The sequence below is a fragment of the Bacillus rossius genome, chromosome 2, assembly GCF_032445375.1.
Source record: "Bacillus rossius redtenbacheri isolate Brsri chromosome 2, Brsri_v3, whole genome shotgun sequence".
In the NCBI taxonomy this organism is placed as follows: domain Eukaryota; kingdom Metazoa; phylum Arthropoda; class Insecta; order Phasmatodea; family Bacillidae; genus Bacillus; species Bacillus rossius.
In genome coordinates, this window is record NC_086331.1 from 1045013 (window position 1) to 1117101 (window position 72089).

At 45.0% G+C, this 72089-nt stretch overlaps 1 protein-coding gene across 1 annotated transcript; it reads right to left on the reverse strand.

Moving 5' to 3' along the window:
* Window positions 1-15382: 15382 nt before the first annotated feature.
* Window positions 15383-19075, reverse strand: LOC134529015 (uncharacterized). The gene is made up of 2 exons (XM_063362684.1): window positions 18721-19075; window positions 15383-17230 (listed from the first exon to the last, which is right to left on the reverse strand). Exons 1-2 carry the CDS (start codon window positions 18863-18865, stop codon window positions 16392-16394), a joined length of 984 nt encoding a protein of 327 aa, XP_063218754.1. The 5' UTR covers window positions 18866-19075; the 3' UTR covers window positions 15383-16391.
* Window positions 19076-72089: the final 53014 nt, after the last annotated feature.

The following is a 72089-nucleotide window of genomic DNA, read 5'->3' on the forward strand; positions in this document are numbered from 1 at the left end:
GCAAGGATGCTGGGATGGCGGCAAGGATGCTGGGATGGCGGCAAGGATGCTAGAATGGCGGCAATGATGCTGGGATGGCGGCAAGGATGCTGGGATGGCAGCAAGGATGCTGGGATGGCGGCAAGGATGCTGAGATGGCGGCAAGGATGCCGGGATGGCGGCAAGGATGCTGGGATGGCGGCAAGGATGCTGCGTTGGCGGCAAGGATTCCGGGTTGGCGGCAAGGATGCTGGGATGACGGCAAGGATGCCGGGATGGCGGCAAGGATGCTGGGATGGCGTCAAGGAAGCTGGGATGGCGGCAAGGATGCTGGAATGGCGGCAAGGATGCCGGGATGGCGGAAAGGATGATGGGATGGCGGTTATTATGCTGGCATGGCGGCAAGGATGCCGGGATGGCGGCAAGGAAGCTGGGATGGCGGCAAGGATACTGGGATGGAGGCAAGGATGCTGGGATGGCGGCAAGGATGCTGGGATGGCGGCAAGGATGCCGGGATGGCGGAAAGTATTCTGGGATGGCGGTTATTATGCTGGCATGGCGGCAAGGATGCCGGGATGGCGGCAAGGATGCTGGGATGGCGGCAAGGATACTGGGATGGCGGCAAGGATGCTGGGATGGCGGCAAGGATGCTGGGATGGCGGCAAGGATGCTGGGATGGCGGCAAGGATGCTGGGATGGCGGCAAGGATGCCGGGATAGCGGCAAGGCAGCCGGGATGGCAGCAAGGATGCTGGGATGGCGGCAAGGATGCTGGGATGGCGGCAAGGATGCCGGAATGGCGGCAAGGATGCTGGGATGGCGGCAAGGATACTGAAATGGAGGCAGGGATGCTGGGATGGCAGCAAGGATGCTGGCATGGCGGCAAGGATGCTGGGATGGCGGCAAGGATGCCGGGATAGCGGCAAGGCAGCCGGGATGGCAGCAAGGATGCTGGGATGGCGGCAAGGATGCTGGAATGGCGGCAAGGATGCCGGGATGGCGGAAAGGATGATGGGATGGCGGTTATTATGCTGGCATGGCGGCAAGGATGCCGGGATGGCGGCAAGGATGCTGGGATGGCGGCAAGGATACTGGGATGGAGGCAAGGATGCTGGGATGGCGGCAAGGAGGCTGGGATGGCGGCAAGGATGCCGGGATGGCGGAAAGTATTCTGGGATGGCGGTTATTATGCTGGCATGGCGGCAAGGATGCCGGGATGGCGGCAAGGATGCTGGGATGGCGGCAAGGATACTGGGATGGCGGCAAGGATGCTGGGATGGCGGCAAGGATGCCGGGATAGCGGCAAGGCAGCCGGGATGGCAGCAAGGATGCTGGGATGGCGGCAAGGATGCTGGGATGGCGGCAAGGATGCCGGAATGGCGGCAAGGATGCTGGGATGGCGGCAAAGATACTGGGATGGAGGCAAGGATGCTGGGATGGCAGCAAGGATGCTTGCATGGCGGCAAGGATGCTGGGATGGCGGCAAGGATGCTGGGATGGCGGCAAGGATGCCGGGATAGCGGCAAGGCAGCCGGGATGGCGGCAAGGATGCTGGGATGGCGGCAAGGATGCTGGGATGGCGGCAAGGATGCCGGGATGGCGGAAAGTATTCTGGGATGGCGGTTATTATGCTGGGATGGCGGCAAGGATGCTGGGATGGCGGCAAGGATGCTGGGATGGCAGCAAGGATGCTGAGATGGCGGCAAGGATGCCGGGATGGCGGCAAGGATGCTGGGATGGCGGCAAGGATGCCGGGATGGCGGAAAGTATTCTGGGATGGCGGCAAGGATGCTGGCATGGCGTAAAGGATGCTAGGATGGCGGCAAGGATGCTGGGATGGCGGCAAGGATACTGGGATGGCGGCAAGGATGCTGGGATTGCGGCAAGGATGCTGGCATGGCGGCAAGGATGCTGGCATGGCGGTAAGGATGCTGGGATGGCAGCAAGGATACTGGGATGGCGGCAAGGATGCTGGGATGGCGGCAAGGATGCCGGGATGGCGGAAAGGATTTTGGGATGGCGGTTATTATGCTGGGATGGCGGCAAGGATGCTGGGATGGCGGCAAGGATGCTGGGATGGCGGCAAGGATGCTGGTATGGCGGCAAGGATGCCGGGATGGCGGCAAGGATGCTGGGATGGCGGTTATTATGCTGGCATGGCGGCAAGGATGCCGGGATGGCGGCAATGATACTGGGATGGCGGCAAGGATGTTGGGATGGCGGTTATTATGCTGGCATGGCGGCAAGGATGCCAAGATGGCGGCAAGGATGCTGGGATGGCGGCAAGGATACTGGGATGGCGGCAAGGATGCTGGGATGGCGGCAAGGATGCTGGGATGGCGGCAAGGATGCCGGGATGGCGGAAAGGATTTTGGGATGGCGGTTATTATGCTGTAATGGCGGCAAAGATGCTGGGATGGCGGCAAGGATGCTGGGATGGCGGCAAGGATGCTGGGATGGCGGCAAGGATGCTGGGATAGCGGTTATTATGCTGGCATGGCGGCAAGGATGCCGGGATGGCGGCAATGATACTGGGATGGCGGCAAGGATGCTGGTATGGCGGTTATTATGCTGGCATGGCGGCAAGGCTGCAGGGATGGCGGCAAGGATGCTGGGATGGCGGTTATTATGCTGGCATGGCGGCAAGGATGCCGGGATGGTGGCAAGGATGCTGGGATGGCGGCAAGGATGCTGGGATGGCGGGATTATGCTGGGATGGCGGCAAGGATGCTGGGATGGCGGCAAGGATGCTGAGATGGCGGCAAGGATGCCGGGATGGCGGCAAGGATGCTGGGATGGCGGTTATTATGCTGGCATGGCGGCAAAGATGCCGGGATGGCGGCAAGGATGCTGGGATGGCGGCAAGGATGATGGCATGGCGGCAAGGATGCTGGGATGGCGGCAAGGATGCCGGGATGGCGGAAAGGATTTTGGGGATGGCGGTTATTATGCTGGGATGGCGGCAAGGATGCTAAGATGGCGGCAAGGATGCTGGGATGGCGGCAAAGATGCTGGGATGGCACCAAGGACGCCGGGATGGCGGCAAGGATGCTGGGATGGCGGTTATTATGCTGGCATGGCGGCATGGATGCCGGGATGGCGGCAGTGATACTGGGATGGCGGCAAGGATGCTGGGATGGCGGTTATTATGCTGGCGTGGCGGCAAGGATGCCGGGATGGCGGCAAGGATGCTGGGATGGCGGTTATTATGCTGGCATGGCGGCAATGATGCCGGGATGGCGGCAAGGATGCTGGGATGGCGGCAAGGATGCTGGGTTGGCGGCAAGGATGCTGGGATGGCGGCAAGGATGCCGGGATGGCGGCAATGATACTGGGATGGCGGTTATTATGCTGGCATGGCGGCAAGGATGCCGGGATGGCGGCAAGGATGCTGGGATGGCGGCAAGGATGCTGGGATGGCGGTAGGGATGCCGAGATGGCGGCAAGGATGCTGGGATGGCGGTTATTATGCTGGGATGGCGGCAAGGATGCCGGGACGGCGGCAAGGATGCCGGGAAGCGGCAAGGATGCTGGGATGGTGGCAAGGATGCCGGGATGGCGGCAAGGATGCTGGGATGGTGGCAAGGATGCTGGTATGGTGGCAAGGATGCTGGGATGGCGGTTATTATGCTGGAATGGCGGCAAGGATGCCGGGATGGCGGCAAGGATGCCGGGATGGCGGCAAGGATGCTGGGATGGCATTTATTATGCTGGGATGGCGGCAAGGATGCTGGGATGGCTGCAAGGATTCTGGGATTTCGGCAAGGATGCTGGGATGGCAGTTATTATGCTGGGATGGCGGCAAGGATGCCGGGATGACGGCAAGGATGCTGGGATGGCGGCAAGGATGCTGGGATGGTGGCAAGGATGCCGGGATGGCAGCAAGGATGCTGGGATGGTGGCAAGGATGCTGGTATGGTGGTAAGAATGCTGGGATGGCGGTTATTATGCTGGGATGGCGGCAAGGATGCCGGGATGGCGGCAAGGATGCCTGGATGGCGGCAAGGATGCTGGGATGGTGGCAAGGATGCCGGAATGGCGGCAAGGATGCTGGGATGGTGGCAAGGATGCTGGTATGGTGGCAAGGATGCTGGGCAGCCGGTTATTATGCTGGGATGGCGGCTAGGATGCCGGGATGGTGGCAAGGTGGCTAAGATGGTGGCAAGGATGCTGGGATGGCGGTTATTATGCTGGGATGGCGGTTATTATGCTGGGATGGCGTCAAGGATGCTGGGATGGCGGCAAGTATTCTGGGATGGCGGCAAGGATGCTCGGATGGCAGTTATTATCCTGGGATGGCAGTTATTATGCTGGGATGGCGGCAAGGATGCCGGGTTGGCGGCAAGGATGCTGGGATGGCGGCAAGGATGCTGGGATGGCGGTTATTATGCTGGGATGGCGGCAAGGATGCCGGGATGGCGGCAAGGATGCTGGGATGGTGGCAAGGATGCCGGGATGGCGACAAGGATGCCGGGATGGCGGCACGGATGCTGGGATGGCGGCAAGGATACTGGGATAACGGTTATTATGCTGGGATGGCGGCAAGGATGCCGGCATGGCGGCAAGGATGCTGGGATGGTAGCAAGGATGCCGGGATGGCGGCAAGGATGCTGGGATGGCGGCAAGGATGCTGGGATGGCGGTTATTATGCTGGGATGGCGGCAAGTATGCCGGGATGGCGGCAAGGATGCCGGGATGGTGGCAAGGATGCCGGGATGGCGGCAAGGATGCTGGGATGGCGGCAAGGATGCCGGGATGGCGGCAAGAATGCTGGGATGGCGGCAAGGATGCCGGGATGGCGGCAATGATGCGGGGATGGCGGCAATGATGCTGGGATGGCGGCAAGGATGTCGGGATGGCGGCAAGGATGCCGGGATGGCGGCAAGGAAGCCGGGATGGCGGCAAGGATGCTGGGATGGCGGCAAGGATGCCGGGATGGCGGCAAGGATGCCGGGATGGCGGCAAGGATGCTGGGATGGCGGCAAGGATGCTGCGTTGGCGGCAAGGATTCCGGGTTGGCGGCAAGGATGCTGGGATGACGGCAAGGATGCCGGGATGGCGGCAAGGATGCTGGGATGGCGTCAAGGAAGCTGGGATGGCGGCAAGGATGCTGGAATGGCGGCAAGGATGCCGGGATGGCGGAAAGGATGATGGGATGGCGGTTATTATGCTGGCATGGCGGCAAGGATGCCGGGATGGCGGCAAGGAAGCTGGGATGGCGGCAAGGATACTGGGATGGAGGCAAGGATGCTGGGATGGCGGCAAGGATGCTGGGATGGCGGCAAGGATGCCGGGATGGCGGAAAGTATTCTGGGATGGCGGTTATTATGCTGGCATGGCGGCAAGGATGCCGGGATGGCGGCAAGGATGCTGGGATGGCGGCAAGGATACTGGGATGGCGGCAAGGATGCTGGGATGGCGGCAAGGATGCTGGGATGGCGGCAAGGATGCTGGGATGGCGGCAAGGATGCTGGGATGGCGGCAAGGATGCCGGGATAGCGGCAAGGCAGCCGGGATGGCAGCAAGGATGCTGGGATGGCGGCAAGGATGCTGGGATGGCGGCAAGGATGCCGGAATGGCGGCAAGGATGCTGGGATGGCGGCAAGGATACTGAAATGGAGGCAGGGATGCTGGGATGGCAGCAAGGATGCTGGCATGGCGGCAAGGATGCTGGGATGGCGGCAAGGATGCCGGGATAGCGGCAAGGCAGCCGGGATGGCAGCAAGGATGCTGGGATGGCGGCAAGGATGCTGGAATGGCGGCAAGGATGCCGGGATGGCGGAAAGGATGATGGGATGGCGGTTATTATGCTGGCATGGCGGCAAGGATGCCGGGATGGCGGCAAGGATGCTGGGATGGCGGCAAGGATACTGGGATGGAGGCAAGGATGCTGGGATGGCGGCAAGGAGGCTGGGATGGCGGCAAGGATGCCGGGATGGCGGAAAGTATTCTGGGATGGCGGTTATTATGCTGGCATGGCGGCAAGGATGCCGGGATGGCGGCAAGGATGCTGGGATGGCGGCAAGGATACTGGGATGGCGGCAAGGATGCTGGGATGGCGGCAAGGATGCCGGGATAGCGGCAAGGCAGCCGGGATGGCAGCAAGGATGCTGGGATGGCGGCAAGGATGCTGGGATGGCGGCAAGGATGCCGGAATGGCGGCAAGGATGCTGGGATGGCGGCAAGGATACTGGGATGGAGGCAAGGATGCTGGGATGGCAGCAAGGATGCTTGCATGGCGGCAAGGATGCTGGGATGGCGGCAAGGATGCTGGGATGGCGGCAAGGATGCCGGGATAGCGGCAAGGCAGCCGGGATGGCGGCAAGGATGCTGGGATGGCGGCAAGGATGCTGGGATGGCGGCAAGGATGCCGGGATGGCGGAAAGTATTCTGGGATGGCGGTTATTATGCTGGGATGGCGGCAAGGATGCTGGGATGGCGGCAAGGATGCTGGGATGGCAGCAAGGATGCTGAGATGGCGGCAAGGATGCCGGGATGGCGGCAAGGATGCTGGGATGGCGGCAAGGATGCCGGGATGGCGGAAAGTATTCTGGGATGGCGGCAAGGATGCTGGCATGGCGTAAAGGATGCTAGGATGGCGGCAAGGATGCTGGGATGGCGGCAAGGATACTGGGATGGCGGCAAGGATGCTGGGATTGCGGCAAGGATGCTGGCATGGCGGCAAGGATGCTGGCATGGCGGTAAGGATGCTGGGATGGCAGCAAGGATACTGGGATGGCGGCAAGGATGCTGGGATGGCGGCAAGGATGCCGGGATGGCGGAAAGGATTTTGGGATGGCGGTTATTATGCTGGGATGGCGGCAAGGATGCTGGGATGGCGGCAAGGATGCTGGGATGGCGGCAAGGATGCTGGTATGGCGGCAAGGATGCCGGGATGGCGGCAAGGATGCTGGGATGGCGGTTATTATGCTGGCATGGCGGCAAGGATGCCGGGATGGCGGCAATGATACTGGGATGGCGGCAAGGATGTTGGGATGGCGGTTATTATGCTGGCATGGCGGCAAGGATGCCAAGATGGCGGCAAGGATGCTGGGATGGCGGCAAGGATACTGGGATGGCGGCAAGGATGCTGGGATGGCGGCAAGGATGCTGGGATGGCGGCAAGGATGCCGGGATGGCGGAAAGGATTTTGGGATGGCGGTTATTATGCTGTAATGGCGGCAAAGATGCTGGGATGGCGGCAAGGATGCTGGGATGGCGGCAAGGATGCTGGGATGGCGGCAAGGATGCTGGGATAGCGGTTATTATGCTGGCATGGCGGCAAGGATGCCGGGATGGCGGCAATGATACTGGGATGGCGGCAAGGATGCTGGAATGGCGGTTATTATGCTGGCATGGCGGCAAGGCTGCAGGGATGGCGGCAAGGATGCTGGGATGGCGGTTATTATGCTGGCATGGCGGCAAGGATGCCGGGATGGTGGCAAGGATGCTGGGATGGCGGCAAGGATGCTGGGATGGCGGGATTATGCTGGGATGGCGGCAAGGATGCTGGGATGGCGGCAAGGATGCTGGGATGGCGGCAAGGATGCCGGGATGGCGGCAAGGATGCTGGGATGGCGGTTATTATGCTGGCATGGCGGCAAAGATGCCGGGATGGCGGCAAGGATGCTGGGATGGCGGCAAGGATGATGGCATGGCGGCAAGGATGCTGGGATGGCGGCAAGGATGCCGGGATGGCGGAAAGGATTTTGGGGATGGCGGTTATTATGCTGGGATGGCGGCAAGGATGCTAAGATGGCGGCAAGGATGCTGGGATGGCGGCAAAGATGCTGGGATGGCACCAAGGACGCCGGGATGGCGGCAAGGATGCTGGGATGGCGGTTATTATGCTGGCATGGCGGCATGGATGCCGGGATGGCGGCAGTGATACTGGGATGGCGGCAAGGATGCTGGGATGGCGGTTATTATGCTGGCGTGGCGGCAAGGATGCCGGGATGGCGGCAAGGATGCTGGGATGGCGGTTATTATGCTGGCATGGCGGCAATGATGCCGGGATGGCGGCAAGGATGCTGGGATGGCGGCAAGGATGCTGGGTTGGCGGCAAGGATGCTGGGATGGCGGCAAGGATGCCGGGATGGCGGCAATGATACTGGGATGGCGGTTATTATGCTGGCATGGCGGCAAGGATGCCGGGATGGCGGCAAGGATGCTGGGATGGCGGCAAGGATGCTGGGATGGCGGTAGGGATGCCGAGATGGCGGCAAGGATGCTGGGATGGCGGTTATTATGCTGGGATGGCGGCAAGGATGCCGGGACGGCGGCAAGGATGCCGGGAAGCGGCAAGGATGCTGGGATGGTTGCAAGGATGCCGGGATGGCGGCAAGGATGCTGGGATGGTGGCAAGGATGCTGGTATGGTGGCAAGGATGCTGGGATGGCGGTTATTATGCTGGAATGGCGGCAAGGATGCCGGGATGGCGGCAAGGATGCCGGGATGGCGGCAAGGATGCTGGGATGGCATTTATTATGCTGGGATGGCGGCAAGGATGCTGGGATGGCTGCAAGGATTCTGGGATTTCGGCAAGGATGCTGGGATGGCAGTTATTATGCTGGGATGGCGGCAAGGATGCCGGGATGACGGCAAGGATGCTGGGATGGCGGCAAGGATGCTGGGATGGTGGCAAGGATGCCGGGATGGCAGCAAGGATGCTGGGATGGTGGCAAGGATGCTGGTATGGTGGTAAGAATGCTGGGATGGCGGTTATTATGCTGGGATGGCGGCAAGGATGCCGGGATGGCGGCAAGGATGCCTGGATGGCGGCAAGGATGCTGGGATGGTGGCAAGGATGCCGGAATGGCGGCAAGGATGCTGGGATGGTGGCAAGGATGCTGGTATGGTGGCAAGGATGCTGGGCAGCCGGTTATTATGCTGGGATGGCGGCTAGGATGCCGGGATGGTGGCAAGGTGGCTAAGATGGTGGCAAGGATGCTGGGATGGCGGTTATTATGCTGGGATGGCGGTTATTATGCTGGGATGGCGTCAAGGATGCTGGGATGGCGGCAAGTATTCTGGGATGGCGGCAAGGATGCTCGGATGGCAGTTATTATGCTGGGATGGCAGTTATTATGCTGGGATGGCGGCAAGGATGCCGGGTTGGCGGCAAGGATGCTGGGATGGCGGCAAGGATGCTGGGATGGCGGTTATTATGCTGGGATGGCGGCAAGGATGCCGGGATGGCGGCAAGGATGCTGGGATGGTGGCAAGGATGCCGGGATGGCGACAAGGATGCCGGGATGGCGGCACGGATGCTGGGATGGCGGCAAGGATACTGGGATAACGGTTATTATGCTGGGATGGCGGCAAGGATGCCGGCATGGCGGCAAGGATGCTGGGATGGTAGCAAGGATGCCGGGATGGCGGCAAGGATGCTGGGATGGCGGCAAGGATGCTGGGATGGCGGTTATTATGCTGGGATGGCGGCAAGTATGCCGGGATGGCGGCAAGGATGCCGGGATGGTGGCAAGGATGCCGGGATGGCGGCAAGGATGCTGGGATGGCGGCAAGGATGCCGGGATGGCGGCAAGAATGCTGGGATGGCGGCAAGGATGCCGGGATGGCGGCAATGATGCGGGGATGGCGGCAATGATGCTGGGATGGCGGCAAGGATGTCGGGATGGCGGCAAGGATGCCGGGATGGCGGCAAGGAAGCCGGGATGGCGGCAAGGATGCTGGGATGGCGGCAAGGATGCCGGGATGGCGGCAAGGATGCTGGGATTATGGCAAGGATGCTGGGATGGCGGTTATTATGCTGGCATGGCGGCAAGGATGCCGGGATGGCGGTTATTATGCTGGCATGGCGGCAAGGTAACGGGATGGAGGCAAGGATGCCGGGATGGCGGCAAGGATGCCGGGATGGCGGTTATTATGCTGGCATGGCGGCAAGGATGCCGGGATGGAGGCAAGGATGTCGGGATGGCGGCAAGGATTCCGGGATGGCGGCAAGGATGCTGGGATGGTGGCAAGGATGCTGGTATGGTGGCAAGGATGCTGGGATGGCGGTTATTATGCTGGAATGGCGGCAAGGATGCCGGGATGGCGTCAAGGATGCCGGGATGGCGGCAAGGATGCTGGGATGGCATTTATTATGCTGGGATGGCGGCAAGGATGCTGGGATGGCTGCAAGGATTCTGGGATTTCGGCAAGGATCTCGGATGGCAGTTATTATGCTGGGATGGCGGCAAGGATGCCGGGATGACGGCAAGGATGCTGGGATGGCGGCAAGGATGCTGGGATGGTGGCAAGGATGCCGGGATGGCAGCAAGGATGCTGGGATGGCGGCAAGGATGCCGGGATGGCGGCAATGATGCCGGGATGGCGGCAAGGATGCCGGGATGGCGGCAATGATGCGGGGATGGCGGCAAGGATGCCGGGATGGCGGCAATGATGCTGGGATGGCGGCAAGGATGCCGGGATGGCGGGAAGGATGCCGGGATGGCAGCAAGGATGCCGGGATGGCGGCAAGGATGTAGGGATGGCGGCAAGGATGCCGGGATGGCGGCAAGGATGCCGGGATGGCGGCAAGGATGCCGGGATGGCGGCAAGGATGCTGGGATGGCGGCAAGAATGTCGGGATGGCGGCAAGGATGCCGGGATGGCGGCAAGGATGCCAGGATGGCGGCAAGTATGCCGGGATGGCGGCAAGGATGCCGGGATGGCGGCAAGGATGTCGGGATGGCGGCAAGGATGCCGGGATGGCGGCAAGGATGCCGGGATGGCGGCAAGGATGCCGGGATGGAGGCAAGGATGCCGGGATGGCGGCAAGGATGTCGGGATGGCGGCAAGGATGCTGGGATGGCGGCAAGGATGCCGGGATGGCGGCAAGGATGCTGGCATGGCGGCAAGGATGCCGGGATGGAGGCAAGGATGCCGGGATGGCGGCAAGGATGCTGGGATGGCGGCAAGGATGCCGGGATGGCGGCAATGATGCGGGGATGGCGGCAATGCTGCTGGGATAGCGGCAAGGATGTCGGGATGGCGGCAAGGATGCCGGGATGGCGGCAAGGATGCCGGGATGGCGGCAAGGATTCCGGGATGGCGGCAATGATGCTGGGATGGCGGCAAGGATTGTGGGATGGCGGCTATGATGCTGGGATGGCGGCAATGATGCTGGGATGGCGGCAAGGATGCCGGGATGGCGGCAAGGATGCCGGGATGGCGGCAAGGATGTCGGGATGGCGGCAAGGATGCTGGGATGGCGGCAAGGATGCCGGGATGGCGGCAAGGATGCTGGCATGGCGGCAAGGATGCCGGGATGGAGGCAAGGATGCCGGGATGGCGGCAAGGATGCTGGGATGGCGGCAAGGATGCCGGGATGGCGGCAATGATGCGGGGATGGCGGCAATGATGCTGGGATAGCGGCAAGGATGTCGGGATGGCGGCAAGGATGCCGGGATGGCGGCAAGGATGCCGGGATGGCGGCAAGGATTCCGGGATGGCGGCAATGATGCTGGGATGGCGGCAAGGATTGTGGGATGGCGGCATTGATGCGGGGATGGCGGCAATGATGCTGGGATGGCGGCAAGGATGTCGGGATGGCGGCAATGATGCCGGGATGGCGGCAAGGATGCCGGGATGGCGGCAAGGATGCCGGGATGGCGGCAATGATGCTGGGATGGCGGCAAGGCTGCTGGGATGGCGGCAATGATGCTGGGATTGCGGCTATGATGCTGGGTTGGCTGCTATGATGCTGGGATGGCTGCAATGATGCTGGGATGGCGGCTATGATGCTGGGATGGCGGCAATGATGCTGGGATGGCGGCTATGATGCTGGGATGGCGGCAATGATGCTGGGATGGCGGCTTTGATGCTGGGATGGCGGCAATGATGCTGGGATGGCGGCTATGATGCTGGGATTGCGGCTATGATGCTGGGTTGGCTGCTATGATGCTGGGATGGCGGCAAGGATGCCGGGATGGCGGCAAGGATGCCGGGATGGCGGCAATGATGCTGGGATGGCGGCAAGGCTGCTGGGATGGCGGCAATTATGCTGGGATTGCGGCTATGATGCTGGGTTGGCTGCTATGATGCTGGGATGGCGGCAAGGATGCCGGGATGGCGGCAAGGATGCCGGGATGGAGGCAATGATGCTGGGATGGCGGCAAGGCTGCTGGGATGGCGGCAATGATGCTGGGATTGCGGCTATGATGCTGGGTTGGCTGCTATGATGCTGGGATGGCGGCAATGATGCTGGGATGGCGGCTATGATGCTGGGATTGCGGCAATGATGCTGGGATGGCGGCTTTGATGCTGGGATGGGTTCACTCAGCCTCTCGGTGGGTCAGCCCCGACTGTAGTTGTCACACAGGTCTTCCGAGGCAGACACACAACAGTTGGTTGCCAATCAAGACGATAAGGGAAAGGAATCGGCCAAGGCCTTTGTTAAATAACCATTCCAGCATTTTTCCGGAGTGAATTCGTGAAACCGCGATAAATGTAAATCAGGATGGTTGGACGAACATTCAGGACCGGGTGTTCTGGAATGCGACTGCAACACATCGCTCAGAACTGAAGAGAATGCTTTATAAACAATGGCATTTTATGGTAGCATGAATCACAGTTTGTTATTAGTTTTACATGATATCTTGGGAACTTGATGGCCGTGTGTACTGAAACGCTTCGCTGTCAGAAATGTCCGTACTTTGCCGGAAAATAGTACACTTTCAGAGGAGTTTTCAACGTCACAGTAAATTGCAAATTTTAAAATTTATATTTAATACACATTAAATAAACTTTTTCACCTTTTTATCGGATATGAGAATCATTGGGTGGTTGATAGATTGATAAAACGCTACCGACTATGTACAAAATCGTACCGAACAACTATATTTATTTTTTACTTAATGTGGTTATGTGCACAAGCCCCATCATGAATACACAGACAGAGACAGATATATACACGTATATACTCCACGTCCTAAAATACAAAAAAATAATAATTTCAAAATTTACGTTACGTTAAATACCGTGTTTGTAACTAAAGTGAGAAAGAAAATTTAACCGACTGTTAAGAATGGGGGAAAAAAGCTCCGGAAAGAGAGAAAAATTAATTACTTTTATTTTAAATTATTAGCTAATAATTACAATATTAATTGAATTATAACTATTAAATTGTATGCCTACAAACTAAGAATACTTTCGTAAGTCCACAATGCACTCTCCCCACTGGAGTTCGGGGCGGCAGTAGCTCTCTCTACTACTCGTCTCTTACCTCGCACCTCTGTCCCAACACTGCCTCGCACTACACACTCGTCTGCGCCCCTACACCGTCTCCGACGCACCCATATCTTCGCACACGAAGCCCGCTCGTCGCCCGCTATCGCTCGCCAAGGGCTCACTCGCCCTCTTCACTTGACAACACATATCGCTCCGAGGATCCGCCGGTATCGCCGCCAGTCTCATGACACTCCACTTCACATCATTTCACCGCAGATCACAGGTCTCTCTCTCATCTTCTGTACCTGCCGGTTCGTCCGTAGAAAGGTCTCGTAGCCCTGCGATGTGTCACTATTATCAAAGGTTCCCCGAAATAACACTCGAAGCTGCGAGAACATTGGCGTCTAGTTGTGCCACTTATTGCGACGGGGAAATGGGGACCAGCCGAACCCTCGAGAGGGATGTAGAGGCGCCGTTGCTTACTGTATTACCCTATTATTATGTGTTAGGGAGTATGTAGGGCCTCCTTTAGTCACAGCCGGCCTGCCTCGTATCCAGCAGTCTCGCAACACTGGCCTGCCTCGTATCCAGCCGTCTCGCAACACTGGCCTGCCTCGTCTCCAGCAGTCTCGCAACACTGGCCTGCCTCGTCTCCAGCAGTCTCGCAACACTGGCCTGCCTCGTATCCAGCCGTCTCGCAACACTGGCCTGCCTCGTCTCCAGCAGTCTCGCAACACTGGCCTGCCTCGTATCCAGCAGTCTCGCAACACTGGCCTGCCTCGTATCCAGCCGTCTCGCAACACTGGCCTGCCTCGTCTCCAGCAGTCTCGCAACACTGGCCTGCCTCGTATCCAGCAGTCTCGCAACACTGGCCTGCCTCGTCTCCAGCAGTCTCGCAACACTGGCCTGCCTCGTATCCAGCAGTCTCGCAACACTGGCCTGCCTCGTCTCCAGCAGTCTCGCAACACTGACTTGCCTCGTCGCCAGCAGTCTCGCAACACTGGCCTGCCTCGTATCCAGCCGTCTCGCAACACTGGCCTGCCTCGTCTCCAGCAGTCTCGCAACACTGGCCTGCCTCGTATCCAGCAGTCTCGCAACACTGGCCTGCCTCGTCTCCAGCAGTCTCGCAACACTGACTTGCCTCGTCGCCAGCAGTCTCGAAACACTGGCCTGCCTCGTATCCAGCAGTCTCGCAACACTGGCCTGCCTCGTCTCCAGCAGTCTCGCAACACTGGCCTGCCTCGTATCCAGCAGTCTCGCAACACTGACTTGCCTCGTCGCCAGCAGTCTCGCAACACTGGCCTGCCTCGTCTCCAGCAGTCTCGCAACAGTGGCCTGCCTCGTATCCAGCAGTCTCGCAACACTGGCCTGCCTCGTCTCCAGCAGTCTCGCAACACTGACTTGCCTCGTCGCCAGCAGTCTCGAAACACTGGCCTGGCTCGTATCCAGCAGTCTCGCAACACTGGCCTGCCTCGTCTCCAGCAGTCTCGCAACACTGGCCTGCCTCGTATCCAGCAGTCTCGCAACACTGACTTGCCTCGTCGCCAGCAGTCTCGCAACACTGGCCTGCCTCGTCTCCAGCAGTCTCGCAACACTGACTTGCCTCGTCTCCAGCAGTCTCGCAACACTGACTTGCCTCGTCGCCAGCAGTCTCGCAACACTGGCCTGCCTCGTATCCAGCAGTCTCGCAACACTGACTTGCCTCGTCGCCAGCAGTCTCGCAACACTGGCCTGTCTCGTCTCCAGCAGTCTCGCAACACTGACTTGCCTCGTCGCCAGCAGTCTCGCAACACTGGCCTGCCTCGTCTCCAGCAGTCTCGCAACACTGACTTGCCTCGTCTCCAGCAGTCTCGCAACACTGGCCTGCCTCGTCTCCAGCAGTCTCGCAACACTGGCCTGCCTCGTATCCAGCAGTCTCGCAACACTGACTTGCCTCGTCTCCAGCAGTCTCGCAACACTGGCCTGCCTCGTATCCAGCAGTCTCGCAACACTGGCCTGTCTCGTCTCCAGCAGTCTCGCAACACTGACTTGCCTCGTCGCCAGCAGTCTCGCAACACTGGCCTGCCTGGTTTCCAGCATCCTTGTATCATTACTGTAGCAATACAGAACTTGACGGTTCGTGCCAAAACAATCTTACTGTATCCCGCCATATTGCTGGCCAGTTGCGCCATTTTGGTGGCGTGTCAGACTAGACTTACAGTCCAGTTTTGCTCTTGAATGCCTAAGGCCCTCCTCACACGGGGATACTGAAGTTGCCTACAAAACGATCGCTGGTAGCCTGGAGACTAGGCAACTGTGTGACTGGGTGACTCTAGTCGCCCGTTATCTTCACACGACGCTACTAAAATATCAGAGACTGGGAGGAAAAAATGCATCGTGAGTACAGCCCGAGTATCTTGTGGAACCGTGAAGTGCCTATATATTGTATGTAATGTCCAGTGATAACAGCAGTGACGATAGTGATATTGTTATCCAATATTATCAACATTATAGAAAACGAAGTAGGAAAAGATTGTGGGTTCATCCATATATAGAAAGGAACATTAATTGTAGATTATTTGTCGCGGCCAAAGAATTGCAAGAGACAGACTCAAAATTCATCGCTTTCTACAGAATGACGAAGGAGACTTACCAAATGTTAACGGAAATTGTTACACCTGCGATGTATTATAGGGATACCACTATGAGGGAATGCGTGAGCCCCGGTGAACGATTGCTGATAACTTTGAGGTAAGTAAGTTAAGAAATACAAATTATTACGAATTTTTGTTAAGGCACTTCTAAATGTTTCCCTTCAACACAAATCTATTTCTTTCCAAGTATTTTAACGTATATACTGATGCTTGGCGAATAAAAACAATGTATGCATTTTAACTTGAGGCCGCAATTACTTATTTTATCTGTGGAAAATGGCTGTTGTATGGATCTTAAGAATGTGCACTTTAACGTTAACAGGTTAAATAATCTAAAGTTATTTATACCCAAGTATTCCAGTCAACTGAAAGGTGAAAGTATAAACATATCTTATGCATAAATTCATTCCAATGTTTAATTCAAATATACCTAAGAAATACACATTCAAATAATGTACTGCAAAAGAAAAAATGTATATATATAAACTATTTAAAGAATACCCATTACACAAACATTCAAATCATGACTGTAAACACAAAAATAAACAACATAATAGAGATAAAAACACGTACACCAAAGTTATATGTTTACACACCCAACAAAACATCACATCACATTATGTTCCTGCTCATATTGTAAAGTCTCTTGGATGACTTCAAAATACTGTTGCGTTTCAGTATCTTGTACTTTCTGTGGAATAGTTTGATTTCCAGGCGACGAACAAATTGAAGCATTATCTGTAGCCAACGATGAATGCGTGGAAACACTGTAGGAGTAAGTTGGGGTCTGTTGGTAAGCTGGTACGTGTTGGTGCATGTCTTTTGGATTCGTGATGTCATCAATAAGCTGCAGAACCCTACGTCGGAATGATTTCATTTGTGCATCTGTCAAAGGTTCGATTTCTGGTAAAAGGCTTAGAAGAAACGACTTTTTTACTTGCCTATCATCGTTTGAATTCGATTCAAGTTTCCTTTTCTTTGCATTCATGTATTCCATAAAGGACTTGTCCACTTCCGTCACTGTTTGCTTTTTACGCTTTGATAAATTATCTTTTGGGTTGGAAAAGGGATCATGAGTCATTTGTTGGGAATGATGAGCATGTTCTTGCGAGAAGTCAGTATTTGGCAGCATAGGTGAAGGAAGGGAAAGTTGTGGTGTTGTAGTTAGTATTGCGTTATCTGAGATATATTCCTCCTCTTCAGCCGCAACGTCTTCCGTATTTTGTGTTGGGTCAGATGAACTGTGTTCCAGGTTTTGTTCATTGATGACTTCTGGCAAATTCCCCGATGGTGTACCAAGCGTTTTTATGAATGGTAGGGTAAATTTCATTGCCTCCGATAGATAATATGGTTTCTTATTTTTGGAACTTGAACCACTTGGAGGTGGCTTTATGTGACGGACAAAAACTGAACGGAGATTTTTCCATTTTTCTTTGCATTCGTTAACTGAAAACAAACAACATTGTTCACATAAATATAAATCGTTGCAATGGATGAATTCCTAACTAATTTACAGTAAACAAAAAACAAATACAAAAGTGAAGTAGTATTAAGTATAATCCAGATATATACAACATATGTTTATTATTTGAAGAAAAAATATATAAATGGTACATGGGGAATGTATTATGAAGTAAAATTTAATTTAACTTTGTTGCAGGTATTTGGCAACAGGAGGTACATTTGTATCGCTGTCGATGTACTTTGCTAGAGGAGAAAGCACAGTTATCAACATCATACGAGAAACTACCAAATTAATTTGGGAATCGTTGAAAGAGTCCTACATGCCTGTCCCAGGAGAAGAAAAGTGGAGAATGATAGCACAGCGTTTCTATTCACTGTGGAATTTACCCAATTGCTTGGGTTCATTGGACGGTAAGCATATTCGAATAGAAAAATTACCTGGAACTGGCTCAAGTAACTTTAATTACAAAATGTATCACTCAATAGTGCTGCTGGCTAGCAGTGATGCAGATGGTTTCTTCACTCTTATTGAAACTGGCTATGCAGGTAGAAACAGCGATGGAGGAGTGTTTCGCGCATCAGCTGTCAAACACTGGATTGCAAATGGAGGACTAGACATACCACCGCCTTCACGATTACCAGATGACGACAATGAGATTGACTTTCCTTTTTACTTTGTTGGAGATGAGGCCTTTCCATTGTCACAATATTTGCTGCGTCCTTACCCTCAGAGAACACTTGATGATGTTAAAAGAATATTCAATTACAGATTGAGCAGAGGACGGAAAACAGTGGAGTGCGCTTTCGGAATGATGGCAGAAAAGTTCCAAGTGTTGAACACTGCTATTCGCTGCCGAACTACGGAAAGAGTGGTTGATGTAATAAAATCTGTCTGCATTCTTCACAACTTCATTCGGAAAAGTGAAGGTATTAAATATTTTGCTGGTGAACCATTTGGCAACTCAGAAACGCCCAACATCAATCCACAGCCACTAGAAGACCTAACGTTACATGATCGGTCTACTGCTCATGAAGTGCGGAATTACTTGGCAAACTATTTTCTAACACCCCGGGCTTCTGTTCCATGGCAGTGGAAATACTGTTACAATAACTAATTAGGTATTAAAGTATTTCATGTGTTTTTGTAGGTTACTGTGAGTATGACAACAACTTTGAACATGTGGTAAGTTTTATCGAAGTTCGTAAAAACCATGCGTAATTCCCTTGGGAACCAAGAAAAGATATCAATAGAAAGTAATTTTTATACGTTACAAACGTTTTAGAATAAGGTATTTCTTCGAAGGACGAATAACCATTGTATAAAAACTATATTTCTTTTACTAATAATGTATTTGTGAGATACTAAATATAAAACATGCTGTTTACATATACATTTTGGTTTTTCACAAGTTAGTTTATTATGATAGATATTTTATATCTAATTATTGTTGTTTAAGATATTGTCAACTTACCTGTGAGTTGCACTTCTTTTGCGACATCATTCCATGCTTTGTCAGTCACATCCTTTTTTGAATACCCTTTCAACTTGTAGTTATAGAGTTCTGGGTGTTTCTCAACTTCGTTTACAAATTTGATATTAAACGCCTGCTCGCCCATTGTTCGCTACAATACAGTATCGCGCCGCGTAGGCTACTGGAGTAGCGTGGAGACCAGCATGCTGAGTCGCCGGGATTTACGTTGCTTACGACTTCCAGTCTCCGCCACTCCAGTATCGCCGTCTGAGTGACGCCATGCCTATCTACATGACGAGTCGCTCGGTCGCCGAGTCTCGCGGTATCTAAGCAACTTCAGTATCCCCGTGTGAGGAGGGCCTAAGTATTCTGAGCAACGGGGCAGCGATTGGGTTGTTCGGAAACTCTTGAATAGTTATCCGACTACCTGCGCTCAAGATATACGAGCATGCGTATTTACTGACGCCAACCAAAGCGGGCTTACAACCGATAACTTATCACCAACACAAAGGTCCAGTGTGCCGAGAAACTAGGACAATGTTAGATTAAAATGGAATAAAATATTGCTAAGTTAATGCAGATTTTTGAAACGAGAAGTCCACACAGTGAAAGTCTCGCTACCAAATAATTTTGCAGAACGAACAAAGAAAGACTGTTGGCTTCAGGTTAGGAATAACGTGACGTATCCTTGGGCCGCATTTCGAAAGTGATTTACATTCTAACACGAAACTGTAAAATACACAGCTAATCAGTTGCATTTCGCTGCTGTCCTAACAGATTCACATTCATATATTAGTATGCAGTAGTTTTAAAATTGTTGATTTTTGTAGCGTGGACATCAAACACTTCTTGTTACTTTCAAGTTCTTTAAAGGCTTCTTGTTATATAGGCCATGCATAAATTATCGTGTTTTTTATCCTTCAAATTAAGTTTAACACCTTTGCAAAATATCGAACTATTTTATATCATAAGAAATCTCCTAACTTTTTTGTTACAACCTAAATTTAATTCAAGTGTCTACTCACACAACATTTTTCAACAATCAATTATAAATTTGATTTCTTTTTTAGTGCAAAATGAAATCACTTCAATAGATTCACTGAACCTTATCAAAACACTCTGGAAGAACCCGTTTGTAAAAGTTCCTGCAGAACTCCAATTTAACTAACAATTTGTCGTTGGCGGAACGTTGGATCGTTTCACTCTAGAGATGACGAAGTTAGTATAATGTAAAAAAAAAACGCGTGTATTTATGTGCGTGCGTTAAAAGTTATACTATTTTTGATTCACTACACTAAAATATTTTAAAATTAAAAGTTAAAAAATTATAAAAAAATTATTTAGGTAACTTTCGACACACACAAAAATATTTTACAGCATAATGGATATAGATTTAATTATATATATATATATATAATTTTGTATATTTACATATACATGCATATAACTGAAGTAATCTGCTTTGCCAGGGATTTACGTTTGTAAGTAACTCGATTTAAATATTTTATTTCAGAAATTTAAACGTCTTGTATGTGAAGGACGAGAGAATTAGTAATTTTCGTCTTATTTTGAATGTGAAATGTGCAAAATTGTATCAAGAAGTATCAAAATTACGCATTAAAGGGTGGGAAAGACTAATGGGGGTAAAAAATAAAGGTTGTATGCCTACCTAGCGTAATATAACCAAACCAATGGATAAAAAATGTATTAAAAGTTATTCATTAGTTGAAAAACTGGCAATAATGAAATTGTTTAAATTTTAGTGTTTAAAATGCAACAAAAGTTGTATCAAAATTTTGAGAAAATTATTGTCTAGTGATGAATTATAACCTAGATACATATAGTTTGACAACACGCATTTAATCACTGAGGTAGAGACGTGAAATAAATTTCTAGTGGTAATGTTGTAGTCCCAGGATTATAACATATTTCAAAAGTTTATATTATTTATTTTTATTGACTATTTATGTTCATAAAAGGTATTCCAGGATAGGTTTGCTATCACAAAGATTTATTTGGCATATTTATATGCTTGGTAAATCCACGATGTTCACGAAAGTGACTATATACAGGTTAACACAGAGGAATTAAGGTAATCTTAATCTCAGCTTGCAGCAGTGCTGTTTCTTTGCGTAAAAGGGGCTCAGGGTTTCGATAAACAAAACACATATACGATATTTAGTATTCAAACCTTTAACATTCTTGGCTTCAGTGAAAACCAAAGCTCAAGCAGAAAAACGTCTGGGGTATAAAATAAATCCTACTGTTATAGTTAGCACAAGCACAAAATCTGACTGTCAGCGATTGTAAAATTACTTACTGAAAACACTTACAGCACCAAATAATATGAATTTTTTACCACAGCCAACATATTATTTTAAAAGAAATTATACGCCCGAGAGCCACTAGCACTACTAGACATCCATTATACATGAGCAGAGATAACGAATAAAGTTCATTATAATCTAGTCACCAATCTACACAAGCTGATAAGAACAAATGAGGTATAGGCCACAGAGAAGTGAGTGCTGCTAGTTGGTCAAACAGCCAAGTCACCAATCCAATGAAACAAGAAGCCACTGATTCGTTAACATTACCAGTCAATCAACCGAGCTCATTTCTGATTGACCAGGTCATCCCGCCTTTGATTGGTTAAGAGTCTCAACCAATCAGCAGTTGAAGCATATAACTTAAGAAGTTACGGAAGGACTGTGCAATGTGTCAGCCGAAAGGTTGGTGAACCCGCCTGGAAGCCGTGTTAAGATGTTGGCTCATGGGTTGATGTACTTCTGTACAATTGGTAGTTTGCTAGAGGTTGGTATGTGCCTTATTGCGTCCGTCTTCAAGAGCTATTGACAACTGATAAACCTGGTATTCTGGGCTCAACTCAGAAGCCTAGAAGTATATTTAGTAACTCTAGCCACGAAAGCCTACGAACGGTTAAAAGGTAAGTAGTTTATTCTGCGCATATATTGTTACTTCACTTACAACGCAGTAAAAACCAGAGGCTGGAGAAGTTCGCAGTTTCATTAGGCGATAAGCTAAACTCCAAATATTTATACCTGTGGACTGTTTCTGCAGCCGGCCATATTGTATGTGAAGGACTCTGAGCGTCTGAGCCAATGGCTAGACTGCAACCAAAGAAGTATCGAATGACAAGCAATCCAGTCACGTGAGATGTGATACCTACCTGAGTTTCTCAGAGGACTGTGTAGTCTATCCTAATGGTCATTGAGCCAGCTAACGTTTCCAGCCCCTAGTGATAACCTGCAGTGTGTGTCATCTGTTCGGAGGAAATGTCCAACTACGATGAAACATATCTCGGGACGTAATCAGCCGGGGAACCCAAGTTGGCGGCAAGGGCTGTTTGCAGGAGCAATTGGCTGCGAAGAGTGAACAGCGCAGAGCAGCGGTGGAGATCTGATAAGCCAGCGCCGCTACGTCAGAGGACGTGTGCCTACGTGCGATTTGTAACGCAAGCGCCGGCTCTCGGCGACAGCAGTATCTGCTGGTATCAGGGTCGAAGGTCGCGCGATTGAAGCGCCAGTGTCTCTGATCAGATCACGGCTCCGCGGCGCAGACAGGCTAGCCCGCATCCGCCATGCGCCCATGCCTAGTCAACTGTTTCTGCGAGTGCAGCCTGTAGCCTAATATTTAACTTGTATGTCGTCCATCTAAAAACTTCAATTCCCTTTAATTTTGATATTTACTGAGATGAAACATTCCATGAGCCATGGCGGGAGGTATTCCCAACAATTTATACCCATTTATGCAGCAAAATTGTACTGGAGTAAATAAACTCGAATTTGAACACACGGAAATGTTCAGAAAGGCTTAATTCAACGGAAATCTAAAATTGTTTGACATACGATTATCATAGTTCTCATAAAACAAAATCACTGGACAAAGTTTCCTGATTGCCAAAAATAATTCTGCAAATAGTCACACAACTAAATATTTAGTTCTGTCTAAAAATAACCGCAGCACTGGTGACCTCAAAACGGTGTTATAGGTAATAATCTAATAAGTAATTTTGTGGACACAAACACATTTTTAATTTGCATGGGATATACGTCCAATATAATTTGTGGCGACCAAAAAAATGTTTTTTTTATCAGTGAATCATGCACACTGCCTATTGCATATCGCATCTTGTCTCGTTGAGTGTGGCACTTCAACGGTTATGGTCGCCGAGGTGTTTACATTATACTAGACTTAACGTTATTGTTGTGTTATTATTCAATAGAGTCATGATCATTTCACGGATTCATTTGATAACACTGTAGACTTGAAGAACATATACATCTGCTTTACGTTGGTGATTGGACCACAGTTCTTTGGACACGCCCTTGGTGACCCTCAGCCAGTAGTGAACAAGGAGAAGTTACCCAATCATGTGTAACCCTCCAAGAAATGTGGCCTTGTTATCGACCAATGAGCACTCTAAAAGGGCTTCATTATGTATATTAAGGTTGAGTCTAGTCTGGAGTGAAATGAATCAGCGAAATAATTGTGTCTCTTTTGATCAGTTAAAATAAATACATTTTCAACTAAATGTATCACAACAAATTTTAATGTTTGGTGATTTTATTCATAACCAGAAATTCTTGATGATTTTATAAATAGAGGCACAAGGGTTTCGTGGATTCATTTGGACATTTGGAAGCAAGGTAGAACTGAACCCATTATAGATTTACTTTCCATTGATGATTGGCCCACTGTCTACATGACAATGATCCAGCAGTAAACACACGTGCTACACAGTCCAACAGTTTGTGTTGGTAGAGGCTTGAGTACGCATAGTTCAGTTGAGTCTCGTCTGGAGCGAACAGTATGTGAAAGCGTTGCGACTGTACTCGTCACATTTTTGCGCCCCAGCATGGCACCAGGAACCAAACAATCTGTAGCTACAGCGTGCAAGTTTTAAATTAAAAAAGCCATTTGAATAACGCCTACTTGGCCAGAATTCAGCCCACGATAGACCAAACTTTTTGAAGACTTACAATGTCAAGTGAACTTTGCTCAAAAACTATACTTTTGTCATGCATTTTACTTGTCATCTTCAGGTGCACTTAAATCTTGATCTTAGCTCATTGTTGATAAGCAGTGATCAATGTAGATGCTCTCTGAAACTAATGGTAAATCATCGGTCAGCGCAACTTATCCTGAAATTCTATGCCAATACAACCAGTGTTATCATTTAGATGTACAGAATTTCGCTACCGGTGTCGGAAATGAACCCAATTTCAACGCTGCCGTTCCAAACACACTTTATTCAATCTGAAAAAAAAAACATTACGAAAGAAAGTTTTCTTTGAAAAGTGAAAGAGTATCTTATAGTCCTACATTCGGGGCAAGTAATCGGGACTGCATCGGCCTTTCACCGCCGACACACAAAAGTTTCTGCTTGGCTTTCCCATATGTTCAGAATTGAAGTGTCATGCCGGACTTGATTTGAACAAACGACCATGGCTTTCCACCGAGTGGGTGGCCTTCATGTAGGAGCACCGCGTCACGTCGTTCAGACAGGGCAATTCCGGGTTTGAACCTTATAGACAGTTGTCACATTCTTATGAGAGAGTTAATATTGAGCTTAAAATACTGAACACAATTTCATATTAGCCAATGTATACATAAAACTTAAATGGTAAACGCTAATCAACGTTGTTTTCCACAAACCTTTTGACTGATTTTCTCTGTCGTATCATCAGTTGCTTCTAGGTGACAATAACCCACGTTAAAAAAGGTATGGATACAAGTTATTACACACAAAAACACCACTGATATTACAGTTTTATATTTATCAAAAATACGTATGTTGAAATACGTCTTATCTTACACTATATTACATAGAAAGAAAATTTTCAGTGAAAGCATACGTCGAATATAGTCATTTTCTTATTTAACTACTGGTTGGCAGAAATTACATTTGATACCATTCCACTGATTAAAATCTCACATTCGTTTCTAGAGTGTGTGATATGTCGATCTCCCAAGTGAAATACTGCTCACTTAGAGCATGAGCATAGACTGAGATTGAGCTGCATACTTATGCAAAAAACTCAGTCACCTGAAAACATGGGCGTACACAGGGGGAGAAATATATACCCCTCCCCCTCGGAATCAAAAGAAATCCTAAAATAAAAAAAAAATCTATCATTCACACCAACAAGAGGCAAGAATTTGAAAGCAAACAGCTGGCAACAAGGTTCTTTACACACTCAACCGCCCCCCCCCCCCCTCCCGCGCAATCCTTTTGCCGGAAACTTAAATTATGCGTACGCTTCTGCGTGAAGGTAATTATAACATACGTTATATTTTTCTTCACTTTATGGCGCATCACCGAATACTTACAGTTAAGTCCTAGATGACAGTGACTTACAGAAGCCCATTAATATGCTTACCATTGATACAGTTTTTAACGTAGACTCTCCATAAACTTACCAAAACAATCTAAAAATGCTTCTTTAAATATTAATCATGAAAAATGTACCCAATTTTAATTTTAAAGACAAGATGTAAATCCCGAACCATGAAGTATTTTTCGTCGATAATCGACGTAAAATTTAAACAGGTCATGTTCATTGTCAGGCGTATAGACCAGGCGTCCCCGAACCATGAGGCCTACCATGTCCTGACTACAGTCTTGACTATGCACATTTAACGAAAATACACCCATTCAACAAAAGGAAAGAACACACAATGGACACGCAATGAACACACTGGACACGCAATGCACACACTTGACAAGCAATGGACACATCAATGGACACGAAATGCACACACTGTATATGCAATGAACACACTGGACACGTAATTGACAAATACTGGACATGCAATGCACACAATGGACACACAATGGATATGTAATGCACACACTGGAGAAGCAAAGCACAGCACACTGGACATGCAATGCACACACATTTAACGCACTGTACACGCAATAGGTACACACACTGGAGACACAGTACAAACAATGGACATGCTATGGACACATATTTCACATAAAGGATACAACTTGAACATACAGTCGAAAGAACTTAGTCTTAGTTTGAAATCAGATTTAGAGAAATAAAACAAACATTTTTGAAGTCCAAAATATAATTTATTATATTTTATACACATGCATGTAAAACAAGTCATTATTGCATGTAGCCTGCATTTCTTAGTTCACGGAATATGGTGGCTAATTCGTTGAAGTGCGAATAGTTTCCTCCATAATTGATGCCAGTAGCAGTCTCGGACGATAGATCAACATGTTAGGATCTTCCAATGATGTGTTATCAATCTATTCTGCTGCTTTCATCTTCCTGGAAAGATTATTATAAATATTTTTAAGATCTCTGAACTCTCCGTTTTAACACCAGCCTCTAGGTAACCTTTTTCATCGGCCAAGTGATCATCACAAGCTTGGTCAGAATAATTCATTTTAATGCATCGTTTCCAACATTTTGACCTCAGCTCTTCATCACAGTCTTCGATAGTGTCAGCCTCAGATGTGTCATCACTCTCTTCGATCATGGCAGCTTCAGGTGTTTCATCGCAGTCTTCGATCTCGTCCGCTTCAGGACATTCACTATTGTTCACAATTTCGTGGAGGCGACTATAATTTTGTGTAAATATCTTTTTTTCTCATGAATATGCTACTTACTTCCTTATTTTTCAGTTTAACATCATTAACGAAATCTGGGATAGTATTGTTAGCATTAGCATTTTTACATTCTTCGTGATCGTTATAGTCGTCTAATATTTTGCCTTCGTTCCACTTCCTCGGTACTGTAGACCCGTCCTCGTTATCTTTATACAGCTTGGTTGTACATGTCTTGCGATGTTTAGTCAAGAAATACCTTCAACCAAAGGATTTCTGACGCTGACTGTAACTAAATTGGTTTTAGGCAAGGATCCAAAATACATTCGGTTCTCTCATGACTTAAGCATTTTTTTTCTCAAGGTAAACTCCTTGATGCAGTATCTACAGCGGTGTCCTTTAGATAATGCTACAGGCATCAAACCGGGATCCATATTAGCTTCTGTGACTAATACCAGATACTTACAAAGCGTTTAAAATTGTAACAATTACTTAAATAGAATTTTTAATATTTTGTCAGCAAGAGTTAATTTATCTCATACAAGAAACCTGTTGGAAGTAGCTCATATTCTTGCCAACTGATGTCGCCACAGTATGTTGTGGTAAATATGATTTAATTTTTATGGCGTATGCAGGATGCTCATTCTCGATGACAAGAAAAGGAGGGCTTCGCTTAACATCAGTTAATTTTGAAACATTAAATTGCGAAGAATATAATTTGTGTATCTAACCTTGATCCCGCGTTTATTCCAGACTGTCGGTAGTAAGGGCAGTTTAACGTCTCAGGAATGCTATATTTGATGTCGCCGTGTGAGGAGGCTTTTTTAATTTTATCGTTAAATATTTCACAAGTAGCTACTTGCTCTTTCTCAGGACAATGTTATCTTGAATCACTAAGATAATGGTAAGTAGAAACGTGCGTAAATCTAATTTATACAAACACTCTTTCTATCTTACCTCAAAATCTAATAATTGTTGATATCAACATATAAAGTTTAAAACACCAAAAATTACCTTTAAAACTCTAGATTACATTGCCAAGTCGTATTAGAAATTGTTTCAAAAATTGGGATTAAACTGTATGTAGTTTTAAATAGGTTACGCCAGTTCTCAAGTACACACATGTGTACATGGCCCACGACAGGCCAACATTTGTGTGAGATACGTCTATTATCACACTACACTCTGGCCCAAACAAAGCATTGGTAATTTAAGTCTAAAGAAAAAACTCGTAATTGTTTAGAGTAATATATGCTATAAAATTGTTACACACCATCTGCATAATAAAAATCTTCGCCTCAATTTTTTGAACATGAACTATAATCCTTTGGAGTAGGAACCATCCCTAGCTCTTGCTAAACCATACAATTCACTTGCCTATATCCACCAATACGTTTCGATTATGCCTAAACACATCAGCGAGGATCGTCTTTTATGGTGGCTGCAAAAGATTTAATCATGTACTGCGAATTATATATTCAAACTCAGTATTATTTCATGAGCCTTATTCTTAAAAAAAAGTACATATATTGTTTGTGTGAGTAATGTTTATTGATAGGAAAGTGACCGGATAATATAACGTTTAAAAATCCCGTGCATTGACAATTAAAAAAAAAGCGTTACACGCGTCAGAAATGATATTTCACAGCCTCGTTGCAGTTTAACGTCCGCTCACTATCGGCGCTGTAGGGCTTTGCTACTGCCGTCTGTGTTTTCGGCAAGCAACGTGATAGCTAAAACACGATACATAAATAAACGATTGCAGAGACTTCGGTGCTAATGCTAGTACAGTACAGTTACAGTTACTCCACTCTCTTCCTGATAGTTGCATTTTTGGTAACGCTCTGAGTGTTACACTTTTTCGTTACGCTGTGATGACGTCATCGCCTCAAGTGGATTTCCGGACACAATCTGTTTAGTATTAGCGCATGGATAGTTACAGCGATAAGCTTTTATACACTAAACATGTAACACATTTAGCTACAAACTGCATAAACTTAACACCAATTCGTTGTCCTTATGGTTGTCTGAGCCTTCGAAAAATTAATGCTGCAGTGGTTGGTAGTATTGGACTATAATCGCAACGGAAACAAATTTTATTTACAGAATAAAATCCATAACATCGCAGAAATGTCAAAGTTCATGCCATTTTCTTTTCTTCGGCAAGTGCACCGTGATGTTGAAAGCTTAACTCCATCGTGAAAACAATAAAAAGAAAATAATATTCGGCACTATCTAATTTTTTATATAAATGTATCAAATGACTACGTAGTAGGAGGTTCAGAGCTTCTGATTGACTGAAAACATGCCACGGTTAACAAAAAAGGAAACATTAAGCAAGAGTTGATACTAGTACCGGGCTTATTTAAGTGCTCATCGCAATGCACGATTGCAGCTAGAGAAGTGAAGTTGAACTGTTTTGTTTGATGTGTTGTGGTCGGGCCTAACCCCGCGGATGTGAAGAACTCTACTTGAAAACTGCGCGCAGGAGCCAAGCACTGGTTCACGAGGCCTTCAGACAGAACCTGGCGGGCGCCCAGTGACGTCACAGCGGCCGGCGAGTACGCAACTGACGCAAGGAGTTTGGTGAAAGCGCGGTACGTAAGCGGAAGTGACGCGCGGTTCTTGAAGCGTTCAACGTAACGCCGCCCGACTCAAATGGCAAGAGCTACCTTTCGATGTTCTCAAGTGGAGTCTAAGTGACGTTAACATCCCATTTTCGTTGAATGCCGGATCACAGCGACGACCACTTGTTTCCAACACTCACAAGTGACGCACAATAACTCTGGTTTATCCATCGTGGTGCACGTTTCCGCTAGCTCACTCCCCGTCTACTGCAGTAAAATTTAAAGAATTCAGGACAATTTACAGTTTTTTTCCGCTGGTGTACTATTTCATAGGATTTAATGGGAGGCTGACTCTATAGCAAATATGTTGTCAGTCATAATTATTTCAGTTCTGATGTGTGAATCGTAATTTAGCCAAGACTAAGAATTTGCCAAAAATTATAAAAAAAATTACTCAAATTTGCAAAAAACATTGGCCAACATTCGACAAAATTTCCATTTTTTAGGAAAATTATTCCACCAAAAAATTTCAAAAAATCGGAAAAATTACAATTTCCTCATTTTGAGATGAAAAATTCCTGTTTTGAGGGAAAATTTCCAGTTTTCGTCCTCAAAAATGCCGGTGGATTTAAATTTCCTAAAAGTGGCTCAAGACTCTGGCCCTAAGCCACTGAGGTCACGACCTCGATCATTAGGATGTCATAGCTGCGATTTTGCATTGTGACGTTGCAATTATCGTAATGTTCGCTATCTTAAAAATCCGATATTACTATCGGAAAAATTAGGAAAAATATTAAAACTTAAAAATAAAAATATGTAATAAAATTTTAATAACAACACCTGTGCCATTTTGAAAAATATGACGTCACGTTCGCCATCTTTATAATCCGTCGTTATTATCAGAAAAAAAAATATTTAAATACCATTTTAATAAAGTTATAATAAATATGCACTAACGTCATGAGTCCTCGGTTCTAATCCGGAGAGAGCAAAAAAATTGCGACGAATCCTTCCTCCACGGAGGCTACCAGCAGACTGACCTCCCACCACTAATATAAAGGATTACATTATTGCAGCTAGTATTACGTCATGTCCGTTATCTTGGATTTGCCATCTTGTTTTCATCTTCTGGAGGCCGTCATCTTTCATTATGACATCATTTCAACCATCTTGTTTTCGTCTGCTGGAGGCCGCCATCTTTATTTACATTACAGGAGTGCTAGAGTAACGTAGTGCACACATCGTCTGCTAGAGAGCACTGTCGCCATCTTGTTTTCAATACTCGATACTAGGAGTGCTACTGCAACGTAGTACACACATCAGCTAGAGGGCGCTGCCGCCATATTGGTTTAATTTTTTCCAGTAACATACGCCATTTTGTCGGTCATCTTGACCATTACCTTGTAAATCTGTAAATATTCAGCTATAAATTCGAGAAAAAAAATATCTAAAAAACTTGAAAATATCGCTTATTAAAATTGATTCTACTGAGTCCTGTCATAGGTTCAATCCTTAAAATTAATATTTCACATTAAAAGTCCAGGTTTCAGGCGCAATAAATAAAACAACGCTTTTTTTACAAATAAAACTTCTTGACCAGTACTGCACCCCAGGAGATGCGACACTAGACGGTAGTTTTTAATAACGAGCGAGGGAAGTGCTTAGCGTAGAAATAATTTTATTTTCAAACTTTTTTTAAACAAACATAAATTTTCAACATGTTCTCTGGCTTTAACACTAAGACTTGAAGAACAGTCGTACGAAGCCACTTTCTGTAAACACAAAATTACACTTAATGCGTATATGATGCACAAAGACACTTCCTGTATGAAGTTTAGCTGTGATAAGTGTCATGTTTGGTTTACTTGTTTTAACAATTTGAAACGACACGCGAAAAAATGTAAAGGTGAAGCATGTGTGTCTACTGTAGAACTACCTGCAGACATTTAGACTCCTCGGTTTAGGTTGTAGACTCGTATGCGTGCAAGCACACAAGCAGATGTGCAGCAACCGATTGAGATGACGCCTGGACATGAATCCAAACCCAAGACTGTGCATGGTGCATTACAGGTAAATAATAACCTCTTCCGCTAGGTGAAATCTGCATTTCATGAAATGTTGAAATATTACTATTATCTCAATACATTTAGTGAGTCAAAAGACATTTGTACTTTCCTTCATGATATCAAGCAGAACATACTCAATCAGCTACAACGCACGGATCTTTAAAATATATCTTGTGGCCGGACTGTGTACTTATATGGCAAAATATAGCCATTCGAGAACAAAGTGAAGAAGTGCGTATTCAAGACAGTGAATACTCACACTTACAATTCCGATTATGTGAAGCAGTCTGCTAAACACGGTATCGAGAAAGTCTGTCGGGAAGAAAAAGACTATGCAGGAAAATGATCTGGCTGGTCTCTCTCCAGTAAACTATTTAGAGCAGAGAATCAGTCAGTTCAAGCCAAGCAGAACTAAATGTTTATTAGATTGCTAACTTTCACAAGTTTTTCTGTAACAGAGTAGAATTAATGTAATAATTTTTTGTAAAATATATATATGTTGTTTTATTCCTTGCACCTAAAAACTGGACTTTAAATAAGAAATATTAATTTGAAGAGATATTATTTAAATATTTTAAACCTAACATTAATTTTTTTATCAGCCAAGTATTGAACCTATGACAGGAATTGATCAAGTAAATAGTAATAAGCGATATTTTTGATGATTTTTGGAATTTTTTCCGAATTTCTTGCTGAATTAATACATATTTACAAGATAGTGGCCAAGATGGCCGACAAAATGGCGGATGTCACAGTTTAATATTAAACCGATATGGAGGCAGCACCCACTAGCTGATGATGTGTGTACTATGTGACACTCATAGTATCTCATAGTATCGAGTATTGAAAACAATACTATCGACAGTGTCCTCTAGCAGACAATGTGTGCACTACGTGACTCTAGAGCTCCTAGTAGCAAGTACTGAAAAAAAAATGGTGGCCTCCAGCAGACGAAAACCAGATGGTGGCTATGTCATAATCAAAGATGACGGCCTCCAGAATACGACAACATGATTGCGGCTGTGATGTCATGAACCAAGATGGCGACAACCAGCAGAAGAAAACAAGATGGCGGATCCAAGATGACGGACATGATGTAATACTAACAGCAGTAATATATTTCTTGATATGAGTGGGGGAGGTTAGTCTCCTGGTAGCCTCAGTGGAGGAAAGATATGTCGCCATATTTTGCTCTCACCGGGTTCGAACCAAGGACTCCATGACAGTGCGACTTTTTTTTAGAATTTTATTAAAATGGTATGTAAATCTTTTTTTCTTATTCCTGATTTTTTACCATTTTTCTGATAATAATTATGGATGTTCAAGATGGTGGACGTGACGTCATAATTTCTAAATGGCGCAATGTGTTTATACTAAAATTTTATTATATATTTATACGTTTAAAATTTTTCCTAAATTTTCCGATAATAATTACGAATTTTCAAGATATCGAACGTAACGATAATTGCAACGGTGAAGTCTTAATTCAAAATGGCCACCATAACATCCTAATGGTCGAGGTTATGACCTCGGCGGCTTAGGGCGGCTTGTTTTTAGAAGTCTTAAGCCGTTTTGAGGAATGTTCAAGCCATCCACATTTTTTGAGGACTAGTGTGAAAATTTTTCCTCCAAACAGAAATTTTTCCTTGAAATAGAGAAATTTTAATTTTTATGATTTTTTGAGATATTTGGTGGGGTTTTCTTCCTATAAACTGAAAATTTTGGCGAATTTTGGCATGTTTTTGGAACATTTTAAGCCACCTTTTTTTGGCAATTTTTGGCCAATTTTGAAGGTCAAGGCCAAAGGACAAGGTCCAGGTCATCAAAATGGCAGCCATGTCGTCACAATACAAGATGGCGGCCAGGTATCCCAAACCTCACCTTGGCTCCTAGCGCTCGACCTACTATTTATTATACACTACATTCGTGCAGTTATTAGCTCACATTAATAATCAATAACAGTTTAAAATATTAGTGAAAAAAACTTGTTGATTAGAACTTGTACTTTCTCGGATTGCAAGATTTCACTCGAAGATTATTGACATAAAGCTACTATCAGTAGCTACCATGCTTCATTTTAGTGATTCTTCAAGCGTGGTCTCGAGTTTTGTTATCTTATCAGTCATATCACTCGCTGTTTGACGAAATTTGGAATCTCCGAAAGAGGTATCACAAAAAAATTAATTAAATTTTACGTTTACTTGAATTATATGGTTCTTGAACTTTAAATATTTCTATTCGGTCAAGAGTTACCCTGTGAAAGCTTTTTGAACTGCAGAGTTTTCACTTTCTTTAAATAGATTTTCACATCTCCTTACGACGAAAATACTAGCAATATTAAGTTTAGTAAATAATTACTTTTATAATATTTTATAATAGAACGGACACCTCGGCCATAGGCATTATGGACTTCGAATACGCAATGCGTGTAGCTTAAGTACAGTCCGAATGTGTGAGTTAGTTTTTATATATACCTTATTTAATTCTCAGTCTTGTTAATGTCTTGATGGCTGTGCGGTCAAAGGCGTATGTTTTCCAACCCAGCAGTCTGAGCTATCATGGTTTGAATCACAGTGATTCCACTGTATTTTGTATAAAACATTTAAATTAATATGTTTATAAGGACCACAATAACATTGGTAGGTAATGGAACATATATTCTACTTGCACGAGACAGAGCGATGCTGGTGCTTTCTAGGAACAAACAGCAGAAACATAGCTGGCAGTATCCAAGATGGCGGCCTCCAGCAGAACAGAATAAGCCAAGTTGGTGGTCGTGGCGTTATCCAATATTGCGGCTTCCAGCAGACGACACAATATGATGGACATGACTTCAGAATCAAAAAAATGGTTGTGACACCAGATCCAAGATGGCAGACGTGACATAAGAATTCAAGATGTTGACCGTACCGAAAAGTGAAACGTTCGTGGAGTGGGGCTTTTGATTTCAAGATGGCCGAAACTAAGATGGCGACTGAGGAAAAATGTCAAGGTCGAAGTCAAGGTCATCCAAGATGGTCGTCTTGACGTCTCAATCGAAAATGGCGGCGACAATCCCAATTCTCACCCTGAACTATGGCACCTGACCACCATTCCTATACTACTTTTGAACTATCACCGTATGAACTGAAAAAATTCACCGTTTCAATTACCTCTAGGATAGACTCCACTATCCCCTACATACTTACGTATATACTCGCGCAAATGCCACATGATCATTGGCTACTGACTTGTGAGACCTGTCAACTGAGACGCTTCCAATTGGCTACTTCTTTGGTAGAAGGTTTTTCATTGGCTCAAAGTCCTTCAGATAAACTGTGAGCCAATCAAAGAAGCAATATAAAGGTATATGTGTTTGGATTCCATCGTAACACGTAATGAATCCGCGAATTTTTTTTCGGTAGCGACCGGAAAAATTCGTGGATTCGCTTCGTGATACGCTAACAATTCAAAAACTTATATCGTACCTTTGTGCTTCTTCTGCTCTGGACGATGTTGGGCCAATGGGAGACCTTCAAAGAGGAGTTAACAAATCAATATCATGTTACTCAGTGAGACTCAAGCCAGCAGCCAATGAACACGTGATAGTTTCCCCGAGTGTGAAGGGGATTTTAGATTTCATCCTGGAGGTCACTGAACCCGTAAAATTCCTGGTTCCTAGTTATCGGGTTATTTTTTATTATTTCTATGCTACATTTTTTAAAGACGAAAACGGCCAATTTGGCGCATGATTACCCGTTAAATGGAAAATAGCTATTTGTATACAAAAACCATTAACTATTATGCCATTCTTTATCAACAAAGCCGTGAAAAAAAAAAACGGGCAAAGTTACGGAATTGTATTTTATTCAATTAACAGAAAACTATTGGTGAGTTTCGAGAGAATCTCCGTGCAGCGAGGCGTTGCTTCAAGGTCAAACCTTCGTGACATCCGCCTACATTTGCCGTGTCCGTGCCAGGAACATGTTACTGCATATGGCCTGCGCTGCTCGTTTTAAAATCTAACAATTCCATTTATAACAACTTAAGAGTGTCGTTCAACTGACGTGAATAGTAAGCAAAAAGTAATTTTACTTTCTAAATATGATTAATTTGACTCGTGAAACGTTTTAGTGTCGAGGAAAATATTTTACAAATGTTTTAAAATAAAGTGAAAGTCAGCCAATTTTACACCGTCAGGTTGGTGACATTTTAAATTTAAATCACGTTCGTCTAAGATCGTTGGGTTTTGCACGTGTCAGTTTCCTATATTTAAAATTATTAACAGGATACACAACAGTCAAGTAATGTGTAGCCTCAAATGTGGAGGTATCGGGTAGACCTCGGTAAACGTTTATGTTCAAATACAATTACTTATTGTTGTTGGTTTATGCGTGCCCGTGTGTGTTTGAACGAAAATGTTATTTTTGAAGACATAATTTTACATATAGGTAAATATTTGTGGTTTTTACAGCCACCACTTCAAAAGAAGCCACTTAGTGTTTATTTTATTATATGGTCATTTATATATCGTAAATCAAATAGTTTAGCACTAAATACTTAGTTTGACATCATTTTAGAAAGCACCCCTTAATTTTTCATAAAACCTCATGACGGCATGATACGCGTGAAGGCCCAGTCTGCGGTTGGTAGTACGTGCCGAGGGGAGGCGTGCTCCAATTGGCTGCCATTAGCGGCGCAGCGAAGGGCGCGCGAAGGTCGGCCGTGCGTGACCTAGGAAGCGTCCGCGCGCCGCCAGGGGCGCCAGCTGGAACACCACATAACTTAGAAAGTCACAACTTAGAACTGTCATAACTTAGAAAACTTGGAAAAATCCACGTAACTTAGAAAGATCATAACTTAGAAACACACAACTTAGAACTGCCATAACTTAGAAACACGCAACGCAGAACCACGCAACTTATAAACGTCATAATGTAGAAAGTCACAACTTAGAACTATCACAACTTAGAACCACACAACTTAGAAACGTCATAACTTAGAAAGTCACAACTTAGAAATATCGAAACTTAGAAACACACAACTTAGAACTGTCATAACTTAGAAACACGCAACGCAGAACAACACAACTTAGAAACGCCATAACGTAGAAAGTCATAACTTAGAAAATTCTAAGTTATGTGTTTCTAAGTTGTGTGTTTCTAAGTTATGACAGCACCCCCGTGATGGCGACTGCTGCTCAGTCCGCGCCGCGTGATGCGCTTCACGCGTTGTTTCAGCGCTCGCCGCTAGAACTCGCTGCCGCAGCTATCAGTTCAGTTCATTCCATTTGCAGACCGACATTTTAAACTTTCATTATAATGAAACGGCTCCGATTAAAGCGAAAACGGCTTGAATATATACTAATCCCCGGCTTTGTACATGATTTTCGACCAGGAATTTCGTTAAAATACTAGTATTCTTATTAAAATCCACTAAATAGTTAATACTGTAAAGTTTCCCCTTGTCTTTGTGAACTTTGGTTCGCACAATTAGCCCCAGATGGCAGCACCGTTGTTACACATTTCCGTTCCACGCCACCTCCGTTCCATTCACGAAATTACTCCTACCAAATGCCGTATACCGAGAGATAAGATGTAACACATTTAAAATTAAAATTTGAACATGTGTATTTAAGAAATTTACATTACTATTGACACAAACACTGTGACACAGCAACATACTGTCTTCACTAGTATTATGTCAATTTGTTTTAATAACCTCGGCTGTGAGGTAAGAAAACGTAAGAAAATCACGGTCGGTTACTTATGAAGCACGCAAGCCTCAAGGCTTCACCAACCCCACAACATGAAATTGTAAAACATTAAAAAGTAAATTTATTTCCGGGGAAATATTTGATAATTCATGTTTACCATGAGAGCATAGCACATGAAATGTTCAATAATTTGGATTAAAAAATGATATTATTGTTTCAGTTTGCAAAAATTTAACAAGAAAATACTGATTTATATATAATTAAATCACATCGCGGCTTTCTGTGTAACAGCTGTGACTTAAAAAAGTTTTTGCAACACTTCATTTAAAATCTGGAATGCGGAAACGCTAACCGAAACTCAAGAAGTTGCAAATTGGTCGACGATTGCATTGTGTTTCAGCGACCTGCGTAGTTTATAAACGAGTATTTGAAATCTCCGTTATTGATCTTGTAATCAGTCAGACTGTTTACAGTTTTCATTTTATTATCTTTATTATTGTTCTAAAACTAATTTGCATCATTTTGTGATCAATCATATTTATTGTAGGTAATAATTTTTTATATTAGGAGAACAACCATTTGACAGTCATATAACACAACACTACATCTTATAATACCTATTTAGTTTCAGAGTCTTTTGAATTATTATTCCTTGGAGTTTTGCCATAGATTTGCACACACACATTGATATTTATTCATTACTCTTGTCACTTTTCAACTACCTTGCCATTGAGGAATGACTGGGAAAACCTTAGAGCTCTTTGGTTGCTGTGAGCAACCAAATTCAACAGCATAATTTTGGAAAGAAAAGAAACTAGAGGGAAGCCTTGGGCATTGCTTGGGGAAGAAGTTGCCCGGGCTGAAGCTTGCCAAATGCTCGGTTGCCCGCTCGAGCGGCCGAAGATACGCGTCACCCGCGATTTAATTAGATACAGATCCAGCTTCCGAAAGTCTTGAGATAGTATTTTCTGGCATTTTACGTCAGAAATAGGGAGTTACAAGGCCTTTGTGAAACACTTCCGCGTCGGTCGCTTTCGTACGTCTAGTGGCTCAAGACGACGGTTGCAGTACTCCACAACGAATATTTCCGACGTTTGGTGGGATCCAATTTGACTATACATTTTTCAGGGCTAGAGGGATGCTTATCTTCGATCCAGTTCCTGATGGTATCGTCTTCACCGTAGCAAAGCCCTCCAGTTTCCTGTGTAGCTGAATACCACCTGGAGGTCCGACAGATACAGGAAGATTGTTCCCGACTCCACACAGCTAGTTCCGGCATTTTATTGTATGGCCTCTTGCATTATCAGATAGCAAAGTTACAAATATTCAAGTTTCCATCAAAATGGCAATTAAAATCTCCCATTAACTAGGGTTGTCTTCTAGTAGATTAAGGCCTATTTTAAATACCTATGTGAAAATTATCCTTGCAATAGCCGCCTTAGAATCATACAGACTTTGCTAATTAATGACTGAATTTAGTTTGTTTTAATCACTTGTATTTTATTAAATAGAAATCGAACCCTATAGACCTGACCAATAACTTTAAGCAGAGGTACATCACACACCTAATACATACAGTATTGGTTTCAATAGCAACAAGCTCACACTCGCTCTCACACATTCAGTGGCGTGCTAGCTGGGATAACCAGCGGCATCTTGCCCTGACGCCAACGAGGGAAGAAAGATATATATATATATATATATATATATATATATATATATCCACAGCAGAACCCGAAACCAGATATTGATCTTCGAAAATTACACCTGAGAAATATAATTATAAATGAAATATAGCTTAGTGCCCCTATATTCTAAGAACACTATCTGAGGAACGACAATTTTTTTGCGTCTTTCGTTCTTGCGTAGTTTATAAACCCGGTGTTAAGCTGGTTTCACAACTGAAAATAAATAACAGTTTCATATATCGGGGGTCGTGTGCACAAGATTTGACCGCCATTTTTTCGAACTTGCTGATTAAAACACATAGTACGGTCGTGTGTGTGGGACAGAAAGGTTATGCGCATAGAAAAGAAATGTATATATTTAATTTATGTAACGGACGTAAGGTGAAACAACCATTGAGCGCTGAATAGGGCGGAATTTTGGCGGGCATTAGGAACTGTTTATATTTATCTATCTTGCATAGGGGTTAGAAATTTTTGAGTTGATACATTTTTTTTAAAAGAAATAACCTGTTTTAAAAAATTATTGTATATGTCTGAAAACGGGAATTAATGTGAAAAAAATGGGCGTTTAAAAAATGTTGCGATGTTATATATGTTCACTAAAAATTTTACATAAATTATCATAATCTAAATTAAATTTATGTATGGAATAACTGTTTTGATTGACAGCTGGTCAGCTGTTGATAGTTAACCAGATAGAATATTTATCTAGGAACATTAGGTACTAATAAAGTCCTATACGTCGCGAAATTATATTGGCTCAAATAAATGCATAAGTATTCAATTGGGAACAGATTTCGCACTCGTCGTGTGCACAGTCGAGTGCATAGCCTGCTCTGCACTCGCTCGTGTCTAACTGCACTCGCTCGTGTCTAACTGCACTCGCTCGTGTCTAACTGCACTCGCTCGTGTCTAACTGCACTCGCTCGTGTCTAACTGCACTCGCTCGTGTCTAACTGCACTCGCTCGTGTCTAACTGCACTCGCTCGTGTCTAACTGCACTCGCTCGTGTCTAACTGCACTCGCTCGTGTCTAACTGCACTCGCTCGTGTCTAACTGGCTTCCCACGCGCAGAGTTCCATAATCATCATCAATGTACACCATCATAGAACTTATTCAATTTCTCACACACAACATTGAATGGATACTTAATTTACGCGACTTATATGACTCAAATCGGCCACTAACCTATGAAGCTGGCACACATGTGTTACTGCTTCCCCTGGGATTCGAACCCATGACCTCGAGTTTCATTCATTTATTTATTTTCTCCCCTTTTATTTTTTTTAAGTATGCCCTCAGAACAGCGCGTGTTCGAACATAAACGCACTTGAAAGGCCCTTGCTTATCTCCCTTTATGCATTTCCACCGGAGTCAAAACTAACTACCTGGCTAATGTCTCGGACAGAGATAGCGGGCTGGGACTCTCAGAGGCTTGTGGTTCGATGCCCAGCTGTAGTCCCTCCGTGGCTGAGAGACAGTACAGAGTAGCGCGTGTCACGCTGTACTGTCCATCGAGTTGATGCTACTGGCTGGCGGGCGGGAAGCAGGCAATTTATTTCCCTGACTCGATGAGGCAGTCATCTGCTTCACATACTCGGCGTCTACCATGCACAGCCTCCAAGACTGTTTCGACGACGTGATCAAGCCTACTGTTGCGCGTGGAAAGTATTTCAACATTTGAACAGCTAACTGTACAGAGAAACCTCCCCCACCCCTTCACTTTGGGTGTCGCCTGTGTCCGTAGCCGAAATACAAGTTGCCAAAGAGTTATGGGTATTTTATTGATTTTTCTTTTAAATATGTTCAGTGTATCTTACTAACGAAGCCTTCCAAGCTAAACAAGAGCGAAAACAGTAGCTTGGCTACTGGGTTGTAGCCGTGTCCTTGGCGAATAATTCACCGACATTTCGGGCGACTGCAATGTCGACCTAAACGTCGGTGAATTATTCACCAAGGACGCGGTTACAACCCAGAAGCCAAGCTACTTCAGACAATGGCCGTGAAAGCCTGCGAACATTATTACAGAGCGAAGACAGTTAAATAAAATGACTCAGTTTAAAAGCTTGGCTTTAATCTAATGTTCGAGATATGGCTGTAGATACGAGCTGTATCAAAACGTAGCTAGACGTATCAACGAAAAACCTTTCCTTAAATGGTTTTTGACAAGAACATGCAAGCGTCTCGCTCTCCAGAACACAGTTCCTAGCTTCGTGCCGTATCTGGCTTGCGATGCACAGCTTCCCTGCACGACCCAAATACGTGCCGTTCCGGCTGCCGCTGCGAAGATAGCGCTTCTCTGCAAGGGAAGACGCATCGTCCTGGCATAAGTACACCCGCAAGTATGACACGCGCGTGTGTTAAACAATAATTCTCTTTGTCTGAGGTCGCAGATACCAAAATATATATGCAAGTATGCGAGCACTTAATAATGCTGAAGTAGCTTGGCTTCTGGGTTGTAGCCGCGTCCTTGGCGAATAATTCACCGACGTTTCGGTCGACATTGCAGTCGCCATCACCAGGGAGCTGTTACCTAATCCCTGATGATGGCGACTGCAATGTCGACCGAAACGTCGGTGAATTATTCGCCAAGGACACGGCTACAACCCAGAAGCCAAGCTACTTTCAAACAATGGCCGTGAAAGCCTGCGAACATTATTAACTTAATAATGGTATTTCGCAAGTATACAAGTGTGAACAGTGAAAGTATGTAAGTGTGCAAGTGTGCAAGTGTGCAACTATAGAAGTGTGCAAGCATGCGAAAGTACAATTATGCTGCGTCATTTCTACCTCTCCCCTTCGGTCTCTTCCTCTACCGGTTCCCCCACCCAGTACCTACTATTCTCCTCATGCGATCGGAATTTTCGTAACGCTGGAAAATTGTAGCCCCCTCAGCAAAAAAAGTTTCACTTCAAAAATAATAACTGCGTGAAGCTGCAATTTCTTCAATTTGTCTGAGTCCGTGCTTGTCTGGTCTCAAACACCATGCAGATTTTTTTTCTTCATTCATTAATTTTTTTTTTAAAATTTATAACATTTTATCACTAGACCTCTCTTACATTTCTTGTTCTGCCCAAAAATATTTCCAACAGATATTCACTTACGGATGTAAAAATTCGTACAATTGATGAAAATAATAACGAAGACTTGGGCGCCTTTTTAAACCATTATATTACACTAAATGAAAATGTGTTGAAAATATTTGAGGCAGAACAATACATGCAATGGGCGTAACGAGTTAAAATGTTATAAATATCCTTTAAAAAAAGTAATGACGATAAAACAAAAAAAAACCAACATGGCGTGTGAAAGCGAGTCTTAAATGATGCACACGACATTGAATTAAATTGTTCCCGGGAATTCTTACAGAGCGCTCGCACAAGTCTGAATACTTTTGAAACCAGTTTAGGACATTTCCTGCCTTTCCTCCGCAAGCGACGGGCTTCATGCGAATAATTTCCTAACCAATCACGTTCGACAAGTCTGTGACGTCAGTGCGACAACATTGACGGACGCGACACACTTCACTATTAGACATGTTTTCTACTTCTATCGCGTTACTGAAATGATCGTCAGAATTTTGCTTTCGAAAAATAGTTAGACCGGTGCGTTGGTCTTGCCTTGTGATTAACATTTATATTTATATTTAGTTTATTGAATTTACTTGCGAAGTCTCTAAAATGTTTTGGCAGATTTTTTTCAGACAAATGTTACATTTGAACTAAAAAAGGTTTCTCTCAAACATGGACTTAAAAGTAAGTGCAGTATGTTCGGTGCTTGAGTAATGGCAAGAGAGACTAGTTGAGTAAGCGCGGACGAACAGCATGTTCACAGTAACGCGATAATGTCCTGTCTGCTGTCGCCCAGTGGTGAAGGGGGGGGGGGGGGGGTGTCCTTGAACTGCGCCGGGAGCGGTGAGGACGGGCGAGCGGAAACTGGGAAACGGAAACGGATCCAGAATCGCAAGAATTTCACGTTTCATTATCCTCTGTCAATTGATTTAACTTAAAAAAAATATATACGAAAGCAAAAGACGGTTAGGATTTACACATATAATAAAAATTAACAATAAATACGTAATGATAGAACGCTAGATAATTGAAAAAATTGTTCTCGTATTTAAAACGTAAACAAACATGGCTACTGTTGGGCGCACGGAGCAGCGTTGTGCAGTGCCGAGCCAATCCGTACGGATCCGTGCCTGCGTGCGTCATTGCGGATGTTCCGTCTCCGCTTACGTGCTTCCCTCCCATTTCAGAACTGGCCCTACAGCATTCTCGCCTCTGTTTTAGCAGGTTTTACTAGACGATAACTTCAGATTTTTGTAGACAATTTTGAGTCGTTTTCTACAAGAATTTAAATTTGATTTCTTTTTAAAATTTTCGTTTAACAGGTTTTGCAAGTTCACTAATCATTTGTATGGTTAATTTCCTGTGAAATTGTCTCTATGAAAAATTACAAATAGAAAAGCTACTAAAAACTTTATGTAATGTGTGTTGCGCTACAAAGAAGAATACACATCATTAATGTACTTTTATTTAAACAAATATAATTATTTTGCTAATCAAAACGTAACAAAGAACTGTATCTAAATTACCGGGCTGGTTTTCCAAATGCTAACGACCAAATTCCTTGATAGCCGATTAGGACCCTTTCATTATAGATGAAGAGCGTGAGCAAACCACATTCATGTTTGTCGAGCTTGCGGTTACGTAGCACAATCGTGAAGACAAAGGAGAGAGGGAATATCACAGAGTTTCCGGTGTGTACTAGCTCTGACCCGAGTGTGCAGTGTGTACTAGTCCAGCCCCGAGTGTGCAGTGTGTACCAGTCCGGCCCCGAGTGTTCAGTGTGTACCAGTCCGGCCCCGAGTGTGCAGTGTGTACTAGTCCGGCCCCGAGTGTTCTGTGTGTACTAGTCCGGCCCCGAGTGTGCAGTGTGTACCAGTCCGGCCCCGAGTGTTCAGTGTGTACCAGTCCGGCCCCGAGTGTTCTGTGTGTACTAGTCCGGCCCCGAGTGTGCAGTGTGTACCAGTCCGGCCCCGAGTGTTCAGTGTGTACCAGTCCGGCCCCGAGTGTGCAGTGTGTACCAGTCCGGCCCCGAGTGTTCAGTGTGCACCAGTCCGGCCCCGAGTGTTCTGTGTGTACTAGTCCGGCCCCGAGTGTGCAGTGTGTACCAGTCCGGCCCCGAGTGTTCAGTGTGTACTAGTCCGGCCCCGAGTGAGCAGTGTGTACTAGTCCGGCCCCGAGTGTGCAGTGTGTACCAGTCCGGCCCCGAGTGTCCGGTGTGTACTAGCTCTGACCCGAGTGTGCAGTGTGTACTAGTCCGGCCCCGAGTGTGCAGTGTGTACCAGTCCGGCCCCGAGTGTTCAGTGTGTACTAGTCCGGCTCCGAGTGAGCAGTGTGTACTAGTCCGGCCCCGAGTGTTCAGTGTGTACTAGTCCGGCCCCGAGTGTTCAGTGTGTACTAGTCCGGCCCCAAGTGTGCGGTGTGTACTAGTCCGGCCCCGAGTGTGCAGTGTGTACCAGTCCGGCTCCGAGTGTGCAGTGTGTAACAGTCCGGCCCCGAGTGTGCAGTGTGTACTAGTCCGGCCCCGAGTGTGCAGTGTGTACCAGTCCGGCCCCGAGTGTGCAGTGTGTACCAGTCCGGCCCCGAGTGTGCAGTGTGTACCAGTCCGGCCCCGAGTGTGCAGTGTGTACCAGTCCGGCCCCAAGTGTGCGGTGTGTACTAGTCCGGCCCCGAGTGTGCAGTGTGTACCAGTCCGGCTCCGAGTGTGCGGTGTGTACCAGTCCGGCCCCGAGTGTGCAGTGTGTACCAGTCCGGCCCCGAGTGTGCAGTGTGTACCAGTCCGGCCCCAAGTGTGCGGTGTGTACTAGTCCGGCCCCGAGTGTGCAGTGTGTACCAGTCCGGCCCCGAGTGTGCAGTGTGTACCAGTCCGGCCCCGAGTGTGCAGTGTGTACCAGTCCGGCCCCAAGTGTGCGGTGTGTACTAGTCCGGCCCCGAGTGTGCAGTGTGTACCAGTCCGGCTCCGAGTGTGCAGTGTGTTGTGCTACACTTCAGCAGACAGGGATTCCCTGGGCTGCGCCTGGCTCTGGAGAACTGCGCGGACGTGGTGCGGGGAAGCCCGCTATTCCCAGAGAACAGACAGAGAACAGACAGAGAACAGACAGAGAACAGGCGCAGCGGTGGCGTCTGTCTGGCGCCACAGAGCAGGCGGGGTCCCGTCACTAGGAAAGTTAGCGCTTGACAAATGCCAGCATCAAAAATTAATTTTTCTGTATGAGAAAAACATATAAATTTTTAAAACATAATAACATAAATTAAAAAAAAATGTTTAGGAAATTTTTTTGTACAAAAATGATGGAATGATTTATTAATAATGACAAAATATTTTTGGTATATTTTTGCCAATGTTTAATTAGTTTGGTAGCAATGAAGTAATCATGGTGCAAAGTCAAATCTTGTGTGTGCTTTGCTCATGTGTATTTTTTGCAACATAAAAACAGTTATGATTTTTAGCGCTCAAACTTTGCGGTTATGCAGTTTACAATATTTGAAACAAAAGATAAAGCACTTTAACATAGTGTTTGGTTGTTCTTTAATAAATTATATATATATATATATTCTTAAACGTAATACGGTTAATATTCCCAGCTACGAACGACCACAAAAAAAAAGTCAAGTGTTACCAATATTTACTTTCGCCAAGTTAACGACTTTCAGGTTGTTAGGTTGCCTCTAAACCCCTCACAGATCTCAGATTTCAAAGAAAATAAAAGTGTTGGTTATAGCATTGAGTCACCACTATATCCTCCTCGCTTTGTGGTGTGATCTGTCTGACCGTGTGGGCCGACCCTGTTGTCTGTGCCTCATTCACTTTTCTGATGCATTTGGTTCGTATTTTAATACACAGAAAGTAGCACAGTTTTTACAATAGATATTTATCTTGGCTTTGATCGAGAGCGTTACACAAAATAGAGATAAATGTAGATATATAATTTTGATATATTTTTCCAAGATTTAACAAAGGCTTTGATATATTAAAAGAGCAAAAAAAATTGAAAATAATAGTCTAATTTATTACATACACTTTTGTTTATTAACAAATATTTACACTATCAATAAAATTACAATACTTAAAATGTCTGTCCACAAATTAACATTTTTTTTTTCATTTAGTTGACAGTTTACTCTCCCCACTGGAGCTCGGCTCGACAGTGGCTCGTGTCTTAACGCGCACCTCTGCCAGCACACTGCCTCGCACTGTTTACACGTCCGCCGCACACAACACAGTCCCGGATGCACGAGTCTCCGCTCACGAAGCCCGCCACTAGTCTCCCACTTTCGCTCACCAGAGGGTCACTTTACTGCATCTGAGGCTGGCGTCGCTGCTTTTATACCCCTCAGCCCCCTTATAGAATGTTCTCGCAACCCTTTGAAGTGTCGCGTCAACAGGGCTTAATTGACACTCGAAGCTCCTAGAACCTTAGTATTCTGGTTACATCACTTCCCGCAGGCATAGCTCTGGGGATGTGCCTACTCCCCCAGAACCCGCTACGAAATAAGGGCAGGTGCCCTAAGCTTAAAGAGCCCATATGAAATGTTGAAATGTCTAAATGCCGGGGTTTACCACATTCAGAGAGAAAAGAGGGGACGAATGAAGGTAGTACATTTGGACCATTTAAGGGAATACACCATCATATATGAGTTACATGTTTAGGACGAGCAGGCTTAAGAAGGGGGAAATGTTACGAGTATACTAGAGGCTAGGCCACGAGGCAGCCCAGCGACCTGGCTAATTAACCAGCTGACCCATTAAACCGTGTTTGGGGGCGGTCCATTAGCCCCTTATCGGATTAGTAATGGTGCCTCGCTAAACATACCCCATCCCAAAAAAAAACACTTTGCCATTCCTCAGCTCTTTCTCATTGATTTATCTGTGACACTGGAGGGGTCGGCATGTGGCGTTACTAGAACGCCATTGTTCTGGGAGTTTCGGGTGTCAAGTCTACCCTGTTGATGCGGCACTTCAAAGGGGTGCGAGACTATCCAAAAGGGAGCTGCGAGGTATATAAATGGCGGCCAGCCTTCAAGGCAGTGAGGTAACGAGGGTATGTGACCCTTTGTTCAGCGAACTCGGACGACGAGCGACGGACTTGGTGTGCGGAGACTGGTGCATCGGGACTATGTTGGTTGCGACGAACGAGTGAGAAGTATGAGGCAGTGTGTTGGGCCAGGGGGGCGAGGTAAGAGACGAGCAGTAGAGAGAACCACTGTCGCCCCGAGCTCCAGTGGGGAGTGAACTGTATACTAAATAAAAGAGTGATTAATTTGTGGACAGACACCTCAATAAAAGACAAGAAAGATAAATATGCAATCAAACAGAAAACATGCCAAAATCAGGTGATGTAAAAAAATTAAAAACATAGCACAGAAACATCTGTGAACGGAATTAGTAAAAAAAAGCACAAACGAACGCAGGGGGCTAATAACGACCAGACAGAAACAACAAGAATCAAGCCAGGAGAATACAATTTCAAACAGATTAACTCAACGGTTATATTAAGTAGATAAAATGGACAACCCAGTGAAGCCCAGGCGCACCCATCAGTGTGACAAAACAGATGTTCTGGACACCACAAAGACGCCAGCACAGACGAATACAAGAGTTGCGCAATAAAAACAGTGTACTCAGCAATGCGTATGTGCAAAATATCATCTTAAAAATGAAATTGTTTTTTTTTAGTTTGGCGCACGTTCACAATAACGCGATATTTTACTGTCGCATCGCAGCATCTCGCCGTGTTGTCGCGCTTTGTGACTTTAAGACGAAATTAGTCGTACAAATGTACGTTTGTTTACATGAAATAAAGAGTAAGTAATCGTGTTGGTACTCGCATGGTATTTTTTACGCTATCGCGTAGAGAAAGTTTTCTTTAAGCGCGGCTTATTCATTGTCCTACTTGCGACTGTCTGTGCTCGTTTAAGCGTCTGTCTGTGATCGTTAAAGCGCCTCGCTTCATTGGAGACGTGAGGTCGATGGTTGGAACACATTCTTCATCATGAATCACAGTTCACGAGCGCAGAGCTAATAGTTATTTTGGTCCGCAGCACTATAATTTGGGAATATTGTCCACCCCGACGTATTGGATGTAACTATTTTTTTTTGCTATAGCTAATAGTTTCAATGTTTTCTCCAAATTGTTGGCATGACGAAGCAATTTTTCAGGTTGTTTTAGTGCCGCATTAACTAATAATCTCTATCGTCCCTGCAGGAATAAATAAATTATACGTATAATGGTGGAGCCGAAGCCCCTTTAAACTTTTTTTTGTGTGTAGGTTGTGTAGGTAGTTAAAACTGTGAGACGTTAACCATTTTCTTATAGGCCTGGTTTACAAACCATGCAAGAATGCAAGAATGCTAGAACCCAAGACGCAAAATGTTCAGCAAGAACATTATAGAGTATCGGTTAAATAACTACGGTACGCAATGAGCAGTAACGCAACGCAAGTATTCAGGGACGAGAATCTGTTGGATTACTTGAGGGGGGGGGGGGGGGGGGGCAGAATTACATTTATCATTGCCGTTTAACAGTTGCGATTTGCAAGCGCCAGCGGGTATCTCAGAGTGAGACTAGTTGATTCCCAGCGAGTGAAGTTCAACTTGCAACTTTCTTGTGTTTCGGCCTGCGTCTCGCACGGCCACATTTCAAGACAAGTGTTCCGAAACCTCTTAAAGACGCGGATTATGTTCTTTTTTTTATAGGTATATATTACGTTTACACTTATTAAACTTTCACACAGTGAAAGAGAATATCTCTTTTAAAACAAATTATTGGTATCTTTTTTATGATAAATATGAATCATCAAAAGAAATCCGGGGATGAAAATGGGTTTTCTACTGTTTTAAAATTTTAAGTTACAGGTTTTAAGTGTTGCGACTTTATAAACGACTGTAATTGCATAGCGTTGGTTGCTTGTTGCATGTTCCTTGCGTAGTTTACAAACCCAGCCAGGCTACCTGCCAGTGGCTTGCCTCGCCATGACACGCTGCGGACAAGGCGAACACCAGTTGCACTCGAAGGTTTGGAATACCAAGATAATCATTTGGATAGTTTCCCTCTTCTTTTTGGAGACGAGTGCCTTATGTCTTCGATAGAAACACAATCCACATTCAAATACGGTCATCAACTATTGATTCGACAGCTAGATATGCTCGAAATTCCACAGAATAATTTTTTATGATAAACTATGGTCTTTTTTTATTCCATACTACAGCATCAAATTATATTAAAATATCAGTAACCTTGTTAGATATTACAATAATATTTCCTTCACAACACTTGTCTTGCTTCCCAAAAATGTTAGGACTAGTTAAGATTTAGTGCCCAACAGTAGTAATAATTGTAGTAATAATTTATGATAATGTAAGTTCAGCGTTGCAGGGACATTCAGTACTAAAACAGCGAAAATTAATTTATAAAAATAGCAATGGCAAAAAAATTGTCAATGACATCTCTTCACTTCCTTTGGCATCACTAAATAATGTGTAAATAGACAATTAAGCCATTTATATTGATAAATCAAAGAATTATTATTCCAAGTAACAGCAGACGTATTTTACTTACGCATATTATTTTGTAATTATTTTATTTAAAAATCTCCTTCCTGTATAAATCTTTTATTTCAAATAAATTACTCTAAACTGGAATATCCATCAAATATCAGAGTAACGAACATTTTACACTGTAGCATTTTGCTTCAAATCCATAATTTTTTTATCGAATGCATCCCCTTAAATGACATGGCGTCACTGAAATTTCAAACCCATTTATTTATAAGGGAATACATATTGTGATTCCTTCAAAAACTTTAGTTTCTCACGTTTATTTATAAAATAGCGCGTGTAACTCAGTACATGTGATAGAAGTAAAACTTCTCTGGCAATTAAAACCTCGACTATTAAGTTTATTGCAAGGAGTAAAAAGATAGAGAGAGAGAAAGAGAGAAAGAGACAATTTTCTAAAAAAAAAAAAAAAAAAAAAAAAAAAAAACTTAGAGTATTGATAGGATTTAAAGAAAGTATTTAAGGGGGATCAAAATGAAAACATTATAGCCAAAAATCAGTTAATTTTTTAATTTATTTCCTTGATATTACACTAATGTTGATGTTAAAACTTTATGTTAACTTAAATATGAAATGTACGTAAGAAACCATTTTCACTTTTTTTACAATATTTTAAACGTAGCTAACTTAACCGAGCATTTACACAATTTTTAAATGTCACTTACCTAACCTACCAAATCATTAAACTGTTAATTACTGGTAAACTAGTTAAAATATTTAAATAACATTTTACAAAATGTTTGGAAACAAGAACCAATTCTCTGTCCTTTTCGCGTCAAAAACGATTCACAACAATGTTTTACGAAACGGTTGCATTAAAATTCGGCTTTGAAATTTTACTCCCATCGCGCTCAAAGAATTTCACTTCAAAAACATGTCTTTACACATATTTAATAATAAAAAAATTCTCTGTTACAATTCATAATTTTTGCAAAGTAACTTGTTTATTCATATTTTCTCTACCAAATTCTGCTGCCACTCCAGCGCGGATTATGCTTTGGACGTTTTAGAACGCTTTTACGAAGGCCTACACTGGGCAAGCAAACACGCATGTTTACTTGTGATGCATACTTATAATGAAAGTTATAATTACTGTCTAGGTATTACTTAAAGGTCAAAATGCCCGTACGCCCTTTCGAAACTATCCGAAAACCATGTTTTGTGCTGCAAGAGAGTTCGTGTTTGGCAAATGTATGTGAAAAAGGTAAATAAAACATGCCAAATAAAATATAAGATATGCAAACGATCAAAAAAATAATAAACAAGTTTTAACACACGTTGGATGTAAGCTCTACATTAATTCTAAGTGAACTCACCAAGATAAACCGTAGGTATCTTAAAAAAAACTACCGTTTCATTTCAAGAGTCACGCATGAACGTTTAACCTTTGTGGGTTTCCCTGAACACTCTACGGTCGTTTGCGACATCCGTGTGGGAACGTCAGTATCCCTCGACGTTCTTGGTACAAGTTCAAACAGGACACAGACAAAATAAAGTAATACCGACCTCCAGCTTCACTGTTTAAACAAAACGAATTTTTATTTTCCAGTAGAATGATTTGCGTCAGTTATTTTTTTTTATCCCAACGGTCACATTGCTGTGGAATTACACACAGTATTCCCGAGTAGTTTCATTTCCTGAAATCCAGGGAGTCAGTTTTTACAGTTTCGATGATAGCGCTAAATCGAACCTTATAATAGCCACGTAGGTATATTTCTAACCCCATATTTAAGAAAGCAAGTATTTAAGTTTTCTTATTTTCAACTTTATAAAACTCTCAATAAATAAATGCAATTAAGTAGGCTATAATAAATGTAACTTTATCTCGTATTGCATGTGCTGAATCTCGGCAATTTGAAGACAACTGTCGTAGAGACAGTCACCACGTGCTAACTGCGTCAGTGGTCGGAATATTAGTGAACGTTGCTGAATTTATATGTACTGCGATACACATTTTGACTGTTTACTATATGTGTAAGTGCTTATCGCTACAACTGTCCAAGTGATTTTTTTTATATTAATATCTCATTAAAATTTTATTTATTAAATTTTTTCATAAATTTAAAAAATGTTTCCTAATTTTTTGATAACAGCTACGGATTTTCAAGATGGCGGCTATAGTGAAAATTGCAACGGTGACGACACAATTCAAACTGGCGGCCATAAAATCCTAATTGTCAAGGTCATGACCTAAGCGGCTTAGGGCGGCTTGCTTTTAGGACTTTTAAGCCACTTTTAGGAAATTTCAAGCAACTGGTATTTTTCAGGACTAAAACCGGAAATTTTCTCTAAAAACGGGAATTTTTGCCTCAAAATAGGAATTTTTTTATTTTTATAATTTTTTTGTAGATTTTTCTAAAAAAAAAAAACTTTTATAGTTTTGACTGATTTTGGCGAATTTTCGGTAAATTTGGGCACATTTAAAGTAATTTTTGGCAAATTTTGAATGTCAATGTCAAAGGTCAAGGTCATCCAAGATGGCCGCCGTGACGTCACAATTCAATATGGCGTCGAAAATCGTCAATCCAAACCCTGAACCCTGTAGCCGGACCTACTATTATTACTACTGCAGACATCTTGAAGGACCTTGACCTCTGATAGCTTTGATCCTGAACACCTCAGATTACCTTGATATTAATCTCTGTTGCCATTTACCTCAGTTGGCCTTGACCTCTGATGATCTTAAACTTCAATGATTTTGATTTTTGACGCCAGAAAATTATACCGATTTCACATGCAATATGACGGACATATGAGTTCATTTCAAAAGCATTAAAGCAAAACGGCAAAAAGGGCTACCGTCCTTGTTAAACAGAACCTAAACACTTGATTGGTCGGTCTTCAAATCCTCCAGCTTCCTCCGAGTATCGATACACACAATCTAGCCTATCAGATGCCACGTTACAGGCTGCGAATATGAAATTGTTTGTTTGAGTGTTTGCAAAATGTTAAGATTTTATTATTTCCCAACTTAATACGTACTTGCCAAACTTTGCACCGTCTGAAGTATGTTGCAATATGCCCGAACACTTTAAGATTCGTGTTCGATCCTTTAATTCAATTGAACGTTAAACGAAGAAACTAAGCACTTGTTATATTATAATAACTTTGCAAATGGAGCAGTTGCTAGCCTATTGTTACCCAGTTATTGGCCGGTGTAGAAGGGGGTTAGGACTACGTGTCAAGTTGTTGAGAAGAGGAAGGAAGAAACATTTTTTTTAGCATTTCCCGCCAATAATTTATGGTACAGCACTTAATAATAGGTTCAGACCAATTTTCATTATGATCTTTGAAGACGAGCAAGTGCCGATTGACGCATGGTGATGTTTCCTCGAAGCGCGGGGAACCACAAGAACCGCCGCGATGTTGGAAGCCACGGTTCATCTGGGGTTCCCGTAGCAGAGAGGTTCTGCCACTGCCGTCCGCAGTGGTACAACACCTTCCCTGATCCCAGGCAGACATTCCTCTACACGGCCGTCAATAGAAGCCAGAAGCTTTATCAACTTAAATAAATGATACGCTCGTTGCTAATATAAATCATGATACATTTTATTGGCTTGACAATTATTTTGCGACGAATTGAGGGCGACACAAATATTTCATCGATTCTAACCAAGAATCACTCGCAGCGAAGGCAGGCAGGCGTGCTTGCTACTGTTTAACTCGACACGAGCCGACCTGTTTCAGGTACAAGCTACGTGCATCCCAAAAACATAACCAAAGCTGTGTTTGAATAAAGGTGGAAGAATGATTGGAGGTGTCGGGACCACAGGCACACAGCGCCTCCTCGCTGGTGGACCTTGTGTCGGGAATATCGCGCATTCATTTGGTCGCAAGCTTCATACTATTGCACCGTGTTCATGATTGGGCCACGCCCCTTTACGACCGTGAGACAACGGTTCCCAGCTAGGAGAGAAGTAAGCGAACCAGGTAGCATCGATTAAAGAGGACTAATAGGCTTTCACTGTGGCGTAAGCCATTGGTAGAATAAACATAAGGCTTTACATTTGAGCCATTTGAGCTATTGCTGCCATGGCTAGCCAATCCCCACACAAAGCACATGATGCATGCTACCTGTCCTGGTTGGTTGAAACCCCTCATGATAAGGCGTATATGCTTCTGCCTGTGACGCAAGTAGTATATATTGGCCGGTCCAAGATCAGGCCTCAGGCGGTGGAGCCGAGAGCCGGCTCCGCCATCTTGGATTTGTGACGTCACGGCGGCAAAAATTCCTCAAAATTCCTCAAAAATGACTCAAAATGACTCAAAATTTCCCGTTTTAAGAAAAAATTTCCCGTTTTCGAGGGAAAAATTCCCGTTTCGAGGGAAAATTTCCCGTTTTAGTCCTTAAAAATCCCAGCGGCTAGAAATGTCCTGATAGAGGCTTAAGCATCCTTAACTCAAGCCTCAGTTAAGCCTCTATCAGGATGTGACCTTGACCTTTGACCTTGACCCCGACAGCCATCTTGGATCCACCATCTTGGATGACGTCATTTCGTTTTCTCGAACATTCCGGCATTGTGTTATCCGCCATTTTGAATTATGACGTCACCGTTGCAATTTACGTTACGGCCGCCATCTTTAAATTTATTATCCGATTTTAATGAAAACAATTTAAAAATTATAAAAAAATTAAATAATAAAATTTTTAATAAAATATTTAAAAAACAAACATTTACGACACAGAGCTCGGAGTCCTCGGTTCAAACCCGACGAGTGCAAAAAAAAAAAATGGCGACCGATCCTTCCCCCCGCGGTGGCTGCAGGCATACTGACTCCCTCCACTTTTTTTTCAAAGCATATATATATCGTCAGGTAGTATGACGTCATGTCCGCCATCTTGTCCTCGTCTGCTGGAAGCCATCATCAGTGTATCGTCGGCGAGAGTGTGCTGACGCCATGTTAGTTTAATTCTTATCCGCTAGAGTGCAGTAATCATTTATTATTGCTGTGACACCCGACATCTTGTCATTTGGCCGCCATCTTGAAAATCCATAATTATTTAGCTAGAAATTCGGGAAAAATTCCAAAATTCATTAAATAAATTTGTAATCTATATACTGATCGATTAGGTCGACTAAGGTCCTTGGTACGATCTAGGACGATGCAAAAAAATTAAATATAACATCAATTTAACATAATAGTAACAGGTTCGAGGAATTAAAAACCACAAGTTCTTTTACAAACATAATATTTATTACATAATTTCTATTCTACTACAGGATCATTTGCGAAAGCCAGCAATCTTATAATCATTTAGTTCCGCAGCGGTGTGAAATGACTAATTCTTAGCTCCAATCGGTTTATACTAGACAGAGTCCAGCCAGAACCTTTACAGACATAGTCCACCTCTTCTTGACAGAGTTTCTGGATACCGTTTTTAACAGTTTGCTTCACATCGTTAGAACTGTAAATTACTGCAGCCGATGTCTTGAATGCACACTTCTTCACTTTGTCATCGAACGGATATGGCTTTCCATATATACAGTCCAACCACAAGTTATATTTCAAAGGTCCGTTTGTTGCTACATCATCAGTAAGCTGATTGATTATGTCCTCTCTGATATCATCAAGAAAATTACAAATGTCTTTCGACTCACCTAACGTATTTAAATAATAGTAGTCCTTCAATGTTCCACGAAATGCAGACTGCGCCAAGTAGAAGCCATTATCGTTCACTTGTAATGCGCCGAACACAGTCTTAGGTTTATTTTCCTGTTCAGACGTCATACCAATCGGTTGCTGCACATCGGTTTTCTTGCTTGTACGCTCACGATCCTTCAACCTAAACCGAGGAGTCGAAATTTCTGCAGGTAGTACAGCAGTAGGCACACGGACTTCACCTTTACAGTTTTTCGCATGTCGTCGCAAATTATCAATTCTAGTAAACCATTCATGACACTCATCACATCGAAACTTCATGCGAGATGGATTCTTCGTGCATTTGCTCCGCTCATGTCTTCGTGCATCATGAGCAAATGCGAACGACGTATCACAGTAGCTGCAATGATACCGTGGTGATGAAGACGAACCTTTCAGACCCGATCCAGATACTGACGTTGCCGCAGTTGCACCATCTCCAGGCATACTCTTATGAACATCAATGCATCGTTGTTGCACCGAAACCTTTACTTTCTGCCGAACAGCAGGACCTTTGCATGCCTTCATGTGCGTTTTCATATTATCTTTTCTGGCAAACTGCTTATGACATTTCTCACAAACAAACATTTTACGATATAGGTTCTTGGCACATTCTCTATTCTCATGTCGTTGAGCATTGCCGTTGTTTGAGAAAATCTTGTCGCAGTAACAGCACCGATGTTCGTTAGTTGTTGTCGATTCGGCATCCATTGAAGTCTCCATTGATGGCGAACCAGCGTTCGCCAAGTTTCCCTGTGCAGCCAGCACTAGCGGCATTAAAGTCTCTTCTGCTGGCGATACCACGTCTGTTGAAGTCTCCTCCAGTGTTGACATCGATGTTGCCAACGGGATCTGCTCCACCATCGTCGACGCTGACGTCAAGGTTCCCGCAGTCGGTGGTACAACCTCCATCGAGTTCGTCGTTAAAGTCGGTAAAGATGCCATCGAGTTCGCAAGAACAGGTAATTACGTGTTTAATGCATCAGAAGAAACAAACTAGGTGATCCTTACACCGACGACGTCAGTAACAAACTGAGCGACCTGCTGTCTAGGACTCACTTATATACATGCACCGTATGGAATAATACGCTAGTCAAATCAAGAACCATTTACAATAATACTCGAGTCAAAACAACATTAAAAATAGAAGGACCATCAACGAAAAGGCAGCACATTTGGAAGCACCGAGAACGAAAAGGCAGCACATTTGGAAGCACCGACAACGAAAAGGCAGCACATTTGGAAGCACCGACAACGAAAAGGCAGCACATTTGGAAGCACCGACAACGAAAAGGCAGCACATTTGGAAGCAACGACAACGAAAAGGCAGCACATTTGGAAGCACCGACAACGTAAAGGCAGCACATTTGGAAGCACCGACAACGAAAAGGCAGCACATTTGGAAGCACCGACAACGAAAAGGCAGCACATTTGGAAGCACCGACAACGAAAAGGCAGCACATTTGGAAGCACCGACAACGAAAAGGCAGCACATTTGGAAGCACCGACAACGAAAAGGCAGCACATTTGGAAGCACCGACAACGAAAAGGCAGCACATTTGGAAGCACCGACAACGAAAAGGCAGCACATTTGGAAGCACCGACAACGAAAAGGCAGCACATTTGGAAGCACCGACAACATAAAGACAGCACATTTGGAAGCACCGACAACGTAAAGGCAGCACATTTGGAAGCACCGACAACGAAAAGGCAGCACATTTGGAAGCACCGACAACGAAAAGGCAGCACATTTGGAAGCACCGACAACGAAAAGGCAGCACATTTGGAAGCACCGACAACGAAAAGGCAGCACATTTGGAAGCACCGACAACGAAAAGGCAGCACATTTGGAATCACCGACAACGAAAAGGTAGCACATTTTGGATGCACCATCGAATAAGGAAGCACCGACAACATAAAGGCAGCACATTTGGATACACCGACAGCGTAAAGGCAGCACATTTGGAAGCATCGACAACGTAAAGGCAGCACATTTGGAAGCACCGACAACGTAAAGGCAGCACATTTGGAAGCACCGACAACGTAAAGGCAGCACATTTGGAAGCACCGACAACGTAAAGGCAGCACATTTGGAAGCACCGACAACGAAATGGCAGCACATTTGGAAGCACCGACAACAAAAAGGCAGCACATTTGGAAGCACCGACAACGAAAAGGCAGCACATTTGGAAGCACCGAAAACGTAAAGGCAACACATTTGGAAGCACCGACAACGAAAAGGCAGCACATTTGGAAGCACCGACAACGAAAAGGCAGCACATTTGGAAGCACCGGCAACGAAAAGGCAGCACATTTGGAAGCACCGACAACGAAAAGGCAGCACATTTGGAAGCACCGACAACGTAAAGGCAACACATTTGGAAGCACCGACAACGAAAAGGCAGCACATTTGGAAGCACCGACAACGAAAAGGCAGCACATTTGGAAGCACCGACAACGAAAAGGCAGCACATTTGGAAGCACCGACAACGAAAAGGCAGCACATTTGGAAGCACCGACAACGAAAAGGCAGCACATTTGGAAGCAACGACAACGAAAAGGCAGCACATTTCGAAGCACCGACAACATAAAGGCAGCACATTTGGAAGCACCGACAACGAAAAGGCAGCACATTTGGAAGCACCGACAACGAAAAGGCAGCACATTTGGAAGCACCGACAACGAAAAGGCAGCACATTTGGAAGCACCGACAACGAAAAGGCAGCACATTTGGAAGCACCGACAACGAAAAGGCAGCACATTTGGAAGCACCGACAACGAAAAGGCAGCACATTTGGAAGCACCGACAACGAAAAGGCAGCACATTTGGAAGCACCGACAACGAAAAGGCAGCACATTTGGAAGCACCGACAACGAAAAGGCAGCACATTTGGAAGCACCGACAACGAAAAGGCAGCACATTTGGAAGCACCGACAACATAAAGACAGCACATTTGGAAGCACCGACAACGTAAAGGCAGCACATTTGGAAGCACCGACAACGAAAAGGCAGCACATTTGGAAGCACCGACAACGAAAAGGCAGCACATTTGGAAGCACCGACAACGAAAAGGCAGCACATTTGGAAGCACCGACAACGAAAAGGCAGCACATTTGGAAGCACCGACAACGAAAAGGCAGCACATTTGGAATCACCGACAACGAAAAGGTAGCACATTTTGGATGCACCATCGAATAAGGAAGCACCGACAACATAAAGGCAGCACATTTGGATACACCGACAACGTAAAGGCAGCACATTTGGAAGCACCGACAACGTAAAGGCAGCACATTTGGAAGCACCGACAACGTAAAGGCAGCACATTTGGAAGCACCGACAACGTAAAGGCAGCACATTTGGAAGCACCGATAACGTAAAGGCAGCACATTTGGAAGCACCGACAACGAAATGGCAGCACATTTGGAAGCACCGACAACAAAAAGGCAGCACATTTGGAAGCACCGACAACGAAAAGGCAGCACATTTGGAAGCACCGAAAACGTAAAGGCAACACATTTGGAAGCACCGACAACGAAAAGGCAGCACATTTGGAAGCACCGACAACGAAAAGGCAGCACATTTGGAAGCACCGGCAACGAAAAGGCAGCACATTTGGAAGCACCGACAACGAAAAGGCAGCACATTTGGAAGCACCGACAACGTAAAGGCAACACATTTGGAAGCACCGACAACGAAAAGGCAGCACATTTGGAAGCACCGACAACGAAAAGGCAGCACATTTGGAAGCACCGACAACGAAAAGGCAGCACATTTGGAAGCACCGACAACGAAAAGGCAGCACATTTGGAAGCACCGACAACGAAAAGGCAGCACATTTGGAAGCACCGACAACGAAAAGGCAGCACATTTGGAAGCACCGACAACGAAAAGGCAGCACATTTGGAAGCACCGACAACGAAAAGGCAGCACATTTGGAAGCACCGACAACGAAAAGGCAGCACATTTGGAAGCACCGACAACGAAAAGGCAGCACATTTGGAAGCACCGACAACATAAAGACAGCACATTTGGTAGCACCGGCAACGAAAAGGCAGCACATTTGGAAGCACCGACAACGAAAAGGCAGCACATTTGGAAGCACCGACAACGTAAAGGCAACACATTTGGAAGCACCGACAACGAAAAGGCAGCACATTTGGAAGCACCGACAACGAAAAGGCAGCACATTTGGAAGCACCGACAACGAAAAGGCAGCACATTTGGAAGCACCGCCAACGAAAAGGCAGCACATTTTGGATGCATCATCGAATAAAGAAGCACATTTGGAAGCTCCATTAACTTAAAAAGGCAAAAAGCAAGCACGAGTTACGAGATCTAAGTCTTAGTAAGATATCATAATACAAGCAATAAAATAAATAATTTAAATTATAAGAATGTAATGTTTTTATTTCTTGTATTATGATTTCTTACTAAGACTTAGATCTCGTAACTTGTGCTTCCTTTTTGCCTTTTTAAGTTGATGGAGCTTCCAAATGTGCTTCCTTATTCGATGATGTATCCAAAATGTGCTTTCTTTTCGTTGGCGGTGCTTCCAAATGTGCTGCCTTTTCGTTGTCGGTGCTTACAAATGTGCTGCCTTTTCGTTGTCGGTGCTTCCAAATGTGCTGCCTTTTCGTTGTCGGTGCTTCCAAATGTGTTGCCTTTACGTTGTCGGTGCTTCCAAATGTGCTGCCTTTTCGTTGTCGGTGCTTCCAAATGTGCTGCCTTTTCGTTGTCGGTGCTTCCAAATGTGCTGCCATTTCGTTGTCGGTGCTTCCAAATGTGCTGCCTTTTCGTTGTCGGTGCTTCCAAATGTGCTGCCTTTTCGTTGTCGGTGCTTCCAAATGTGCTGCCTTTTCGTTGTCGGTGCTTCCAAATGTGCTGCCATTTCGTTGTCGGTGCTTCCAAATGTGCTGCCTTTTCGTTGTCGGTGCTTCCAAATGTGCTGCCTTTTCGTTGTCGGTGCTTCCAAATGTGCTGCCTTTTCGTTGTCGGTGCTTCCAAATGTGCTGCCTTTTCGTTGTCGGTGCTTCCAAATGTGCTGCCTTTTCGTTGTCGGTGCTTCCAAATGTGCTGCCTTTACGTTGTCGGTGCTTCCAAATGTGCTGCCTTTTCGTTGTCGGTGCTTCCAAATGTGTTGCCTTAACGTTGTCGGTGCTTCCAAATGTGCTGCCTTTACGTTGTCGGTGCTTCCAAATGTGCTGCCTTTTCGTTGTCGGTGCTTCCTTATTCGATGGTGCATCCAAAATGTGCTGCCTTTTCGTTGTCGGTGCTTCCAAATGTGCTGCCTTTTCGTTGTCGGTGCTTCCAAATGTGTTGCCTTTACGTTGTCGGTGCTTCCAAATGTGCTGCCTTTTCGTTGTCGGTGCTTCCAAATGTGCTGCCTTTTCGTTGTCGGTGCTTCCAAATGTGCTGCCATTTCGTTGTCGGTGCTTCCAAATGTGCTGCCTTTTCGTTGTCGGTGCTTCCAAATGTGCTGCCTTTTCGTTGTCGGTGCTTCCAAATGTGCTGCCTTTTCGTTGTCGGTACTTCCAAATGTGCTGCCTTTTCGTTGTCGGTGCTTCCAAATGTGCTGCCTTTTCGTTGTCGGTGCTTCCAAATGTGCTGCCTTTACGTTGTCGGTGCTTCCAAATGTGCTGCCTTTTCGTTGTCGGTGCTTCCAAATGTGTTGCCTTTACGTTGTCGGTGCTTCCAAATGTGCTGCCTTTACGTAGTCGGTGCTTCCAAATGTGCTGCCTTTACGTTGTCGGTGCTTCCAAATGTGCTGCCTTTTCGTTGTCGGTGCTTCCTTATTCGATGGTGCATCGAAAATGTGCTGCCTTTTCGTTGTCGGTGCTTCCAAATGTGCTGCCTTTTCGTTGTCGGTGCTTCCAAATGTGCTGCCTTTTCGTTGTCGGTGCTTCCAAATGTGCTGCCTTTTCGTTGTCGGTGCTTCCAAATGTGCTGCCTTTTCGTTGTCGGTGCTTCCAAATGTGCTGCCTTTTCATTGTCGGTGCTTCCAAATGTGCTGCCTTTTCGTTGTCGGTGCTTCCAAATGTGCTGCCTTTTCGTTGTCGGTGCTTCCAAATGTGCTGCCTTTTCGTTGTCGGTGCTTCCAAATGTGCTGCCTTTACGTTGTCGGTGCTTCCAAATGTGCTGTCTTTTCGTTGTCGGTGCTTCCAAATGTGCTTCCTTTTCGTTGTCGGTGCTTTCAAATGTGCTGCCTTTTCGTTGTCGGTGCTTCCAAATGTGCTGCCTTTTCGTTGTCGGTGCTTCCAAATGTGCTGCCTTTTCGTTGTCGGTGCTTCCAAATGTGTTGCCTTTACGTTGTCGGTGCTTCCAAATGTGCTGCCTTTTCGTTGTCGGTGCTTCCAAATGTGCTGCCTTTTCGTTGTCGGTGCTTCCAAATGTGCTGCCTTTTCGTTGTCGGTGCTTCCAAATGTGCTGCCTTTTCGTTGTCGGTGCTTCCAAATGTGCTGCCTTTTCGTTGTCGGTGCTTCCAAATGTGCTGCCTTTTCGTTGTCGGTGCTTCCAAATGTGCTGCCTTTTCGTTGTCGGTGCTTCCAAATGTGCTGCCTTTTCGTTGTCGGTGCTTCCAAATGTGCTGCCTTTTCGTTGTCGGTGCTTCCAAATGTGCTGCCTTTTCGTTGTCGGTGCTTGCAAATGTGCTGCCTTTTCGTTGTCGGTGCTTCCAAATGTGCTGCCTTTTCGTTGTCGGTGCTTCCAAATGTGCTGCCTTTTCGTTGTCGGTGCTTCCAAATGTGCTGCCTTTTCGTTGTCGGTGCTTCCAAATGTGCTGCCTTTTCGTTGTCGGTGCTTCCAAATGTGCTGCCTTTTCGTTGTCGGTGCTTCCAAATGTGCTGCCTTTTCGTTGTCGGTGCTTCCAAATGTGCTGCCTTTTCGTTCTCGGTGCTTCCAAATGTGCTGCCTTTTCGTTGATGGTCCTTCTATTTTTAATGTTGTTTTGACTCGAGTATTATTGTAAATGGTTCTTGATTTGACTAGCGTATTATTCCATACGGTGCATGTATATAAGTGAGTCCTAGACAGCAGGTCGCTCAGTTTGTTACTGACGTCGTCGGTGTAAAGATCACCTAGTTTGTTTGTTCTGGTGCATTAAACACGTAATTACCTGTTCTTGCGAACTCGATGGCATCTTTACCGACTTTAACGACGAACTCGATGGAGGTTGTACCACCGACTGCGGGAACCTTGACGTCAGCGTCGACGATGGTGGAGCAGATCCCGTTGGCAACATCGATGTCAACACTGGAGGAGACTTCAACAGACGTGGTATCGCCAGCAGAAGAGACTTTAATGCCGCTAGTGCTGGCTGCACAGGGAAACTTGGCGAACGCTGGTTCGCCATCAATGGAGACTTCAATGGATGCCGAATCGACAACAACTAACGAACATCGGTGCTGTTACTGCGACAAGATTTTCTCAAACAACGGCAATGCTCGACGACATGAGAATAGAGAATGTGCCAAGAACCTATATCGTAAAATGTTTGTTTGTGAGAAATGTCATAAGCAGTTTGCCAGAAATGATAATATGAAAACGCACATGAAGGCATGCAAAGGTCCTGCTGTTCGGCAGAAAGTAAAGGTTTCGGTGCAACAACGATGCATTGATGTTCATAAGAGTATGCCTGGAGATGGTGCAACTGCGGCAACGTCAGTATCTGGATCGGGTCTGAAAGGTTCGTCTTCATCACCACGGTATCATTGCAGCTACTGTGATACGTCGTTCGCATTTGCTCATGATGCACGAAGACATGAGCGGAGCAAATGCACGAAGAATCCATCTCGCATGAAGTTTCGATGTGATGAGTGTCATGAATGGTTTACTAGAATTGATAATTTGCGACGACATGCGAAAAACTGTAAAGGTGAAGTCCGTGTGCCTACTGCTGAACTACCTGCAGAAATTTCGACTCCTCGGTTTAGGTTGAAGGATCGTGAGCGTACAAGCAAGAAAACCGATGTGCAGCAACCGATTGGTATGACGTCTGAACAGGAAAATAAACCTAAGACTGTGTTCGGCGCATTACAAGTGAACGATAATGGCTTCTACTTGGCGCAGTCTGCATTTCGTGGAACATTGAAGGACTACTATTATTTAAATACGTTAGGTGAGTCGAAAGACATTTGTAATTTTCTTGATGATATCAGAGAGGACATAATCAATCAGCTTACTGATGATGTAGCAACAAACGGACCTTTGAAATATAACTTGTGGTTGGACTGTATATATGGAAAGCCATATCCGTTCGATGACAAAGTGAAGAAGTGTGCATTCAAGACATCGGCTGCAGTAATTTACAGTTCTAACGATGTGAAGCAAACTGTTAAAAACGGTATCCAGAAACTCTGTCAAGAAGAGGTGGACTATGTCTGTAAAGGTTCTGGCTGGACTCTGTCTAGTATAAACCGATTGGAGCTAAGAATTAGTCATTTCACACCGCTGCGGAACTAAATGATTATAAGATTGCTGGCTTTCGCAAATGATCCTGTAGTAGAATAGAAATTATGTAATAAATATTATGTTTGTAAAAGAACTTGTGGTTTTTAATTCCTCGAACCTGTTACTATTATGTTAAATTGATGTTATATTTAATTTTTTTGCATCGTCCTAGATCGTACCAAGGACCTTAGTCGACCTAATCGATCAGTATATAGATTACAAATTTATTTAATGAATTTTGGAATTTTTCCCGAATTTCTAGCTAAATAATTATGGATTTTCAAGATGGCGGCCAAATGACAAGATGTCGGGTGTCACAGCAATAATAAATGATTACTGCACTCTAGCGGATAAGAATTAAACTAACATGGCGACAGCACACTCTCGCCGACGATACACTGATGATGGCTTCCAGCAGACGAGGACAAGATGGCGGACATGACGTCATACTACCTGACGATATATATATGCTTTGAAAAAAAAGTGGAGGGAGTCAGTATGCCTGCAGCCACCGCGGGGGGAAGGATCGGTCGCCATTTTTTTTTTTTTGCACTCGTCGGGTTTGAACCGAGGACTCCGAGCTCTGTGTCGTAAATGTTTGTTTTTTAAATATTTTATTAAAAATTTTATTATTTATTTTTTTTATAATTTTTAAATTGTTTTCATTAAAATCGGATAATAAATTTAAAGATGGCGGCCGTAACGTAAATTGCAACGGTGACGTCATAATTCAAAATGGCGGATAACACAATGCCGGAATGTTCGAGAAAACGAAATGACGTCATCCAAGATGGTGGATCCAAGATGGCTGTCGGGGTCAAGGTCAAAGGTCAAGGTCACATCCTGATAGAGGCTTAACTGAGGCTTGAGTTAAGGATGCTTAAGCCTCTATCAAGACATTTCTAGCCGCTGGGATTTTTAAGGACTAAAACGGGAAATTTTCCCTCGAAACGGGAATTTTTCCCTCGAAAACGGGAAATTTTTTCTTAAAACGGGAAATTTTGAGTCATTTTGAGTCATTTTTGATGAATTTTGAGGAATTTTTGCCGCCGTGACGTCATAAATCCAAGATGGCGGAGCCGGCTCTCGGCTCCACCGCCTGAGGCCTGATCTCGGACCGGCCAATATATACTACTGACGCACTTAGTCTTCCCTAACCCGGGAACCTTCCCAACCCAATACACTTCTTAGAATAAGTAAGGTTAGGAAATAAATCGTGGGTGAAATAATTTTTGTACCTGCTTGGACCTATCCTTTCTTCCGGCGGTGGAAAGTATTTCCAAACGCTGCGATTTGCCGTGCGCACGCAGGGTTGCCGACCTTGACACTTGCAAGGCCACTGTCTCAGGTTTATACGCTTCTTGTTCGGCGTGGACTTGTATGGAGAAGCAAGTAGGTGCAAAATGAGTTGAGTTGAACGTGTTTATTGAGGCGCTTACACGGGACCCTGAACTACTTCAAGTAAACGTGTTTTATTTTTGCGTGCGGTTACACACAGCCTAAACTTGTTTCGTTCGAGGCCATTACTCATTCAACATAAACAGGTTGGCAAGGTAGTTCAGAACGACATCACTTCTACATAAGCCTCTGATTGGGTGTCGAGTGTTGAGAGTATAAACAGTCCTTTGTGAAAAACGCAAGATGGAGAATGTTCCCGGCACAAGTTCGTGTAATTTTTTACCGACTGCAACAAAAATCGACAGGTAAACATTTGTTTTAAAATCGTTGCTGACAGTAGATCTCTAACAGAGGTACATTCGCTTAAATAAACAGGATCCACAACACATTCATTCGATGGCAGTAGACAGTCGGTTTTGGAGTTGAACCACTTTATACTAACTGCCGTGTAACCGCACCCATTCGCTTCTATTAGCATGCCTACTGGATGGGAGTAGTTCGGACGTGTCCAGTGTGTTGCTGATGCGCGAGGTGTTGCTCCGGTTCGGGCTGGCCGTGTCCAGTGTGTTGCTGATGCGCGAGGTGTTGCTCCGGTTCGGGCTGGCCGTGTCCAGTGTGTTGCTGATGCGCGAGGTGTTGCTCCGGTTCGGGCTGGCCGTGTCCAGTGTGTTGCTGATGCGCGAGGTGTTGCTCCGGTTCGGGCTGGCCGTGTCCAGTGTGTTGCTGATGCGCGAGGTGTTGCTCCGGTTCGGGCTGGCCGTGTCCAGTGTGTTGCTGATGCGCGAGGTGTTGCTCCGGTTCGGGCTGGCCGTGTCCAGTGTGTTGCTGATGCGCGAGGTGTTGCTCCGGTTCGGGCTGGCCGTGTCCAGTGTGTTGCTGATGCGCGAGGTGTTGCTCCGGTTCGGGCTGGCCGTGTCCAGTGTGTTGCTGATGCGCGAGGTGTTGCTCCGGTTCGGGCTCGCCGCAGTGCGTCAGCCAGCGCTGACGTCAGGCGTCGTGACGTGCACGGGCGCAGACAGCGAGCACACAATAGACTCTCGCCTTTAAGGCTCGTACACACCGGCCAAACCAATGCCAACCTACGCCAACGAAGGGGTTGGTTGCGTTGGTTGAGCGCTGTGGATGCGAAACCAAGGCCAACGGTAGACTTCCAACGCATTCGTTGGCGTTGGTTCAGGTTCCGTCGCCCGGCGATACATCAAAGAGCGTTCGTCGCCTACCTCTTGGTCATCATGTGCGGTCTGCATGTGTATTCCAGCGCTGGTTCAACCCGTGCGTGGTTTACTCTGGCTAATTACTGCTAGTGCTGCTACTGAACGTCTATAATTTGTGTCTTGCTTACTAATTGATTCACCAACGCTTTTCAATAGAATTTCGAAGTCAGTATAGCTCATTCGGCAAAAATTATTAAACAGCCCGTATTCTGGTTCTGCAACCAGATACCCCATCAAGTCAGTACCACTATAGTTTTTTCTACTTTCAAAAAGTGAAGTCGCCCATCATCTTCGTTGAGAATTAAATACGCTGCACTAGCTATACTAACTAAGTCATCAGCCATTTTGAAGAATCGCAGAAACAGACCTGTCTCCTAAACCAATCTGTAGCCTATCTGTTGGGGCCGACGTCAGTTCGCGCTGGTTTGCCTTGGTTGGCCCGGCGTGTACGGGCCTTTATGCGTAGCCCCGTCGCCGTGCTCAGTTGTTAGTCCCATCACGCATGGAACCATAACTCCTCACATTCTGGACCAACAGACTAATTACACGCGTGACTCGCTTAGTTGCTTAGTTGCTTGGTTGCTAACAGCAGCCACTTAGGCCGGGCTGACACACCACTGCGCAACACTGCAACACGCAACCAACGCTGTAACATCACAGTCGTTTATGATGCACGAAATTCGCATGAAGTCACGTACCCAGTATAAAACAGTAGATAACAAATTTCTAGCCCGCGCTTATTTTAATGATACATGTTAGTCATAAAAACAAGTGTTAACATTATGAACATAATATTCTGTGCACATGTCTGCCTTTTAAAATTTCTTAGAACAGTTCCTTTAAATATGGCTGTCGTAAATGCAAGCCAATACGCAAGACAGTTGAAAAATAATTTCGTTGCGTTATTGAGCCTTCCGTGGTTTATAAACCGGTATGTATTCTGAAATGTTTTTGCTGGACATTCGCGTCTTGCGTTCTTGCATAGCTTATAACCAGGCCTTACAGTAAACTGCGGCAATTTTTAGTTTCCAAATTTTGTAGTAAACATAATTTTCTTGCACCTAGTCGCAACGCAGATGTGTAGGGAAGAGAGCGACAAATACATTTATTGTTATATGTTAAGCTGGAGTCTGATTTAAATAGTTTAACCCCAAGCTTTGGATGTCACAACACATACTTTTTTTTAAATATATGTTTTCAAAAGGCTCCCTCAAGAATAGTAACACGCAATTTGTACGCGAAATTAATTTTAATGACAATGTTTTATTTTGTAATATCATCCCGTTCCAGCGCCTCGTGTGAACGAGCCTTAGAGCCGTCAGATCTCAGTCAACCTCCTCAAGTTCACACAGCGCTGTTCACACTGGTGCCTTAAAGATGTGTGCAACCCGAACAGGGAATGGGAATGTCTGTGAATACCTCGCCTTGATGCCTTCCTTCAGTTCATGAAAGAAAGAGGTGTGAGCCCCGACACTTCAGGTTCATCCTCATGACCTCCATGATAACACCCAAGTGCAGATTGTCTGTCAACACGCAAGCAACACAGTTGTAGACAGTCTCACGACAGTGTTTGTCTCTGATATGCTTGTAGCAGCCAGTATTAGGTTATGCACTATGCCTAATGGTAGATCATAATAAATATTGAATTATAAAACTCGTCGAGTCCAATATGGTGTCTTCGGTACCAGTCTCTCCACTGAGACTCGTCTCTTGTGCCATGTTGATTTATTTCATTTTCCCATCATTTCTTTACTTTATTGGCTTGTTCTGTGTGTTGTCCCGTCAATAATATTTTCAACATATATTTCCTTAGTGTGAGATAGTGGGTGCAAGAGGTCGCGTAATTCTTCGTAACTATTATCATTGCGTGACTTGTTACAACCATGCTATTACACTAGTTGTTATCTGTTGATTATACGTGTGGCAGAACAAGTGCAAGGAAGGTGCTGAGTTCTACATTCAAAAACAGATCTGAAATAAAAATAACGACTAGAAAAACGAAGAAAATGGGCGGGGCTGTGACGCGGTGTAACGGGAGACGTCTGTGTAGCGAGTCGCTCCTGCAGCAATGGACTGACACAGGCTGCGCGGCTTCCGGGACAGTCTGTTTCTGCCCCGGGCACCGTGTGTGGCTCTTGCACGGGCTCATTGTACTTTAATACTTTATTACATTTTAATAGGGTCCAAAATACACTATCTTAGTTAAATGGATCGATCTAAACAAACTCTAACACAAGCACTCGCATCACCGCGCCGACAGAGTCGCGGGCTGCAGTGAGTAGAAAGGAGCGAGAGCAGCGGCTGTGACCAATCAGCGTGGTCTCCCCCCTCCCCTCCGGCGATCCGCCCGCCCGCGACGCTAACTCAAGGTCGTATCAGCCCGCTGACTGTATTCGTTAAATAATGACACCGCACTTACGTCTCTAACAGTAACAGTTGGGAAATTATTAAGGCAAGACGTTTTCGTTACGGTACAAATTTCTGTTCTGGTGCCCCTATGTTTCGGTGGATTTTAAAGATGTTTCACGTTGAAAACATCAACACGGCGTGTGGGCCTGGCTGGTCGCTAAGGGCGACTATGCCTTTACACGCCAGGCGTGCAGTCTTCGCGGCGGTAACACGCATCTTAGAGACTTTAAGCGGCGACCCTGTACTTTTAAGGTGGGATATTGAACACTTCCACGAACCATTTACAACGCTCTGTGTGGAATTTTTCATACCTAAAAACGTTTACGAAAACACCCGTTGTAGTCATTTCCACTGCCTTAAGTACACGCTATGGACGAAACCGTTGAACGAAACTCTCATAGACAAGAGTAGTGGCTCTTAAATGCAATTCGTAATGAGACAGTGTTGAGCTCGTTGACACCTGGAGCTGTGCTCGCCATGGCGGTCAGCCAGGTGAGCTGACCACTTGACCAGTCAGGCGTCGAGGCCAGCGATTACGGAACCTGCAACAAAGCACTGTCGACCCGCCGCGTGAAAGGCTAGCTTGTGCGGCCAGTTGGAGCAGTGGTACCAACGTTAAACCGAACCTTGGGAAAATAAAAGAAAAAACTGCTGCTACTCTACATGCTCACGAAATAATATAGTTTCCTCGGACAGATTTTATACGCATTTTGATCCTTTGTTGTACGTATACATAGACGAATAGCATTTAAACATATCGTTTATTAATAACACATAAAACTACGGATAAAATCATTTGAAAGATGATTACGTCTATACATAAACGCATGGCTTTGTTTTGCTACCCCAATGGGTTAAACTATCCTTCGGTCTTTCTTACTCCAAGTAGTTCCATATACCTAGGTCTATTAGTTCTAATATGTCGATTTTTAATATTTTCATTTGGTAGGTTTCTACTTGGAATGCATTCATAATTCATATTTTTTTCGCATTTACAACACCAAGTTGTGATTGTTACAAAACATTAATGATATGTTTTAAAAGTTTGTGTTAAAATAAAAACTAAATAAAATATGTTTACGTTTTCATCATTAAAATTTCAATCAAGAAGTTAATTTCGTAATTTTATATATTGTTATTTTCCGAGTTTCGCAGGGTACAAAATATGAATTGACAAAATCGGATCACGTGACAATTTTGTCCGCAAAATCGATCCATCCTAACACAGCCTTGGTATGACGCCGACAGCTGCAAGTGCTGAAGTTCTGAAAAATGTACGTCATTTTTTTTGGAGAGAGGTAGGAATATATAGAGTTTAACTGCGTTCTCGTCGGATTATAACGTAGGTAGTTAGTTTCGGCACGTCTCGAAGGACAAGAAACCAACAACGTCATAACAAAATTCAAGGCAATCCAGCCAGAAGGTAAAATGTGGCGGAATCCAGTGTAGCAGAAAATAATGCGGGTTCTGCAGGTGTGCAGAAATGTCGTTCAGAACTGAGGGTGAGGACAGGGTGGCTAGCAAACCTGTGATGAAAATTCCCCGACTTTTCTAGCACGGGACAGAAAACGTACCTAGCCTCTAATTATATTTAGTCGCCAAAAACTATAAAAAAAATTACAATTCAATGTCGGGAGTAGTTCACTATTCCGGCATGTAAGTACAAATTATATTATCACCCTACTGTCAATTGCAATGAAGACAAGGCGCGCTGTAAATATTGCTGACGTAGTTAATTTTAACCATAAAAGAATAGGAAAAAAACATTTGTAACAGTTAGAGACAAGCTGACTAAGTTGACCTTGACAGCCTGTCGCACGTGTCGCCAGATGAATGTGACCCAGACACGTCCTGAACGGGCTCCAGACAGTCACGTCCGCCAGCTCTGGCCTACGTGACTAGCGAGCTGGTCAGCGACCCCGCTGGGGTGATGAAGCCTGGTTCCTGCTGCTTCCGTGCGGAGGGAGAGTCGCGGAAACTAAGGCTGCTTCACACGACAACCACTGCTTCATGCTGGGATCACACTAGCGCGACTCAGGACCACCGGGCGAAACCTACCGACCGTGGGAAAATCATTTTGTTTGGTCATCTCCCGATTATTTAATGTTCAGTGTGGATCGGGAGAAAAGTTCCATACTGGAAAACTACCATAATGGAATATTTGTCAGGGTTGAAGAGACTATTGCTTCCATGTCTCCGGACGTGCTAACAAAAGTGTGGTAAGAATTGGACTATAGGTTGGATGTGTGCCGTATAACTACCTAAAGGTGCATATATTGAACATTCGTAAAAAAAACTAGATTAATTTATCTTCGTTTGAATGTATGAGTTGTTGTAAATAGTATAAATTTGACTGTTATTATATAATACCATTCAAAATGGGACATTCTTTATTGGACATCCTGTGCAACTATTTACTTCACACAATTTAAAAAAGTGGGAATACTGAAAAAAAAAAAAAAAAAACGTTACTAAGACCATATTTAAACATGATCTGCGTAACTTTTAAAGTTTACAATGAATTTTATGAACGACAAACTTGTATTTTTCATCTTGTCAGGGAAAACCCGAGTTAAAAAAAAGTTTGATTCTCAGCCGGGCCCTGGCTGCAGTGCGAAAGTGACGACGCGACAGCAAAAATAAACGATTACATATACATAAACTGTTTCTTGCAGTTTCATACGTACCAAAAATTCGACAGCCATCAATTGTTACAGTTTTTTTTCATAATCGATATGTTTGAGAGAGATCTGTTCAATTAAAATTTGGCATTGAATTGTAAGAATCACCGTGCATAAACACATTTCAGAGATTTTACAGATAAATTGTGAGAACAAGCCTTAAAATACTAGAATAATAATAGATTAACCAATGCACCTGTTTAACCATCTTTCTAAAACCAAATTCTCATAGGCATTTCACGCCGCGCCAGCGACGCGATAGAAATATTTCTAATCGGGAAGTCTGTCGCGGCCGCCAGTTTTGTCGCGCTGATGTCATGGATATGTCGAACTTGATTAGTTGGATATATTCGCGTTGTCGTCGTGCTATTGAGATTCCAACATCTGGCAATTTTCGAATCGGCAGATTTCTGTAAACAAAACGACCACGTTGCAGTGGTTTCTCCGCTGTTTGAACATCCCGCGCGACGCCTGGCCTCCTGCCATTCGCCGTTCCCCCTCCTGGCCAGCTGCAGCGCGCATGCGCATTGCAGGGGCGAAGCCTAGAAAACCCTGTATTGTCCGGCTATTATTTTTTGTACAGTTTACTTAATTTCTGCCTTAACAAAAATTTTCTCGCTGCAGTGAATCTAAATAAATGTGTACTTTTCTTGACGATATCAAGCAGATCATTATCAATAAACTTACTGATGAAATAGCAACGTACGGACCTTTAAAATATAACTTGTGGCTGGACTGTTTATATGGTAAACTGTATCCGTTCGAGAACAAAGACATCGGCTGCTATAACTTTCACTTATGACGATGTAAAGCAATCAGTTAAACACGGTATCGAGAAACTCTGCCAGGAAAGGAGACTATGCCAGCAAAGGATCTGGTTGGTCTCTGTCTTCAGTATACAGATTGGAGCTGAGAATCAGTCAGTTCATGCCAATGCAGAACTAAATGTTTATTAGATTTATATATTTCGCAAGTTTTGCTTAAGTAGAGTAGAAATAATGTAATAAATTTTTTATTTGTAATTTTGTTGTTTTATTTCTCGAATGTCATTTTATAGTATTCTGAATTAAATTATCTATTTTTCATCAGTCAGGGATCGAACCAAGGCAATCGAATCAATCATTATTAGGTATATTTTAATGAGTAAATATTTTGATTAGTGATGGGTCGATTCCGATTCCGGAATCGGTCGGTCCCAGTATAATCGTGGGATTCAGAATACAATGGTTTTGGAATCGACCATGACCGATTCCTGCATTGTTTTTAAGTTTACAAAATACATCTCCTACGCAACGTAAGAAAATACTAAAATGAATGCAAATATAATTTTTAAACTACATAATACAATCTT

What these genes read in the sequence shown, in the direction of transcription:
- LOC134529015 (XM_063362684.1), bottom strand. Translation starts at nt 18,865, where the DNA reads ATGGGCGAGCAGGCGTTTAATATCAAATTTGTAAACGAAGTTGAGAAA. An exon ending in AAAAGAAGTGCAACTCACAG is followed by an intron (nt 17,231 to 18,720) that starts GTAAGTTGACAA and finishes GTTTGTTTTCAG; the next exon opens with TTAACGAATGCAAAGAAAAA.